Source organism: Hyperolius riggenbachi, chromosome 4 (genome assembly GCF_040937935.1).
Source record: "Hyperolius riggenbachi isolate aHypRig1 chromosome 4, aHypRig1.pri, whole genome shotgun sequence".
Lineage (NCBI taxonomy): Eukaryota > Metazoa > Chordata > Amphibia > Anura > Hyperoliidae > Hyperolius > Hyperolius riggenbachi.
In genome coordinates this window covers 45,832,018-45,904,106 of record NC_090649.1, presented here as the reverse complement: position 1 = coordinate 45,904,106, position 72,089 = coordinate 45,832,018, and the positions used below count along the sequence as shown (strand labels likewise).

Sequence of the window (72,089 nt, the reverse complement as noted above, 5' to 3'; positions counted from 1 at the left end):
ACACAGAGGGAGACACTGGAGGCACAGGCGGGTACAGAAGAGGTACAGGGGACAGAGATGGCACATTGTTCTGACTTAAGAACAGATTCACTCCTAAATATTGTCTGTAACGTAAACTAATGTCCAGCGCTGCGTAATATGTTGGCGCTTTATAAGTACAATAAATAAATAATAAGAACGAACATACAGTCCCTATCTTGTTCGTTAACCGGGGACTACCTGTACATATTTTTTACTAGGACGTGTACATAAAGAAATCGACAGAGTGATTGGATTGGCTCAGCCACGGATTGACCATCGTAAAAACATGCCGTATACAAACGCCGTCATCCACGAGACGCAGCGAACTGCCAACATTGTTCCCATGAACCTTCCCAGAGAGACGACCAAAGATGTTTATTTCATGGGCTACCACCTGCCAAAGGTTTGTTACAGTCCAGCTCCATGCACACAGCTGAATATACCAGCTGGCAGCTCAGTAAGCAAAGCAGTGCTGGTAATTTTTTTTTTTGCATATCCCGTTTGTATTTCTTTGAAAAAAGTTGCTATATATATATAAAAAAAAGAGCTTCCCCTGGGGGTACTTACCTCAGGAGGGGAAATCCTCTGGATCCTAATGAGTTTTCCCTTTCTTTTTCACCGTTTGGGATCCAGTGCTGGCTGCCCATGAACACTGGCACGGTAAATACCTACCGGCGAAGGCTCAGTAGCGACCTTTCCAATCAGGCTCAGGTGGAAATAGTAGAGCCTGATAAGGTTAGGCTATTTCCGCCTGCACCTAAGCCTGCGCAGGATCGCGGTAGGTTAATATTGGAGGTGCTACTGCGCATGCACCACAGCTGTGTTGGCTGTAGTTTCAGGGGAGCTAATGCTGGCTTCCTGAGGCTTAGGAGGATAAGTACCCTCCAGGGGGTGTTTTGTTGTTACAGAGTTGTTACAGAGTTTCTTTAAATAACACTGTCTACATTTGGGCAGGGCACTGACTGCACTTTCCTAAAATGCTCGCTACTCCATGAGGAGGACTTTCTTTCTAAATCCATTCTGGTTTACCAGATTGCCAATTGCCATATCCGTAATGTCATGTAAGATGGGAAATCTACAAACGGATTACAAGAAATCAATTACAGAATTGTAATTATGTATCATCGTAATTGTGAAATTTGATACAAAATTTACATATCTTTGCGTAATCACATACACAGTGGCATAGCTAAGGAGCAGGGGCATAGCAATAGGGGGTGCAGAGGTTTCGATTGCATCTGGGCCCTTGGGCCAGAGGGACCCCGATGGGCGTTCCCTCAAATGCAGTATTAGCTCTCTATTGGTCCTCCTGTGCTGGTAATAATCACTTCTATAGATGCTTTGAATAGTAATAATCATTAACAAGCTGTTCCCCATCCCCTTCTTACACCTCTGACACTGTGTTGTCCTTGGCAGGTTTTGGTGCACCGTATCAATTGTTATATATAGAGTGCTTGGGGGGCTCCCATGTAAAACTTGCACCAGGGCCCTTAGCTATGCCACTGCTAAGGAGCTATGGGCCCCAGTGCAAGTCTTACATTGATCCCCCCCTCCCCCAAGCGCTCTATATATAACAATTGATACGGCGCACCAAAACCTGCCAATGGCAACTACAGTGTCAGAGGTGCAAGAAGCGGATGGGGAGCAGTTTGTTAGTGATCACTACTATTCAAAGCAGGGGCGCCTCTAGCCACATTGTCACTCCAGGCAAGAAAACCTGTGGTGCCGCCTGCCCCCTCCCCCATGAAAATAATCATAATGCAGCAGTGTTTCACCCAAAAATAATTGTAATACGGCAGCGTTTCACCAGAAAATAGATGGATGCATTGCGGAAGCATTTCATCAGAAAATAATCGTATTGCAGCAGAGTTTCACCAGAAAATAATCGCAATGCGGCAGCGTTTCACCAGAAAATACACAATGCTGGCAGCGTTTCACCAGAAAATACACAAAGGGAGGCACATGAGGACAGAAGGCGGCAGAGTGGGACTGAAGGAGGAACAGGGGGGCAGAGGTAGAGGGACAAGGAATGGCACAAGGGGACATAAGGAGGCACAGGGGGACAGAAGGAGGCAAAGATGGCACAAGGAGACAGAAGTAGGCACAAAAGAGACAGAAAGAGGCAGAAGGGGGGGAGGATGTACAAGGCCCAGAGGGACACAGTGGCAGCTGCCTGCAACTTACGCTAAGCAGATGCATTAGAAGCAAGTAATAGAACACCCATGGGGCGGGGATTCATCCCGGGGGTGGGGCTTCATACAGTGGGTGTGGCTTAATCCAGCAACATGGCGCCCCTAGGACCAATGGCACTCCAGGCAATGGCCTGTACTGCCTATGCCTAGCAGCTCCCCTGATTCAAAGCATCTATAGAAGTGATTATTATGAGAACAGGACCAATAAAGAGCCAATGCTGCGGTTGAGGGAGGGCTAGGACATTTGAAGCGGACCTGAAATCCGAACTTTCACTCTGCTCTAAAAGATAAGCAACAGCATAATAACCTTTAAAGAAAAAAACATTTCTTTGTAACAGCTGATACAAATCCTGCAATAACTCTGCACTGTTTATACTTCCTGTTTGATAGAAGCAGACATATTGCTAACATCCTCTGATTATTACCAATTAGCTGCTCTGTGATAGCCAGCTGAGATCAAATTACAACTTGCGATTAGTTGATGCTGCAATGAGCATTTCTGCAAGTCCCCAGCACTCATGATGCTATCGGGCACCGAAAATGTAGTGTCACTCCCCCTAATGAGGCGCATCCCGGCACCAAAATGTACCTTCCTTCAGTTGCCCCATATCAAGGCAATTATAAAAGCTGCAATTTGCAGCAAAGAAGGTACAATTTGGCTTCCTTTGCCACAACTCACATCTTTTACAATAAGCGCCCCGGGCACAGTTTTTTCCGTAAGGGCTCCTGCGCCCTTTTTCTCTGTTTTGTATGGAGATTTTCCACAACCAAAGCAGGGGAGTGTTTCTCTGAGACACATAACTGCAGTCAGCTATACATTTTAATTCTGGAGAGACACAAGTAATGTAAAAATCTATAAGTAGCAGGAGCAGCTAGTAGTGAAAAAGCATCAGTATTCCATATCAGTAGCAGGAGCAGCTAGTAGTGAAAAAGCATCAGTATTCCATATCAGTAGCAGGAGCAGCTAGTAGTGAAAAAGCATCAGTATTCCATATCAGTAGCAGGAGCAGCTAGTAGTGAAAAAGCATCAGTATTCCATATCAGTAGCAGGAGCAGCTAGTAGTGAAAAAGCATCAGTATTCCATATCAGTAGCAGGAGCAGCAAGTAGTGAAAAAGCATCAGTATTCCATATCAGTAGCAGGAGCAGCTAGTAGTGAAAAAGCATCAGTATTCCATATCAGTAGCAGGAGCAGCTAGTAGTGAAAAAGCATCAGTATTCCATATCAGTAGCAGGAGCAGCTAGTAGTGAAAAAGCATCAGTATTCCTTATCAGTAGCAGGAGCAGCTAGTAGTGAAAAAGCATCAGTATTCCATATCAGTAGCAGGAGCAGCTAGTAGTGAAAAAGCATCAGTATTCCATATCAGTAGCAGGAGCAGCTAGTAGTGAAAAAGCATCAGTATTCCATATCAGTAGCAGGAGCAGCTAGTAGTGAAAAAGCATCAGTATTCCATATCAGTAGCAGGAGCAGCTAGTAGTGAAAAAGCATCAGTATTCCATATCAGTAGCAGGAGCAGCTAGTAGTGAAAAAGCATCAGTATTCCATATCAGTAGCAGGAGCAGCTAGTAGTGAAAAAGCATCAGTATTCCATATCAGTAGCAGGAGCAGCAAGTAGTGAAAAAGCATCAGTATTCCATATCAGTAGCAGGAGCAGCTAGTAGTGAAAAAGCATCAGTATTCCATATCAGTAGCAGGAGCAGCTAGTAGTGAAAAAGCATCAGTATTCCATATCAGTAGCAGGAGCAGCTAGTAGTGAAAAAGCATCAGTATTCCTTATCAGTAGCAGGAGCAGCTAGTAGTGAAAAAGCATCAGTATTCCATATCAGTAGCAGGAGCAGCTAGTAGTGAAAAAGCATCAGTATTCCATATCAGTAGCAGGAGCAGCTAGTAGTGAAAAAGCATCAGTATTCCATATCAGTAGCAGGAGCAGCTAGTAGTGAAAAAGCATCAGTATTCCATATCAGTAGCAGGAGCAGCTAGTAGTGAAAAATAATCAGTATTCCATATCAGTAGCAGGAGCAGCTAGTAGTGAAAAAGCATCAGTATTCCATATCAGTAGCAGGAGCAGCTAGTAGTGAAAAAGCATCAGTATTCCATATCAGTAGCAGGAGCAGCTAGTAGTGAAAAAGCATCAGTATTCCATATCAGTAGCAGGAGCAGCTAGTAGTGAAAAAGCATCAGTATTCCATATCAGTAGCAGGAGCAGCTAGTAGTGAAAAAGCATCAGTATTCCATATCAGTAGCAGGAGCAGCTAGTAGTGAAAAAGCATCAGTATTCCATATCAGTAGCAGGAGCAGCAAGTAGTGAAAAAGCATCAGTATTCCATATCAGTAGCAGGAGCAGCTAGTAGTGAAAAAGCATCAGTATTCCATATCAGTAGCAGGAGCAGCTAGTAGTGAAAAAGCATCAGTATTCCATATCAGTAGCAGGAGCAGCTAGTAGTGAAAAAGCATCAGTATTCCTTATCAGTAGCAGGAGCAGCTAGTAGTGAAAAAGCATCAGTATTCCATATCAGTAGCAGGAGCAGCTAGTAGTGAAAAAGCATCAGTATTCCATATCAGTAGCAGGAGCAGCTAGTAGTGAAAAAGCATCAGTATTCCATATCAGTAGCAGGAGCAGCTAGTAGTGAAAAAGCATCAGTATTCCATATCAGTAGCAGGAGCAGCTAGTAGTGAAAAAGCATCAGTATTCCATATCAGTAGCAGGAGCAGCTAGTAGTGAAAAAGCATCAGTATTCCATATCAGTAGCAGGAGCAGCTAGTAGTGAAAAAGCATCAGTATTCCATATCAGTAGCAGGAGCAGCTAGTAGTGAAAAAGCATCAGTATTCCATATCAGTAGCAGGAGCAGCTAGTAGTGAAAAAGCATCAGTATTCCATATCAGTAGCAGGAGCAGCTAGTAGTGAAAAAGCATCAGTATTCCATATCAGTAGCAGGAGCAGCTAGTAGTGAAAAAGCATCAGTATTCCATATCAGTAGCAGGAGCAGCTAGTAGTGAAAAAGCATCAGTATTCCATATCAGTAGCAGGAGCAGCTAGTAGTGAAAAAGCATCAGTATTCCATATCAGTAGCAGGAGCAGCTAGTAGTGAAAAAGCATCAGTATTCCTTATCAGTAGCAGGAGCAGCTAGTAGTGAAAAAGCATCAGTATTCCATATCAGTAGCAGGAGCAGCTAGTAGTGAAAAAGCATCAGTATTCCATATCAGTAGCAGGAGCAGCTAGTAGTGAAAAAGCATCAGTATTCCATATCAGTAGCAGGAGCAGCTAGTAGTGAAAAAGCATCAGTATTCCATATCAGTAGCAGGAGCAGCTAGTAGTGAAAAAGCATCAGTATTCCATATCAGTAGCAGGAGCAGCTAGTAGTGAAAAAGCATCAGTATTCCATATCAGTAGCAGGAGCAGCTAGTAGTGAAAAAGCATCAGTATTCCATATCAGTAGCAGGAGCAGCTAGTAGTGAAAAAGCATCAGTATTCCATATCAGTAGCAGGAGCAGCTAGTAGTGAAAAAGCATCAGTATTCCATCAGGATAACATGACGATTTCTCTGTTGTATAGGGCACATACGTCATCCCACTGCTGGAATCGGTTCTGTATGATGACACCCAGTTTCAGCATCCGGAGTCCTTCCGTCCGGAGCACTTCCTGGACAGCAACGGGGCGTTTATGAGAAAGGCGGCTTTCATGCCCTTTTCTGCTGGTAACGTATTCCACATAAGAGAATAAACACATACTGTATATAACAGCACACAGATAGCTCTAAAGGGAAGCAGGAAATGTGGGCGCCTGCAGCTAATGGACAATTTGGGTGACCCAGAGGCGCAAATATTGGCTATTGGCCACCAAAAGCAGAAATGTGGGCACCTGATAAAATGGGAGGCTGGGCCCGTCCAAACAAAATGTAAAGTTTTTGAGAATTATCATTTTGAAATGTATCATTGAAATGTATAATTTTTGTAATGTATGGTTTTTGAAATGTATTGCTTTAGAAATTCATTCTTTCTTTCTTTTTTTAAATTTATTTATGTTATTTGCAGTGAAGGAAAGAGGTTTGTAGGGAGAGGCATCTGGAAGGAGGGTGGGTGGGTGGGGGGGGGGGGGTCGGGTGTCTAATGGCCCATACTCACAGGCTACAATTGTCACCGCAAAACATGCGAGGCGCGCGTGTTGCGGCGACAGATCGCCCGCGAGTATGGGCCGTTGCACGGGCGCGCACCCCGAACCGTCGCTCGTCGCTGCTGTCGCCGGGCGATTGGCGCGGTCAATCGCCTGGCGACAGTTGCCGCCGCAACTCCGCCGCAGCTGTCGCTAGTCCGCGTGAGTATGCGGACTAGCGATAGCAACCTCTTACTACAATACGGCTCTTCCGGCGGCGGGGGAGGAACGTCGGCGACAGCTTCCGTCGCAGAGCTGGTTCCTCTTCCGCGTGTGTACGTGAAGGGACCTGGCGACGAGCTGTCGCCAGCCTGTCGCGCACACGCTCACGTGTGCTGACGACAGGCCACTTTTGCAGCCCGTGAGTACGGGCCATTAGGGTTAGGTGTCAGGAGGAGGGAGGGTTCTGTATGAGAGGAGGGTTAGGTTTAGTTGTAGTAAAATATGGGTAACATTTACCAATGTTTTACTATAATCATTACCACTGTAAAAAAAGAAAGAGAAAAAAAAATTCGCACCCAATTCACAATGGTATTTTTTGTTTAGCGTGATATCTGCTTTACCCTGCGTCCATTTTTCCTTGCACCTCTATTTCATGCATGCCTCTAACGTTGGTCAAAAATGATTAAACCAAATCAATCATGTTTGTGGAACATTTCTTTTTTTTCTTTGTTTTAACTTTTCTTTTTTACTCACAGGAGTTCTTTTCACTACTTCTAAAAAAAATCCCTTTCAGCCTACTCTTTGTGTTTTTTTCTTTTTTTTGTTTGTTAATTACTTTTTTCAAATGTTTCCATTGTTAGATGTTAAAACTTTACTTGAATTGATAAGGTTTAAAAATATTATTCTAGGAAAGGTAAAAGTTAATTGAATAAGGGCCTAGGTAAGGTAAACTTTAGCATTGCTTTAAATTTGAAGTGAGAGGGATATGGGGGCTGACTTAGGCCCAGTGCACACCAAAACCGCTAGCAGATCCGCAATACGCTAGCGGTTTTGGGAGCTGATTTCAGAGCGATTCTAGGCATCCTTAGAGAGGTTTTCTAAACATACCTAGCAGTTTTGCGTGCGTTTTTGTGAAGCAGATTACACATATTGTTACAGTAAAGCTGTTACAGAACAGCTACTGTAACAAAAATGCCTTGCAAACCGCTCTGAACTAGCGTTTTTCAGAGCGGTTTGCGTTTTTCCTATACTTTTCAATTGAGGACGAAACGCTTCCGAAAACCGCAAACGCGCAGCAGGAGGCGCGTTTGCGGCTTGGCAAAAACCGCAAACCGCCGGTGTGCACCATCCCATTGCAATACATTAGACAAGCGTTTTTAGAGGCGGATGTGGCCGGCGGATCGCTCCAAAAACCGCTCGGTGTGCACTGGGCCTTATTTATTTCCTTTTAAGCAATACCAGTTGCCTGGCTGTCCTGCTGATCCTCTGCCTCTAATACTTTTAGCCATCGACCCTAAACAACCATGTAGAATAGATCAGGTGCTCTGATTAAAGTCTGACTGGATTAGCTGTAAGGCCCAGTGCACACCGAGCGGTTTTTGGAGCGATCCGCCGGCCGCATCCGCCTCTAAAAACGCTTGTCTAATGTATTGCAATGGGATGGTGCACACCGGCGGTTTGCGGTTTTTGCCAAGCCGCAAACGCGCCTCCTGCTGCGCGTTTGCGGTTTTCGGAAGCGTTTCGTCCTCAATGTAAAGTATAGGAAAAACGCAAACCGCTCTGAAAAATGCTAGTTCAGAGCGGTTTGCAAGGCATTTTTGTTACAGTAGCTGTTCAGTAACAGCTTTTACTGTAACAATATGTGTAATCTGCTACACAAAAACGCACGCAAAACCGCTAGGTATGTTTAGAAAACCTCTCTAAACATGCCTAGAATCGCTCTGAAATCAGCTCCCAAAACCGGTAGCGTATTGCGGATCTGCTAGCGGTTTTGGTGTGCACTGGGCCTATGCTTGTTTCTGGTGTGGTATGCAGACACTACTGCAGCCAAATAGATTGGCATTAATGCCTGGCAACTGGTATTGTTTATAAGGAAATAAATATGGTGGCCACCATAGGCTTCTCACTTCAGGTTCCCTTGAAGAACAGTATTCTTTTTCTTATAAATGGCCATTAAAGTCAGATTTTTTTAGAGGGTTAGGATCATGAGTCGACATGCTTAACCACCCTGGCGTTCTGATTAAATCGCCAGGGTGGCTGCGGGAGGGTTTTTTTTAAATAAAAAAAAAACTATTTCATGCAGCCAACTGAAAGTTGGCTGCATGAAAGCCCACTAGAGGGCGCTCCGGAGGCGATCTTCCGATCGCCTCCGGCGCCCAGAATAAACAAGGAAGGCCGCCATGAGCGGCCTTCCTTGTTTTGCTTATATCGTCGCCATAGCGACGAGCGGAGTGACGTCATCGACGTCAGCCGACGTCCTGACGTCAGCCGCCTCCGATCCAGCCCTTAGCGCTGGCCGGAACTTTTTGTTCCGGCTACGCTGGGCTCAGGCGGCTGGGGGGACCCTCTTTCGCCGCTGCTCGCGGCGGATCGCCGCAGAGCGGCGGCGATCGGGCAGCACACGCGGCTGGCAAAGTGCCGGCTGCGTGTGCTGCTTTTTATTTGACACAAATCGGCCCAGCAGGGCCTGAGCGGCAGCCTCTGGCGGTGTTGGACGAGCTGAGCTCGTCCAGACCGCTCAGCAGGTTAATTCTCATTTAAATAACATAATACTGTATTTGTAAATGACTAAGCATTATATTTGTATTTAAATACCATTTGGTTGCAGCCACTCAAATGGATTCATTAGAATTAGCATAGAACTTAAAATACAGGATAATAGGACAAGCTGCATTTGGGGAAGGGGGGGGGGGGGGGGCAATCATACGAGCAGTGTTGGACTGGGAGGTGGAGAAACTGAGGGAATCAACTTGCTGGCCAAGTAGCAGTAATCCTGTGTTGTTGCTCACAGTAAAGACTAGCGATGGGCAGAAATTACACCCATGCGTAATTACGCATCGTAATGTGAAATTTTAGGGCAATAGCGTAATGAATTTCGTAGTTAATTGTTCCTATTCGTAATTACGCATGAATTTATGCGTAATTTTGTGTCGACTTTGGCGGTAAATAGCAAAGCCCCAATACATTCCATTGCTACCAAAATAGCTACATATGTCAAGAAGAACAGTAGGTACAAGTTACAAAAAGAATTGTTCAAAGAGATTTCGTAGTTTCTGAGAAAATCAATTTTAAAAATACAAAAGAAATGGTGTTTAAAGAGACACTGGAGCGAAAAAAATATATGATATAATGAATTGGTTGTGTACTATGAATAATTACTAGAAGATTAGCAGCAAAGAAAATATTCTCATATTTTTATTTTCAGGTATATAGTGTGTTTTCTAACATTGCATCATTCTCTAATATGTGCAGATTACACAACACTCAGCATTCAAAATGATTCTTTCACAGCAGTCGGTGAACTAATGACTTCTCCTCTGGCAGATAAAAAGAAAACTGTTCACTTATAGTTGAGATAATAAAAGTCAGAAGACAGCCTTCTCCACACTTTGAAAGTCGTAGAGATGAATGGCTTTTTTGCATAGAGACAACTTGAGTTTCTTAACTCTTCCTATACTGGAAACAATTACACTGATGTATCTGATCTTAATGTTTTATTTCTTAGCTGTACTACACATACAAATCATAATATCATAATTTTTTTTTCGCTTCAGTGTCTCTTTAAACTCACTTTTTTGGGTTTAAAAACCCAGAAAAAGACTAGGTCTTTTTGAAAAATTATTTTTTTTTTACTTGTACCCAATATACTCCTTAACATATGTTGCAATTTTGGTAGCAATAGCATGTATGGAGGCTTTGTTATTTACCGCCAAAGTCAACACGAAATTATACTTTAATTACACGTAAATTCATGCGTAATTACAAATTATTATACAAAGTCAATTGAATTACAAATTTGTAATTACATGTCGGGCAATTGTGCAAAATTATGCATAATTTTGCTTAATCGTAATTTGCATATTATGATCATCACTAGTGAAGACTTGCTGCAGGTTTCTATTAGGAGTGATAACACAGGGTTACTGCTGCTTGGCCAGCAGGTGGGTTTCCTCAGTTGTTCCACCTCCCAGTCTGACACTGCATATAAGAGTATACAAAAAACTCAACGAAAATACAAGCTTGCCCTTTAATCAGGGGTCTAGTCCTGGGAAAAGAAGTGAGTGGACTCACTAGGAGAACTCCTGCGCCAAAAATGGGCATGGTCAAGCACAACGTGGGCGTGGTCATGGGTGGGGCCAAATATACATGACCTTAGCAGTGATGTAAAAGGTCTGCCGAGGAAGTTTGAGCTCTGCCGTAGTGTATCCCCCAAAAATAGATGTAATCTGACAGCATTTCACCAAAAAGACACATAATCTGGTAGAAGTTCCTCCAAGATACAGATAATATGGAAGTGGTTCCCCCAAAATAGACAATGTGGCAGCAGCAGTTCCACCAACATACACATAATTTGGAAGCAGTTCCCCAAAATACGCGAAACCTGGCAGCGGATCACCCAAAATACCTGTAACACCCAAAGGACATATAATCTGGCAGTAGTGGTCCCCCAAACATACACAATCTGGCAGCAGTTCCCTAAAATACACGTAATCTGGCAGCAGCCGTTCCCCTAACATACACATAATCTGGCAGCTGTTCCCCAAAATACATAACAGTGGTTCCACAAAAATGCAGATAATCTGACAGCAGTTCCCCCAAAATAGGTACCCCCAGGTAGCCAGGTCTATAGGTGTCCCAAGTATAAGTAGCCATGAGTATAGTAGTCCCCAGTATATATAGGCAGGGGTATATGTGCCCAGTATATATAGCCAGTGGGATATGTGCCCAGTATATATAGCCAGTGGGATATGTGCCCAGTATATATAGTCAGAGGTATATGTGCCCAGTATTTGTAGGCAGGGGTATATGTAGCCAGGAGTATATATGCCCAGTATATGTAGCCCAGTATATGTAGGCCCAGTATATGTAGCCAGGAGTATATATGCCCAGTATATGTAGCCAGGGGTATATGTGCCCAGTATATTTAGCCAGGGGTATATGTGCCCAGTATATGTAGCCAGGGGTATATGTGCCCAGTATATTTAGCCAGGGGTATATATCCCCAGTATATGTAGGCAGGGGTATATGTCTCCAGTATATGTAGGCAGGGGTATATGTGCCCAGTATATGTAGTCAGGGGTATATGTGCCCAGTGTATGTAGGCAGTGGTATATGTGCCCAGTATATGTAGGCAGGGCTATATGTGCCCAGGTAGCCAGGTGTGCCCCCAGCAGGAGGGGAGCAGCGCAGAGAAGGCGAGCTATGGGGACAGCGGGGATGGGCGGACATCCCCCCCCCATCCCTCACCTTCGTGCTCCCCTTCCTGCCTCTCCCCTCCAGTGTTGTGAAGTGTCGGGCCCGGCAGCGAAACTGGGCGGAGACTTACCGCGTTCCAGTCGCAAGGGACGCTCCGCTCTGTGTGCGGCTAGTCTGGTCTTCTAGTCGCACACAGAGCCGAGCGTCCCTTGCAGCCGGAAGAAGGCGGAAAGTCTCCGCCCACTTTCGCCGCCGGGTCCGACACTTCACAACACTGGAGGGGAGAGGCAGGAAGGGGAGCACGAAGGTGAGGGATGGGGGGGGAGATGTCCGCCCATCCCCGCTGTCCCCATAGCTCGCCTTCTCTGCTCTGCTCCCCTCCACACAAGCCAGGGTGAACAGCGTCCACGCTGAAGAAAAAGTGGGTGGACGCCATTCACCCGCGTCCACGCAGGACTCGACCCCTGCCTTTAATATTAAACTTTGTATACAAACTGAGAGTTATTCTTCTCCGGTTTCCCAGGGCGGCGAGTCTGCGCTGGAGAAACACTGGCGAAAATGGAGCTGTTCCTCTTCATCACCAGCCTCCTGCAGAAGTTCACCTTCCATCCTGCCCCCGGAGTTACCGACTTCAAGGTCAAACCAGTAACGGGTCTCACAATTTCTCCAGCGGCTCCAAAGATCTGCTGCGTCCGTCGATTCTAATTAAAAGTTATTCCAGCTGAGAGCTTTGCTTAATAGTTCTATACCGTACTTATACTCTGCACAGTCCACAAAAAAAACAAAGCAGTGCCTACTGTGCAGTCTATACTCCAAACAAAGCACTATCACCAAGGAAGCTAAGAGGCTTTAAAGCCTTTTAGGGGGTGGTATTTGTTTTCTGTAATTACCTTACTTTCTATACATTTTAAAAGGGAAAAGGGAAAAAAAAAATATACAATTTTTCCAATTCCCCCTCCTATAGTTTTACAATAAACAATGCTACTGTAATTAAAATCCACACATTTTACTTGCCCATTTGTTCCAGTTATTACAAGGTTTAAATGATGTCCTTAGTACAATGTATGGCGACACTATATTATTTTGAAATAAAGGTGTATTTTTTCTGCTTTGTGTTTTTTGTACCTGATTAATAATTATAAGCCCTTATTTGCAAAAATAACAGTAACAAACACTATCCTCGTGATGTACCGTGTTTTTTAGAATATGAGTCACACTTTTTGTTCCCCAAAAGTGAGAAGAAAAAGTCAGTGCATCTTATATTCAGAATATCCAGCATAGCGCAGTGTTCTGAGATCGGCCCCACCACTGAGGTCCCGCCAGATTCCTTTGTAGCACCCACACCACGCCGAATTGCATGGCTGCACAAAAAGATCAGAGTGTGTAGAGTGCAGCGTGTAGCACGTAGCCCCTGGGGCAAAACTGCTGGGTCTATCCCAGCTGAAAAACATGGAGACTCACAGCTAGAAGCTTCAATTGAAACACTCTTAGAGAAACTGATAACAATTACCCTAAAAGGGAAGTCCAAGTTCAACCCGACCAAATACAAAGGGTCACAGGTTGAGTCATAAATGGAATACTGTAGGGGGGGGAGGGGGGGCTGGGGAAAATGAGTTGAACTTACCCGGGGCTTCTAATGGTCCCCCGCAGACGTCCTGTGCCCGAGCAGCCACTCACCGATGCTTCGGCCCCGCCTCCGGTTCACTTCTGGAATTTCAGACTTTAAAGTCTGAAAACCACTGCACCTGCATTGCCATGTCCTCACTCCCGCTGATGTCACCAGGAGCGTACTGCACAGGCCCACTATGGTCTGTGCCTGCGCAGTACGCTCCTGGTCACATCAGCGGGAGCTAGGATATGGCAACGCAGCCGCAGTGGTTTTCAGAGTTTAAAGTCTGAAATTCCAGAAGTGAACCAGAGGCGGAGCCGGAGCATCGGTGAGTGGCTGTGCGGGCACAGGATAACTGCGGGGGACCATTAGAAGCCCCGGGTAAGTTCAACTCATTTTCCCCCGACCCCACTACAGTATTCCTTTAAGTAGCTTAGTAACTGAGGAGGAGATAATAAAACTAAAAACTCGACCTATCACCAAAAAGAATTTAAGTAAAACCGAAATGAAGGCAATCAAAAAACTAGAATCCAATGACAAGATTGTTATTATAGAGGCTGACAAGGGAGAAGGAGTCGTCCTCCAAGATAGAGATGTTTGCACTGTGGACGCCATATGGCTTCTCAATGATGCTGATTATTACAAGAAATTGCAACCCAAAAGCTGCTTTTGTAGAAAGTACCAAGAGCACATAGGAAAAGCCCTGGACAACGGTATTCTCAACAAAGATGAATATGAATTTTTAAACATCCAAGACCCAAAAACTTTTTTTTTATTTCATCCGATGGAAATCCATTTCTTTGACCGTGCTTTAAAGGGATACTGTAGGGGGGTCAGGGGAAAATGAGTTGAACTTACCCGGGGCTTCTAACGGTCCCCCGCAGACATCCTGTGTTGGCGCAGCCACTCACCGATGCTCCGGCCCCGCGTCCGGTTCACTTCTGGAATTTCAGACTTTAAAGTCAGAAAACCACTGCTCCTGCACGCCCATGTCCTCGATCCCGCTGATGTCCTCAAGAGCGCACAGCGCAGGCCCAGTATGGTCTGTGTCTGCGCAGTACACTACTGGTGACATCAGCGGGAGCGAGGACACGAGCGTGCAGGCGCAGTGGTTTTCTGACTTTAAAGTCAGAAATTCCAGAAGTGAACTAGAGGCGGGGCCGGAGCATCATTGAGTGGCTGCGCCAACACAGGATGTCCGCGGGGGACCGTTAGAAGCCCCGGGTAAGTTCAGCTCATTTTCCCCTGACCCCCTACAGTATCCCTTTAATGATTGACCCAGTCTCATCCACCATAATGACTAAAAGCTATTTTAAACTCTTTTATGAGGAAACTGCAACAATTAGAGGAAAAGTTCAGGAAACCAAAAAATTAATTTCTCTTTATCTTTATTTATAGTCAAAAAAGTGCAAAACTCATACGAGTGCAAATAGTTATATCCATCCACAAATAACAATGCGGCCAACCAGGCCCACCTAGGACTTGCAATAATGTATAACTTTATATTCTAACTTTCGGCGACAACACCAGCTTGTTTCGTGTTAATCAAACCCTTCTCCAGGCCTTATGATTATAATGTGTATGTGTATAATGTGTATAACAAGTGTAGCCACAAAAACCTGGAGTGTCAGAGAACGGGAAGGTTAGTAGTTGGGGCCCCACATCTCCGGGCCCCCTGCAGTCGCAGGGACTGCTCCCCCCTAATTACGAACCTGTTATTATGCATGCAAGTCCTATAAATGTCTATGTTGCCTTACCATCATCAATGGGGCTGCCTCTTTCATTACCCCCCAATCTGGTGAGCACCAAATTATGTCATATGTTACATGTCGGAACTCCTAGGTCGTGTATTTACTGTTATGTACCTGTAACTGGTTGTATGTAGGATGAACATTACAAACATTCCATAATCACTTGAATAGACATAGGTCTAATATTTCAAATGGTGAACTCAAACATGTTGTCTTCAATCACTTCTTTCATGCCCACAATAGAGGCTTCAACCCCCTTACAGTGAACCTGAACTGAGTAAAATTATTAAAATAAACACAATGGCCTCAATTCACTAAGCTTAACTCCTGTCTTTAATAACTCTTCTGAGCTGTTTTACAGTTATCACCATGGTGATATAAATTTGATAACTGTAAAACAGCTCTGAAGAGTTATTAAAGACGGGAGTTAAGCTTAGCGAATTGAGGCCATTGTGTTTATTTTAATAATTTTACTCAGTTCAGGTTCACTGTAAGGGGGTTGAAGCCTCTATTGTGGGCATGAAAGATTCCCTGCCTTCATATCAGTTCCTATATATTTATTTATTTATATAGCGGCGACATATTATGCAGCACTGTACATATTGTCTTATCACTAACTGTCTCCCAGACGGGTTCACAATCTAGTCCCTACCATAGTCATATGTCTATGTATGTATCATGTGGTGTATGTATCGTAGTCTAGGGCCAATTCAGGGGGAAGCCAATTAACTTATCTGTAAGGTCAGGTTCAGCCAAGAGGTCAGTCCAGGCAGCAATCCAGGGAATAGTCAGGTTCAGCTAAGAGGTTAGTCCGGGCAGCAATCCAGGGAATAGTCAGGTACAGCCAAGAGGTCGGTTCAAGCAGGCAGCAATCCAGGAAATAATCACTGGCCTCTGAGGAAGCTTATTGTTAAGCGAAACAGCTGTCAGGCCTTGCCACCCCCACCGCAATCCCGCTGTCTGAATACCGTTGAGTAAAGGTAACCTTTTTTGCAAGTTACAGTGCCTAAGCTTTTTCTTCTGTTTTACATACAAGTTATCCTCATTGAAGTGCACGTAGCTTTGGGTTGCACTCCGGTAGTAGAGCCAATCCACCTCTGATTTTCACCTAGTGCCAGTTTCTATTCTCCTTCATTTATATGGGCAGCTTCTCATGTTACGCAAACATACCGCCAGCCTACCGCCTGCCTAGTTCAGGGAAAATACCGAACTTGTATCGCAACTGTAAACATTTTTATGAATGAGCACACAGAAGTGTAAACTACCGAATGCGGTATTTTCCTGCACAGATATTTTTTACCGCTCTGCTTTTATGAATGATAGCCTTAATGTACCTGCAAATGAATATTACATATTTACCTCGCCATCAGTTCCTCTCAGGACCTCACTATTTTCTTCTTACAACAATGATTCCTTCGAGTTCTGACAAGATTTTGTCTGAACTGAAATATATTGGTTGCTGTCAGTTGCATATCAGTTGTTGTCAATTATAACTGAAAACTAATAAGAGCTTTTTTGCCTTGCATGTATTTATAGTATACTCTCATTGGACTCTGCTGCTTTATTATATACTAGCAGGAGACCCGGCGTTGCCCGGGTATGTATTTGGCTGTTGTTATGATAGCAGAGCTCTGTGAGCCATCAGGAGCCAATTTCATTGGCTCCTGACCCTGTGATCAATGTGAGCCAATGAGATAGGCTCACAGTGATCACAAGGTCTGAGGGTCAGGACCCTCACAGAGCCCTGCTGCCATATGCACAGCAGGGCAAGTAAGCTGTAGTGGCGAGACATCGACGTGATAGGAAGTAGCAGCGGGCCCATGTTGGGACTCGGGAGCATAATGCGGAAGTTAAAATCTACGCCATGGCAGGCTTAGGCAGACACAAACAGGGTGTAGATTTCAACTTCCATTGTCCGAAAGTGGTTGCGCTATTTTAGCTAACATTTTATTTTTAAATATACGTCCATTATTACAGTTTTTAATGTGCTGATTATAATACTGCACTCATTGTATTTGCTTAACTCCACCCTTCTGATCAGGAATTGTCTGTAACAAATGATACCGGTCTTTCCTGTATTAAAATGCCAAACTTCCTGGTCAGTGATCCCATTTACATGTTCCCATCCCTCTAACCAGGGATTGGCTAGACTGATTGATCCACATTCTTCCTGTTCTGTAGTGCCAAAAATCCTGCTTATCTGACCAGCAATTGTCCATTCTTTATACTGCAACTACAACACACCCTTGAATAATTACCTTATTTGCATAAATAATCCCTACAAGACACGTGATTGGCTATTTTACACAATACACTGCCCCTTTCAGAATGTATTTAACCATGTTTGAATCATTGTATTTCCTGACTGACAAATTGAGGGAGGACCCAATGCATTGTCTATACAATAAACATAGTTTAAAACCTCTTGAGGACTGCAGTGCTAAACCCCCCTAGTGACCAGGCAATTTTAAGTAAAATGTGCCACTGCAGCTTTAAGGCTAAGCTGCAGGGCCGCACAACACAGCACACAAGTGATCCCCCCCCCCATTTTCCCCCCACCAACAGAGCTCTCTGTTGGTGGGGTCTGATCACCCCCAGATTGTTTATTTTGTTTTTACAAATATTTGTGTTCCTGGTTTTAAAAAAAATAAAGTATGTTCCTTTAATAGATTCCCTTCCCTTCCTCCCTCCTTCCCGACAGCCAGCCAATTGTGGTGATCGGCTGTCATAGGCTTCTGCCTATGAGAGCCGATCGCTTTCCAGTGTCCCAGGGGGACAGCCGTGTCACACGGCTGTCCCCAGTACAGCGCTGCTGCCGATCGCAGCGCTGTACACCTAAATAGACGTCGATCACGCAGTCTAACAGTCTCCCGAGCGGAGACTGAAGGCGGGGCGGAACTCCGCCCCCCCCCAAACAGGAGATGCTCGCGCATCCTGCGTGCGATCTCCTGTATTAGCTGGCCCCAGGACTTTACGCCAATCGGCGTTAGGCGGTCCTGGGGCTGCCGCCGCGACCACGCCCATCGGCGTGACACGGTCGGCAAGAGGTTAAACAATAACACTGTTCCTTTCCTATGCATCGATATGCCAACATGCTGCTTCTATAGTATACGAGTGTGGCGTTCCCAAGGTACTAGCACTTGAGCATAAGCCGATGCGCACAGTGTCACAGCCTCCCCACCATGAGGGCTTGGTCTGCCATGTGTCTTCATGCTGCCCTCTGATCCAAATGATCCGACAGCATCCACCTCCAATCTGGAGCATCCACACCTCTCCCCCAGTGTTCGTCTGGCTCTGGACCCACAGAGTGCCTACATCTGGTCCCTGGCTTGAAGTGGGACAAACACTCTACACGGCTGCTCTTAAAGAGGACCTCCATCCAGAACCGAACAATCCGTCTGCACTGCTGTAATGAAAAGTTGTATTTACCTCTGGAGTCTTGTCACATGAAGTGCAGGGCTGGATTTGTACTCTTTACCGCCCAAGGCCATTGTCAGCAGCCACCCCCCCCTCCAGTATAGGTAGCCATTTGACCCTTCCCTCCAGTATAGGTAGCCAGATGATCCTTCCCCTCCATTGTTCAGTGTAGATAATGACCCCCCCCCCCCCTTCCCTCCAGTGTAGGCATCCTGATGACCTCCCTCTCCCTTCCCTCTAGTATAAGAAGACAGATGACCTCCCCTTCCATATAGATAACCTGATGACCCCCATCCCTCCAGTATAGATAGCCAGGTAACTCTTTCCCCTAATATAGCATGCTATCTGCCCGCCCTTGATCTTGTGGTGCCCTAGGCCTTGGCTTAAATCCGGCCGTGAGGAAGCGGCCCCGAAGTCCCTGCATCACTCCACTTCTGCTGCTTGGCATTACAGCAGCACAGACTGATTTTTCGTTTTGGATGGAGGTCCTCTTTAACAAACAGGTGAGACCTGTCGAACTAGAGCAGTTCATGTTACTTCACTTACACTGGGAGTGCTCTCTTTTGTTTTTCTTCTATTTCCGTTGGATCACCTGAGCTGCCCAGCGCATAGAACATCCCCAGATCGCAGTACCGTCTAGTGTACATCCTGTCCTATCCTTGACCAGTCGGTGTTCCAGGAATAATTCTCATGTGATCTATAGAAGCTAATTATTACAAAGGCAAGAGGCCAATAACCCATCTGCCAACAAAATGCATTACACAGAGCTCTCGGAACGGAACTACTGGTGTCATCTTTATCTTTCATCTCCAAAGGACAGTAGCCATGGATTATACATCACTCTTTATTTATACGCTCTTACTCTTGGTTCTTCTGAACATCATAAGAAGTTTGAAATGGTGGACTTCAGAATCCTCCCCTGGAACTTTCCCCCTGGGGCCCAGGGGGCTGCCAGTGATTGGAAATCTGCACATGATTAACCTCAGAAGGCCTACTGCAACTCTTATGAAGGTAAAGCTGAGTACACATAAGCGAGCATTGTTGGGATCAGGGGTAGGGATTAGGGAAATGATCCCAACACATTGCATGCAGCGCGTTACTGCCTAATGTATGCGTTAACAGAGGCAGTGTAGAATACTTTTCATTGACTGTATGTTTCACTGTGTGCAAACTAAAGGTCACAGGTGTGACTTTTTCGTTCCATTGCTTTGCGTATCGATTTTTACAGGTACAGCTTCCACTGTGAACATAACCTTAGGGCTTGTTCACACTAGGGGCATTTTCGGCCTTTGTTCAAGTGCAGACGATTTTTAAAATCGCCATCAAAACGCTTGTGCAATGAACCTCTATGAGAAGGTTCATATCAGCGGTGCCGCGTCCATTTGAAAAGGGCACCTGGAAAAAAGGGCGCCTGGTGTAGCCCATATATGCCAAATTTGGCTACAAAAAGGGCACCTGGTGTAGCCTATATATGCCAACTTCAGCTACAAAGGGCACCTGGTGTAGCCTATATATGCCAACTTTGGCTACAAAGGGCGCCTGGTGTAGCCCATATATGCTAAATTCGGCTACAAAGGGTGCCTGTTGTAGCCCATATATGTCAAATTCGGCTACAGGGGGCGCCCTACTGTACACAAAAACCTTGCAGCGGAATAAAAAATATGGGCCACAAGGTGGCGCCCACTTGTAGCTTATATCAAAACTTTACCACCTTGTAGCCGATATTTGCAGAAATAACATTGATGTCTATGGAGGCGCCCTTTCCATACAGGCAGCTCAAGCACCCTTTTCAACTGATCCTGCGGTGCCTGTTACCATTTTTGAGGTGATTAGGTCTTAATGGAAGGTATAGGAAAAATGCAGAACACTCACAAAATCGCAGCGATTGTGTTCATTTTTCCTTTGTATTTTTGTAAAAAAAATGTTTGCTATTCACTGCTAAAGTCGGCACAAAATGACACGAAAATTACCTGAAATTTGCATGAATTACAAATCCTTAAAGCAGAATATAACCCTGCATTTCAACTTTGCTCTAAAACATTATTAACAGCATATTATATGCAAAAAGCATTTTTTTTTTACTAGACCAGCATTGGAAGGGTTAAACACAGAGGTTTAAAGTTCCGTGGAGAGATATGCAGAAATTCAGATTGTTACATTCTATTTAGTCAAATGTATCTATTGAGAAATGTTACACACTCTTTGTCTGTCCTCCAGCTCCTTCTCAGTGAGAGAGAGTGAGTCACATTCAACACTTAGATACATTTATGTAAACAAAATGTATCTATGTCAGCTTCGGATGCGTCTGCAGAAATCTCCAGGAATTTTAAAGCTCTGTGTAACCCTTCCAATGCTGGTCTAGTAAAAAAAAAATGCTGGTTGCATATAATATACTGTAAATAATGTTTTAGAGCAAAGTTGAAATGCAGGGTTATATTCCGCTTTAAGCATGCTACTTTTTCTCTTGGATTGATCATAATGGTACATGCTAGGCTGGCTTCAGCATGTAGTGTTGTTGGTGGTATAGTGGTTAAGTCAGATACCTACCACACACTGAGACCTGGGTTCAATTCCCAGCCATGCTATGTAAGCTGGCTTTTGAAATACTACAAATCCTTAAGCACGCTACTTTTTCTCTTGGATTGATCATAATGGTACATACTAGGCTGGCTTCAGCATGTAGTGTTGTTGGGGGTATAGTGGTTAAGTCAGATACTTACCACACACTGAGACCTGGGATCAATTCCCAGCCTGGGTTAAATTACCAGCCACAGTATGAAAGCTGGCATTTGAAATACTACAATTCCCTGGAAGATGAGACCCTCCTCCCTCCGGGAGGAAGGGAAAAAAGGACTAAGTGAACAGTTAATAGGGACTATGGGCTACCATATAGGATAAACAAGGTTACTTTAGCAATTTTTCCGATGGAATCCGGAATTCCACGGAATTTTTTTACAAATCCGGGGGAAATTTTCATAGCGACGGAATATAACACTGTCGGAATCCGTGATTTCCGGCGGAACGGCATTTGCTGGTTCCGATCATTCCTATCAGTAATTCTTTCTAAATAAAAATAGAATTATTGAACTTAATGCATGTGTGGCAAAACTGCTGGCTTTGCAGCTCAAGCCATCGAAGATTGAGGACACATCTCCCTTCCACGCAAAGCCGGGAAAAGGTCCTCCAGCACCCAAGGTTGAGACAGCAAAGTGCGCCCCTCCATCCCTCCCACCCCAGCCGTCACACACTGATTGCTAGAGATGGTCGTGATGCCAATTTCCGATTCTGCAGTAAATCTGCATTCCGCCATTGCCAATTCCGCTTTCCGCTACCAATTTCCGCATTCCAATGCGGAATTTTCGCCAGAAATCGTGGAAATTCCGCCTGATTTTAACATCGATTTTATCAAAAACTTTAAGGTCTTTTTGAAAACTTGTTTTTGCATCTTGTTCAGAAGATTCTGAAAATTTGATGTTTCTAGGACTTACGGGAGCTTTGCTATTAACTGCCAAAGTCGGCGGATTTTTACTGTAATGTAAAATGCAGAAAATAGGCAGATGCAGACTTTCTGCATTTTACATTACAGTAAAAATCTGCCGACTTTAGCGGTTAATAGCAAAGCCCCCTTAAGTCCTAGAAACACCAAACTGTTAGGGTTTACTAAACTGAATCTTGTAAACAAGATGCAAAAAAAAGTTTTCAAAAAGACCTTTTAGTTTTTGAGAAAAGCGATGTTAAAGTTGGGTGGAATTTCCATGATTATTTCCGGCGGAAATCCTTCTACCGCACTTGCATTACCGATTTCCGCATTCCGATGATCAGAATTTCGGAAATTGCATTTCCGCGGAATCCGAATGAGCATCCCTACTGATTGCTACTGAATCCGAATGAGCATCCCCCCCCCCCCCCCCCCCCAACACCTTACTCTCTAGTTATCTGGCTTTCAGTCACTGCCATGTTTCCCCTTTTCTTATTTCTCTCTGCTTCAAACACAATAAGGGAATGATAGCTGAGTTAGTTGTGTGCCCCCTCCTACACTGCTGCCTGAGGCTGGAGCCTCTCTCGCCTCTGCCTCGGCCCTGCTTCCACAAGCTGATGGGCTGTACTTTCTCCCACTGGAGAATTCCCAGAAGACATTACTTTGCTAGCAAATCTGTTCCCACACTGCACCTAGCATGTGGTGGACAATATTTTCCTGGTATTAAGCGATTTAGCTGCTAGCAGTGTCCACTACACATGTAACCATGGACAGCTGGACAGCCAGGCTCAGAGTAGGCCACTACTAGGGATGTCACTGGCAGTTTTGCAAGAATTTTGTTTATCTTCCGTTATGACTGCTAGACTCCCACAATTAAGTTCATGAAAGATGTGGTTCATCAAGTAGAGGACATATCTCCATATCTCAAGTCCATCCTAAACACTGGCATGGACCCACATCCTTGGTTTGAAATTCCAGATATAGACCATCAACTCCAACCTCGTTTTGAAGTATTGCTAATCTACCTACATGACACAAGCCAGTTGGTTTTTATTTTTAAAAGACCCTTTGGTCAACCTGATTTTAAAGGCTATGAATGTGTAGTACCCACTATATTCTGAGTCCTACCCGAGCCTCTCTGTTGCCCCTCATTCCAAGATAGGGCTAGAGGTATATGGACACTGTGGCCTTCATTTGAAAACACTAGTATGTTCATTGCTCAAGAGAAGCTGGACATTTAAAGGGTATCTATTGATGTTTGCATGGGGAGGAAGGCAGACCTGGGGCAAAGACCAGAAATAAAGAATTTCTGCCCATGAACTTGAAGATTACATTTTTCGAAGATATCTAAACTTTTTTTGGGGACAAAAACACAATTTCCTCCACAACAGTTGTTTGCAGTACATTGCAATGATTTCAGCACACATGACAAAGGCTGCTTTATTTAGTCTTGTAGAAAGTGTATATGCCAAACAATGCTGTGTGAGGCAGCTAGACTGATTGAGCAACTGATTAAAATGTGGTGACTGGGTTTGTTCACAGGTGGACCCGCTCAGGAGGGAATTTTGGATTTGTCGCCAAAGAGTATACTAATGGCATGCATGGATGTAAGTGGGCATATTTTGAAGGCAGCAGTTGAAAGAGTAATTTGGTGAAATGGGCACCTCGGTACAACCAATGCAAATTTGGTGTTTGGCGGTGCTATGGGTTAGAGCGCTGTCTATCTAAACCATTTTTGCACTAAAACTCGTGCAACGCACTTTTCACAGCGTGATAACAGTTATCACAGCTTTGTGAATCAAGCCCTATGTCTCATATCTATGACACCATCTAGTGGCATCTTGAGACACAGCTGTATGATCCTACGGAACATCTGGCTATGGGAAGGGGACTGACTTTTACTGAGGGCAAATCTGGCTACTGTGGAGAGTGCTATACTGGGGAGGGGGCTTATACATGAGTCAATCACTTTTTCCTGGTTTCTGAGGGAAAAGTGGGTACCTCGGCTTATACTCAGGTCAGCTTATATGCGAGTATATACGGTATGACCTTGCAGCAGAGTGCGCTGACAGGTTCATATAGTGCAGACCCCAGCTCAGTGATGTACTTCCTGCAGGAGTAATGCAGGACGCATGCCACTGGGGTTCCTGCCACTCCATGCATACATGCCATAATGCACGCTGCTCTGTCATTTACACCACATGCATCGCCCATAGACTTTTATTCCCCGTTAAGACACAGAACATTTATATCATACTTTTCTCCTGGAGGCCTTAATGTGCCAGAGCTGCAGCCACTAGGGCGCGCAGAAGTCAGGGTTCCGGCAGCCTGGGGGGGCCCGCAGGGCAACCCTGAGACCACAGTAATGTTAAGGGGGAGGTTGGAATGACCAGATTAACCTCTTTGCGACCATCTATCTCCAATTGGCGGTCCCAAGATGGCCGATTGACGTCAAGTCCTGGGGTGGAGATCGTAGGGGATCGTGCGCGCATCCCCGCTTAGGTGACAGAGCTACGCTCCATCAACAGTCCCCCAGCGGCAGCAAAACTGCCGTCTATTTCCATTGCACAGTGCTGCAATCTACTGCAACGCTGTACTGGGGACAGTCATGTCACTCGGCTGTCCCCTAGAGAGGCTCCGATCGTGATCACCTTTCATAGGCTGATCCCTATGAGAAGGGATCACCCTGATTGGCTGGCGGGGGGAGGGAACTAATACAAATAATTAAAAAAAATAGGGAAATTTATTAAAAAAAATACAAATAGAAAATAATAAATAAATAAACATCACAGCAGCAATCAGAGCGCACCAACAGAAATCTCTGTTGGTGGAAAGAAAAGGAAGGGGGGGGGGATCATATTTGTGTATGTTGTATGGCTCTGCAGTGAGCCATTAAAGCTACAGAGCACAGAGCTACAGAGGGGTGTAAGCCTGCAGTCCTTAAAAAGAGTCTGAAGCGAGATTTATTCTCGCTTCAGACTCTTTTTAAGGACTGCAGGCTTACACTCATAGATGCATGCGTGCCCCTGCTAAACCGCCGCTATCCCGCGGCTTAACGGGGGTCCCTTGACCCCCAAATCCCCTCCGTGCAGCGGGGGAGCGCTTCCTGCTTGGGGCAGGGCTAACCGCCGCAGCCCTGCCCCACGCGCGTCTGTCAGCGCGTATCTCCGCTGACAGTCTTCCTTCACTGAGAGGGGCGGGGGAGAGGCGGTGATGCGCGGCTGATAGACGCGAATGGAGGCAGGGCTGCAGCCGTTAGCCCTGCCTCCAGGAGCGACCAAGCCTGCGACCAAGTGTCGCAGTGGGGGGTTTGGGGGTGAAGGGACCCCCGTTTAGCGGTGCGTATGCGGCGGTTTAGCAGGGGCACACATGCCCCTGCTAACTATGAGCTCTGAAGCGAGATTTATTCTCCCCAGGTTACCTTTGCCCCCAGAATCCCTTCGGGGGTTAAACCAGCCCTGAACCCATCTTCAGTAAAAGCTCCTCTCTAAATCCTGATATTATCTCCAGCCAGACACCTGGGACTTCCTAAAACAATTACAGACCAGACTCACGCCCTGCAATTTGCGCCAGTTGGTTAGTTATTTCTGGATTATTTCCCATTTGATACATAATAGCTAATGATTACAAAGGGAAGAGGCCAATAAAAACTCTGAACACACAAAAGCTCTTGGAGCTCCAGTTTATGTCTCACATTTCCAAAGGACAGTAGCCATGGATTATACATCAGGCTTTATTTATACGCTGTTACTCTTGATTCTTCTGTACTTCATAAGAAGTTTGAATTGGTGGACTTCAGGACCCTCATCCAGGGCTTTTCCTCCGGGGCCCAGAGGGCTGCCAGTGATTGGAAATCTGCACATGTTTAATATCCAGATGCCTACTGAAACTCTCATGCAGGTAACAGATTGTCATCTAAAAGTATCCGTTAATGGCCAACTTTTTAATAAATGATCGTGTTTTCGATCAGATTTTCAGATTGTAAGCAATTGGCTGCTCTAAATTATACCCCATTAGCTGTTAAAACAATAAAAAGATCTACAACAGTGGAATCGACTCAAAAGTCTGTCCCGGGGCGTAACTATAGGAGAGCAGTGCCTGTAGCTGCGGGGGGCCAGAGGTGTGGGGAGGCCTTACCCTACTAACCTTTCCTCCTTCTAATACTTCAGATCAGGTGTTTTTGTGGCTACACATGCCATAGGTGTGAAAAACCCGATGGCCACACTTGCTTTATGATCTTTATAAGCTGGGCCCCCAGGCTGTGAGGGTCTCCAAGGGGTGGCAAGGGAAGTTTTGTGAACATAAATGGGGCCCCATTAAAGTTTTCTTGGGGGGGGGGGGGGGGGCAGGGGGGCATGATTTGTAGTCAGACCCCTGGTCTGTCCTGATTGAGAAAACTGGCAATCATCAAAATGAATGTGCTCCCAAGATTGTTGTACTTATTTCAAACCCTTCCCATTGAACTGTCATCTCAATACATTGCTAACATTCGGTCTCAAATTATTAAATTCACTTTGAACCAAAAATCCCCTAGAATAAGGATTAAAACCCTAACGCTACACAAACAAACCAAGACCTCCATAAATATTGGTTTGCATTACACTTACCTAGAATTCTAGACTGGACTAATGAATCAGATCAAAAAGACTGGGTAAAGTTGAACAGGCTTCCTGTAGATAACCCATAGAAACTGTAGCGTGGCGGAAACCCAACAAGAATTTAAAGAAACGGGTGATCATCCCTTGATTTTTACAATATTAAAAGTGTTTGTAACGATTGTGGAACTTTCCCCGTGATCAGCGCACAACGCGTGCGCTGACACGGCGGAAATCCTCCACAAGCGTATAATTTGCAGGAACCCAGCAAAAGGTGCTACGCACCTGTAGAGGGAAATTCCTGTCGGCAGATGGCGCTGGGGAGTGCAGAGGAAACAATCCTCTGTACCTCCACAAGTGCCAGACAGGAATTGTACGAAGCGCAGAACGCAATCGCAAGAGAGGCGATTGCGAATGAGATTGAGCAAAGGGATAGGTTGTATGTGTGTGCGCCAATCCAGTCGCCACCCCGCGACCGCGCACACACACACAACAGCAGATACGAAATAGGAACGCGATCGCGAGAGGTGCGATCGCCAGACGTGACACAAGGCAGATCAGAATAGAATACGAGGGTAGCAAAGGCACAGCAAATACAATAAGGAGATACGGAAAATAACAAACGCTAGCTAACCGCGAACACCGCACTCATTCGCAACAGTTCACGCGGTTATGCGCGATCTCCACGTGATAAGCACAATAGAGACAAGCACACCTAACTAACCATTAACAGACAAACATGAAACAGAGGACGCGAGCGCTTGCTTAACGGTTACCTCACCGAGCCTGCAGCAAGCGCAGCGGACAAGACAGACACACGAAAACAGGGACAAACGAGAGATAGGATCCACAGCACTAGCGAAAAGTGGCTAGCGCGATCCAGGTACAGAGTAGCAGAACAGAAGGATCCCCAGCGCTAGCGAAAAGTAGCCAGCGCGATTCCAGGAGACAGAACAGAAGAGATAGCTGGTAGCAACCGCTGCACCAGCTATACTCCAAGAACAGAGATCAGAACCATTTCCTGTCGACCACCTTTGGGGCAGGACAATGGCAACAGGCAAGACAAGACAGAACAGGCAATACAGATAATACAACCTGACTGGGCTAGAAGGGGAGCCTAAAGCAACCCCCAGGAATTAACTATACTAGATAGCAATGGCTGACACTCCAGCAGTGTCCATCAGGAACAGACCATGGAAAGGAAATGTCCAGCAAAGCCTTCTGGGAAACATAAAGCTCTTATAGTGCCAGTCATCAAAGAAGGCAGGTAGGGGATTTGCATAACGAATGTATGCAAATTCCCCAGCAAGAGAACAGACCAGAAACTTGCAATGGAAAGACAGGTCTCTGTTCCAGAGACCTGCAGCCCACAGACTAGAGGAATGGACAAACAGCTGTCTGCCTGTGCAGCCAGCTGAGCGGATCATCACAGTGTTTCATTATTGTTGTAAAGAATATAGAATCTCCATTCAATCTGGGCTAATGACTCCTTTCTTAGTATACCCTGACTTTCAACTTGGTTGGGAGAAGGGCTTCCTATGTGGATGGAAAGCAGTCATGTCCCCATAAAGCTCAATTTTTGGCAAACGAGTCAGCATACACAGCCCTAAATGTGTTTCCAGTTTGACAGTACTTTCAAATTAAACATTGTTTCCCCCCTTCCTCCGCCCAAAAATAGAAAAAAAACTGGGAACTCTTACAGCCCCATTAAAACTAGAGAATAAACCCAACAGACATGTTAGCCTGGACCTATTCCCTGTTGAGCAGTACCAGAGCTGGCCGATGAGCCCCCCAACTCTACCTTTAAGTGCATATTGGTTAAGTGAATGTTGGTCCTGGCAGCCCATGCAGGGTGTTTGCTGAAGAACAGACTCATTTGTCTGGTTGGTTGGTTGGTCTGTGTGCTTCTTCCTCTAGGGGGACGATCTTCTCTGGTGGCATTTTACGTGAGTACGTACATGCTGCCTGGTCATGGTCATGGAGATGAGGCACCCATGAGGTGGAAGACCATGCACCATATCTGTACAGTGATGGATCCTTAAAGAGAAACTCTGACCAAGAATTGAACTTTATCCCAATCAGTAGCTGATACCCACTTTTACATGAAAAATATAATGATTTTCACAAACAGACCATCAGGGGGCGCTGTATGACTGATTTTGTGCTGAAACCCCTCCCACAAGAGGCTCTGGTACCGTACGGTACTCTGGGCAAACTGCCACAATGTAACAATGACACACACAGGAAATGGCTGTTTATAGCTGTCTGTTAAAGCCAGAACAGCTACATAATCTGCCCACAGTAACAATGTCACCATGTAATACATGTCAGAATGTGAATCTGGGAGAGGAAAGATTTTACAATGAGCAAACTCTGACTAAATCATGTATACATAATTATTGTAAAAATTAAGCACCTTTTTATATTAAATTATTTTCACTGGAGTTCCTCTTTAAAATGTGATTTGAAGAAATCACTAATGACCATTTTGGACAATTATGCAGCCTCTGTAACAGAACTTTTGTCTGAAATTAACTCCAGTGGTTCAAAAACACTTCTGTAACATCCGCAGAAGCTGCGGCTGCGGGCACGCAGGGTGTCTCCACAGCTGCCTCGCTTTTCTGTTCAGGGACCTCGCCCGTTCCTCCGGCGTCTAGTACGCCGAGGACGGGATTGTCATTTGCCCATAGGGGCGCTGTATTGCGCGGGCGCGCACGGAGACAGGACCTTTATGCGGGGAGGAGGCGCGTCAGCTGACCAGCCGGTCGGCTGACGTCAGAGGAGACTCACGGCGCTCCGGATTGGCTGATTGTTTTGGGCGCGGCCGTGGGGTCTCCTCTGCTTCAAAAGCCTTCAGTGTTCACTCGCAACCTGTCTGCTGTTGCGAATGCTTATGTGTTAGTGCTCAGACCTTAGACAGTATCCGGTGTGCTTTGATCTGGGAGGAAACCAGGGATTTCACACAAGACTAGGATTATTGTATTATTGTATATTTTGATATTCTGTGTATGACTCTGGCTTATCTCTGACTCTGCTCTTGCTAATCGATTCTTTACCTCTGCCCATCTGACTCTGTTGCTGAACTCTGCCTGATATCTCACTACTCTCTTGCCTGCCGATTTTGTACTTTACTTGCCCGCCTGTTGCCGATCTTAGCCTGTCTGACCACTCTACTCACCAGTGAGCCCTTGTCACTGGTGAGGTGCTCTCCAATAGTACCCACCAGCTCCTCTGGTGAGGTCTAGTCAAACTATTCAGTTACTGTGTACCAATAGTACCCACCAGCTCCTCTGGTGAGGTCTAGTCAAACTATCCAGTTGCTGTGTACCAATAGTACCCATCAGCTCCTCTGGTGAGGTCTAGTCAAACTATTCGGTTACTGTTGCACCAAGCACTACACACCTTGTTATTCTGCTAGCTATACTTGCATTATTGGTGATTCTGCAGATCACCACATAATCAGGTATAGCGTCTGTATTATCGGTGATACTGCAGATCACTCATAATCAGACGTCTGTGTTGCTACACCAATCGTTACAACTTCCTATTTCTTCTCCTCAGCTTGCAAAACAATTTGGCCCCATATTCAGCGTCCGAATGGGCAGTGTGAAAATGGTGGTCTTGTCTGGGTACGACACCGTCAAGAGTGCTCTTGTGGATCATGGTGATGATTTCGCTGAAAGACCCCATATACCGATGTTTGAGGACATTAACCAAGGATACGGTATGTCAAAGATCTCTTGATGTTTTGGAAACATGAACCTACTCAGTAGTGTGACTCAGCTGTTTCTGACTGGGCAGATAACGTGAAGGTCATACATACGTCTTGAATGATATTGGCAAAAACATACTTGTGATTCAAAACATCTGAAATGGGGCAGCATAACTAGGTGCTGCATATTTTTATTATTATTATTATTATTTTTTTTTACATGATGTAGGTTTATTTATAAAAACTAAAACAAAATCAAACACGTTGGACATTCTATTTTTCTCTGCAAGACCAGCTTGGTCAGTTGATTAGAGGATCTTTCAAATGCCAGTGAACGAAAGCGCCTTCTATTTAGGGGATAACCCTTAGTGGTGGCCACTAGTTGTGACCATTTATTTACTTTTTTTTAATTGGGGGCAGGATATATCTCGTGTCTTGTGACCCAGCCCAGCCAAAGGGGAGATGGCAGACAGGAGAGGAATATAATTCCAGAAATATCACAGTTATATCCTTTCATTGCAAGCTTATACACAAATCTTTTTGAAAGAAACCCAGTGTGAAAAAAAACCATAATGATGAGATACACTTTTTATCCTCCTACTCCTAAATCCCACATTTTGTTTTCTGTGTATCAATAAAGTATGTTAATTGTTGTACTGTCTCATATGATGACATAGTCTTTCAGTGTCCCAGAAGCAAAAATATATGAGCTATTGGACTTTTTTTTTTATCTCTGCCCTGCATTCAGAAGCTGTTCTCTACCAGGAGAGAGTTTTATGGCTGTAATTCCTTGTCAGCAAGGCTTACTTTAGTCGAGTTGAGAGAGGCTGTCACTTGCAAACCTGATGTTTAACGCTTTCAGGCAAAAACAAAAAAAAAAGTAAAAAAAAAGAAAAAGAAAAGGAGCACTGAATACTTATTTGTGTACTTAGCACTGTACATACACATGTCTATCTCATCATCTCACCTTGGGTACCCTTTAAGGCAGGCTGGTGTTTCTTTGGCAGTCCATTATATTTTGCAGAAATGTTGGTTATGGTGTTAAGTGGTGATTGATCTACACCTGCTTTGAGTATACTGTAGCTCCATTAATCATGAGCAAAGCTGCAGTTCATGGGTCCCTCTAGCCAGGGGTGCAGCTAGGCTCAGGCAAACCAAGCAGCCATTTGGGGCCTCATCTACAGCAGGGGCCTTCCATACTCCAGTCTGCCCTGTATGTAGGGATGAGCGTAATGACCTAATTACGAATTTCCGAAATTTCGCGAAATTACTACAATTACGATTTCAGCAGTAATCGAAATTTCGTAATTTTCGCAAATTACGCAAATTTTCGTAATTACGATTACGAAATTTAGTATTTTAAAGTTTGCAAAGGTTTCTATCCCTGTAGATGCCTAAAATGAATGAATAACCAACCTCCTTCTCTCTCTCTCTCTCTCTCTCTCTCTCTCTCTCTCTCTCTCTCTCTCTCTCTCTCTCTCTCTCTCTCTCTCTCCAGAGATTTGTAGTATTTCAAAACCATACTCACATTCATGACATGTCCAGGGATCAAACCCAGGCCAACCACATGGAAGACAGCTATGCTCACCACCATACCACCAAACACACACTAAATAGACTGCTAACCTAAATCTTACTTGTAGACAGTCATATGAGACACATGCTGGGTGCAGGGCTTTGTGATTGGACCATGCGATAGAGTGAGGTGCAAAAATGAAATCATGCCTAGCAGAGGATGGTTTCACAGTGCTAAATGCTAGGCTGGCTGTGGTGCAATTGGTTAGTGTGTCTGGCTGGTAACAGCAAGGTTACAGGTTCGATTCCATCCAGGCATGTCTTTTCCTTTTGCGTTCAACAGTTGTCCAAACAGAGCCAACAGAGCCCCAGATAGCCATGTAGAGTTAGGTCACAGCTAGCCTGGCTGTGGTGCAATTGGTTAGTGTGTCTGGCTGGTAACAGCAAGGTTACAGGTTCGATTCCATCCAGGCATGTCTTTTCCTTTTGCGTTCAACAGTTGTCCAAACAGAGCCAACAGAGCCCCAGATAGCCATGTAGAGTTAGGTCACAGCTAGCCTGGCTGTGGTGCAATTGGTAAGTGTGTCTGGCTGGTAACAGCAAGGTTACAGGTTTGATTCCATCCAGGCATGTCTTTTCCTTTTGCGTGCGCGCGCTGCGCCATTGAACCCCATGGGGTATTTTGCGTGCGTAAAACTTTACGCATGCAAAACTTTGTGCTCGGTGTTTGGACAACTGTTGAACTCAAAAGGAAAAGACATGCCTGGATGGAATCGAACCTGTAACCTTGCTGTTACCAGCCAGACACACTAACCAATTGCACCACAGCCAGGCTAGCTGTGACCTAACTCTACATGGCTATCTGGGGCTCTGTTGGCTCTGTTTGGACAACTGTTGAACGCAAAAGGAAAAGACATGCCTGGATGGAATCGAACCTGTAACCTTGCTGTTACCAGCCAGACACACTAACCAATTGCACCACAGCCAGCCTAGCATTTAGCACTGTGAAACCATCCTCTGCTAGGCATGATTTCATTTTTGCACCTCACTCTATCGCATGGTCCAATCACAAAGCCCTGCACCCAGCATGTGTCTCATATGACTGTCTACAAGTAAGATTTAGGTTAGCAGTCTATTTAGTGTGTGTTTGGTGGTATGGTGGTGAGCATAGCTGTCTTCCATGTGGTTGGCCTGGGTTTGATCCCTGGACATGTCATGAATGTGAGTATGGTTTTGAAATACTACAGATCTCTGGAGAGAGAGAGAGAGAGGAGGAGGACTGGCTGTGCTATTCATTTTAGGCATCTAGAGGGATAGAAACCCTTACAAACCTGAAAAAGTAAAATTTCGGTTGGAGACACGAAATTCGTCATTACGGGAGTGAAATTTCGATTACGAAATTGTAAATTACGATTTGAAAATTAATTACGAAATTACGAATTTGGGTCGTAATGTTAAATTTCGCATTCGTAATAAAAGCAGTTCGAAATTTCGAAAATTTCGGCTCATCTCTACCTGTATGTGACTTGTACAGCTGTCCCTGCCTCCCTGTCACTCACACACAGACCTCAGATCAGCAACAATGTGAACAGAGGAGAGAGTGAAGCAGTGGCGGTGGAGTATACAATGGAGTACACTTCAGATGCTTGAAGAGGAACTCCAGCCTAAACAAACATACTGTCATTAAGTTACATTAGTTATGTTAATTAAAATAGATAGGTAATATAATCTCTTACCCACCCTGTTTTAAAAGAACAGGCACATGTTGGATTTCATGATGGCAGCCATCTTTTTGGTTGGAAGGAGGTGACAGGGAGCATGAGACACAGTTCCAACTGTCCTGTGTGCTGATCACCCCTCCCAGTTGCTAGGCAACGTGAACAACAACATAGGAAATCCCATCATGCTCTGCACAGCATCAGGGAAAACAAGCCCGGGCTTTTTTTCTTTGATGGGTGGAGCTTAGCTAAAAATGCAGCTAAAAATGATGCTTTGGTAAGAAAACAAAGTTCTGATGCTGTGAAACTATTAAAGAAACACCAAGCCTTTTCAGTTCTGCTGAGTAGATTTTAAGTCCGGAGGTTCACTTTAAGTGAGATAATTGCTCCTTTCCTGCATTTAAAGTGTGCCGGACTGTTACTATGCATTGCTTTCCTCTTTTGGGGTCGCTGCTGATCTGCAGGTGTGTGAGTGTCGGGGAGCAAGAAGGGTGCTACATACCCGCACTGACACCAATGCCCTGTAGGGGAGACACCTTGGCTACTTATATGGGGGTTGGTACCCATACTTGGAGGACACCTGGGCTACCTATACTTAGGGGGGGTGGGCAACTTTGGTTTCCGATTATAACAAGAGACGGAACCTCTGATGAGTGGGGCCAGGGCCACAAATTATTTGCCGCTTGGGGCCACAAAAACCTTAGCAGCACACCTGCCTCTAGCAAAACATTGATATGGCCTCCCTTATGCCTGGTACACACTATGCAATTTCCCATCAGACAGATGGGTTGAATCAATTCTTTCCAACAGGTCCGATCTGAATTTCTATCACTTTTCTGATCAAGTTTGTATAGAAGTGATGGGAAATCAGAAAAATGATCTGAAATCAGATCGGATCTGTTAGAAACAATTGATTTGACACATCTATCTGACGAGAAATTGCATGGTGTGTACCAGGTATAACATTGACATCCCTTCCCCCATGGTGGCCCTCAAAACCAGGAGGCCAAGCAATCATATAACAAATACAGCCACCATAATTTTCTCAGCCCATACCGGTATATAAGAGGTATCTATAAATCCTAGAAATTACAATTTATTCCACTGAGAAAAATAAACTAAAGTGATTATTTTTTACCAATTCAGTAAATCAGAAGCCTATAAGGAGAACACTGCATAGCCGTGTGAATTCAGGTAGAAAATACATCATTTACTGTAATTCACTGAGGTCATTGCTTCTCCAAGCCTCATGCATTTGGCTTCTTGTGGCAGTATAACATATGTATGCACAGAAGAAAGAGAATCCTATCAGTGGGGGTAATAAAGATATATAGAAGGAATGTAAAACTCAACTTTTAATAAATATTTAAATAAAACTATTATAATTATAAACAGGCAGACAAAACACTAAAGGGCGGCAGAGGTCATATATATATATATATATATATATATATATATATATATATATATATATATATATATATATATATATATAATCAATCGTATGGCTCAGGCCTAAAATTAGCTCAAGACCTCTCTGCTGTCAAATTATACACAAAGTGATTGTTTATGTTTCGCCCCATAATTAGGGCTTTGTCAGGAGTGAAATAAGGTTTTCAGTGCAAATGGTGTTCAAACATACTGTATACATACCTTACCTTAGCAGCCTGGCTATATGATCAAGTCAACCAGACAGTATGGCTCTACACCCTTTTAAAGGATGATCTGCATTACAGATACCAACTATTGTGGGTATAACTCATTAGTATAGCTCCACCCAGTATTATCAGCAACTGATTGTCTGCATGGACTTCATACCTTCACCCCTGTACACACCCACTGTGTCAGCAAGTGGGCCTAAATAGACAGGGCAGGGGAATGGCTTTCCAGTTTGTATATCTACACCAGCTGGGGGTTGTGTGTGTGCAGGAGTGTTTCTCCTCACTTGTCCCCTGGGTCGGGCCGAGGCAGAGGTGAGAGAGGCTCCAGCCTCAGGGTGCAGTGTAGGAGGGGGCTCACAGCTCACTCAGCTATCATTCCCCTTTTGTGTTTGAAGACAGCAAAGAGAAAAAAGAAAAGGGGTACATACCAGTGACTGCCAGCTAGATGACTAGAGACTAAGGTGTTAGGGAGGTTGGGGGCTCTGGGGCGCCTCTCAAGGTGGCCACTAACGGTCCAATTTCTAGCGAAAAATTGTTTGAGCGATCAGGAATTCGGATCAGATTAGTTGTAAATAATCTACATTGATGGGCACAATCGATTACAAACGATTGTAAAAACAATCGTCCGATTGGATTTTCGTCGAACCAAAGTATGGATTTTCCTGTTGATTGTGATAGATAGGAAGCAAAGATTGGTTTGTTGATGGTGTAGTGAGCGATTTCACTTCTGATCAGAATTTCTGATCGCTCGAACTATTTTTTACTAGAAATTGGACCATCAGTGGCCACCTTTAGTTTAACAGCAATCAGCATGTGACAGCTGGGTGGGAGCAATGGAGGGGCACACTTTAGTGTCTCAGCCTTGGCTGCTGGAGGACCTTGTCCTGGCACTGCTTGTCCCAATGTCCCTCCCCTAATCACATTACCACCAAATAGTCTTATGGCCAATAGCACGTGTGGTCGCCTGTATTTATACTTGCACTATATGGGCTGAGGAAGGCAGGAGCAAATTGGTAAATGGGGAAATAAATCAGTGTTTAAAGATGTGATGACTGCATTGAAGCAATATCCAAAGGTTCAAAGGCTACATCCAGGGTGGGGGGGAAAGTCTCACTCACCTGGGGCATCTTTCAGCCCCTAGTAGTCTGTTAGATCCCTTGCCGTAATCCTGCACTGATCCAGGCCTCTGCTCTCCCCTCTGGAACCTTCTGTGCATGTGTGGACTAGCCGCACACCTCTCGTAATCATGCTCCCATTACCGGCGCGCTCTGTGCTTGCGCAGTTCAGAAAGAATTCAACCTGGCCGTGGGTTGCTGTATTTGGGAGGGGAGAGTGGAGGCCTGAATCAGTGTAGGACTAGCCCCAGGAGAGGGAAACATGTTTTTGCCCGGATGTCTCCTTAAAGAGGAACTCCAGTGAAAATAATGTAATAAAAAAAGTGCTTCATTTTTACAATAATTATGTATAAATGATTTAGTCAGTGTTTGCCCATTGTAAAATCTTTCCTCTCCCCGATTTACATTCTGACATTTATCACATGGTGACATTTTTACTGTGGGCAGGTTATGTAGCTGCTCCTAGCTGTTTTGGCTGTTGGAGACAGCTGTAAACAGCTATTTTCCGTCTGTGAACCTTGTTACGTTGTGGCAAACTGTCAAAAGTACCGCGGTCCTGAGAGCTTCTTGTGGGAGGGGTTTCAACACAATGTCAGTCATACAGCGATGATAATTTTATTATTAGACTGTATGCTTAACATATGAAGGCGAGGTCAGATTTAAATCACTTCTCTCTTACCTGCACCATGAGTACTTTCTCCATTATCTTATAGGTGTTCCCTTCAGCCATGGAGACAACTGGAGAGCTATGAGAAGGTTCACTCTCACCAAACTGCGAGACTTAGGCATGGGAAAGAGGACCATAGAGGATCGTATTGTTGAGGAGTGTGGATTCCTAACGAGGTTAATCGAATCATTAGAAGGTATGTTGGAAGATGTCAGTGCAATATAAATGCATAATATAAATGAATAATAATAATACATTATGGTAGGACATTACACTTTGACTATGGTAGGGATTGGATTGTGAGCTTCTCTGAGGACAGTCAGTGACATGACTATGTACTCTGTAATGTGCTGGAGAAGATGTCAGTGCTATAGTAATACATAATCACAATAAGGTAGAACATAAGACTATGACAATGGTAGGATTGGATTGTGAGCTCCTCTGAGGACAGTCAGTGACATGACTATGTACTCTGTGAAGTGCTGGAGAAGATGTCAGCGCTATATGAATACACAATAATAATAATAATATAGTAGGACATTAGACTATTACTATGGTAGGATTAGATTGTAAGCTCATCTGAGGACAGTCAGTGACATGACTATGTACTCTGTAAAGTGCTGCAGAAGATGTCAGTGCTATAGAAATACGTAATAATAATATGGTAGGACATTAGACTAGGACTACGGTAGCATTAGATTGTGACCTCCTCTGAGGACAATCAGTGACATGACTATGTACTCTGTAAAGTGCTGCAGAAGATGTAAACACTGTATAAACACATAACAAGTAATGGAAGGCTTGAATACGTGTGGATGGTTTTATTTCATTATTTTTTGATTAGTTCTCTTTAGTGAGTTTACAACTCTGTTTGCAGTGGCACATTCACAGTAATTGTATCTTATCTTTCATTATAACAGGTAAACCAACAGACTTGACTGAAAAAACTAACTTTGCCATTGGAAACATAGTTATATCCATTATCTTTGGCCAGCGGTTTGATTACCAGTATCCAGCCTTACACCGGCTCATGGGCCTCATGCACGAGAATATGAGGCTTCTCGGAAGTCCTTCAGTTGCGGTAATTATTGGCATTTTTGCACTTAGCCTTATACAGCCACCTAAAGCAATCTCCAGAAATAGAGCTAAATACTTCACATCTGATAGTTTAGTGTGATAACATTTTTTGCAGCTTCTGAAATACATTCTTAAAATGTTGATTTCATGACCAGAAGTATTAAAGAGAGGAAGGGCTCGATTCACAAAGCGGTGCTAACCCAGTTAGAGACTTTAGACGTGATAACCATTGCACCACGCTGGTGAAAAGCCAGTTTAGGCATGATAAGTTTAGGTGTGATAAGTTTAGGCGTGATAAGTTTAGGCGTGATAAGTTTAGGCATGATAAGTTTAGATAAATTTAGATCGTGCGCAAAGTCCCGCACGCAAAGCAGCACCCAGTGGCGTAGTTAAGGAGCTGTGGGCCCCGATGCAAGTTTTACAATGGGGCCCCCAAGCACTCTATACATAACAATTGATACGGTGCATCAAAACCTGCCAATGGCAACTACAGTGTCAGAGGTGCAAGAAGGGGATGGGGAACCATTTGTTAATGATTACCACTATTCAAAGTATCTATAGAAGTGATAATTATGAGCAAAGGACCAATAGAGAGCTAAAACTGTAGTTGAGGGAGGACCCTTCAGGGCCCCTCTGGCCCAAGGACCCCGATGCGGTCGCAACCTCTGCAACCTCTATTGCTACGCCCCTGGCAGCACCATTAAACTCTATGTGAAGTGCACCAGACTTTGCTAGCGTAAAACTTTTGATCAGCTGTGCACTGCGGTGCTAACCCAGTTGGTGCTTAAACTTATCACACCTAAACTTATCATGCCTAAACTGAGTTTAGGCATGATAAAGGGCTTTTCACCAGCGTGCTAACTGTTAGCACTGCTTTGTGAATCAGGCCCTAAGTGTCAGGATCAATGGGCGGGGCTTCTACTGGCTGGATTGTCTCATCCTGCTGTTCAGACTTGAAGGCACAGACAGAATTTCTGTGTGAGAGATGCAGACTATTTAATTTATTTATTTATTTATTAGATTTATATAGCGCCAACATATTACGCAGCGCTGTACAATAAATAGGATTACAATCATAACAGGGTTGACAGAACAATACAGGTAACAGACCATAGATACAACAATACAGGTAATAGCAATAAGATACACAACACAATGCAGATAGGAGTACAATGCCAGATCATAAACTGGAATGGTAGTAGTAAAAAATTACCAGTTCCAAATTCTGGGTAAAGTGCACATAGTCAAGTATGATACACAAGGGAAGAGGGCCCTGCTAAAGGCTTACAATCTAGAGGGAGGGGCTGGTGACACAAAAGGAGGGGGTGCATCAAGAAGTTATTGGCAGTAGGGATTAGGGTAGTGTTGAGTTGATGTAGGCCTCCTTGAAGAAGTGAGTTTTGAGTGCTTTTTTGAAGGTGTTGAAGGTGGGAGCGAGCCTGATGGGCAGCGGGAGAGAGTTCCACAGGATAGGGGCAGCTCTAGTGAAGTCCTGCAGTCTGGCATGGGAGTGCGAGATGCGTGGCGTGGTTAAGAGGAGGTCGTTGGAGGAGCGAAGTGGGCGGCCAGGTGTATATCTGCTGACCAGGTCAGAGATGTAGGTTGGGCAGGACTTGTGTAAGGATTTGTAGGCCAAACATAGGATCTTGAAGCTGATTCTGAAGTAAATTGGAAGCCAATGAAGGGATTTACGTAGGGGAGTTGTGGAGACAGAGCGGTGGGAGGAGTAGATGAGTCTGGCTGCTGCGTTCATGATGGATTTTAGGGGGGCGATGCGGTTTTGAGGAAGGCCTGACAAGAGGGAGTTGCAGTAGTCCAGGCGGGAGATGATGAGGGCATGGACAAGGAATTGTATTTATATAGATTGACATCTTCTATTGCTCTATATAGACATGTCACTGACTGTCCTCAGAGGAGCTCACAATCTAATCCGTACCATAGTCATAGTCTAATATCAGGGCCACTGAATATGTTGGCACTTTATAAATCAATAATAATAGATCAATAATAATAATGTCCTACCGTATTATCAGGGCTGCCATCAGACATTTTTGGGCCCCTCTCACATCATCTGGCCTGCCCCCCCTCCCTGGGCCCACCCACTGGTTGCTGGGCCCACCCACTAGCCACCCCACCCCCGTGTCTGTGCGCAAAGTGCGCTGCGGCAAAAAATGTGCATGGCTCCGACACTGAAGAAAGCGGCATGCACAGCGTGATGTGGCAAAAAGTGGGCGTGGTCATGTCATATTGTGGGTGGAGCCAAATACTAGCAAAATACAGATAGTCCCCGGTTAACAAATGAGATAGGGGCTTGTAGGTCCGTTCTTATCCTTCATCTGTTTTCTTTTGTCCCCCTCTTTACTACCTATGCCTCTTTTGTCCCCGAATCAAAAGCCCTGGGCCCCTGACTGCAGTGTCAATTGTCCCCCCCTGATGTCTGTCCTGCGTATTATTATAATGCATTTATATAGTAATGGCATCTTCTGCTGCACTTTAGAAAGTACATAGTCATGCCATTGACTGTCCTCAGATGAGTTCACATTTGAATCCCTATACTAGCCATAGTCTAATGTCCTACCATATCATTATTATGTATTTATATAGCACTGAAAGCTCCTCCAGCACTTTATAGAGTACATAGCCTTGTCACTGGCTGTCCTCAGAGGCACAGATGAGCTCACAATCTAATCCCTACCGCATTCATGCTCAAATGTCTCACCATATTATTAATATTTTGATGTATTTATATAGCACTAACATCTTCTGCAGAACTTTACTGAGTACATAGTCAGGTCACTGACTGTCCTCAGAGGAGCTCACAGTCTAATCCCTACCATAGTCATAGTCTAATGCTCTATATCATTATTATGTATTTATATAGCACTGACATCTTCTGTAGAACTTTAGAGAGTACATAGTCATGTTAGTGACTGACTGTCCTTTAGAGGGACCACAGTCTAATCCTACCATAGTCATAGCCTAATGCCCTTCTATTTTATTATGTATTAATGTTGCACTGACATCTTCCACAGCACTTTACATAGTACATAGTCATGTCATTAACCTCCTTGCCGGTCTAATTCCCGCCGGCAAGGAGGCAACGCAGAACTTTTTTTTTATTTTTTTGTTTTTTTTAAATCATGTAGCGAGCCCAGGGCTCGCTACATGATAGCCGCTGAGCGGCGGCATCCCCCCACCCACTCAGATCGCCTTCGGTGATCAGAGTAAGCGATCAGAGTAAGCAGGAAATCCCGTTCAGAACGGTATTTCCTGCAGGGCTTCCCGGGTCGCCATGGCGACGGGGAGGGATGACGTCTCCGACGTCATAGACGTTGGAACGTCACAGGGAATCCCGAACCACCCCTCAGTGCTGTCTGGCACTGATTGGCCAGGCTGGGCAGGGGTCTGGGGCAGGGGCGGGCGGCTCGGCGCGGCGGGTAGCGGCAAATCGGCGGGTAGCGGCGGTGATCGAATGTTACAAGCAGCTAGCAAAGTGCTAGCTGCATGTAACAAAAAAGAATTATGCAGATTGGCCCAGCGGGGCCTGAGAAATCCTCCTGCGCAGGTTACCCCGAGCTGAGCTCGGGATAACCAGCAAGGAGGTTAAAAGTGACATAACTGTACAGTTGCAATGCTTCCTGCTTTGTGCATCTCTGAATCATGCCTTAGGTATTATGAAAAGATTTCTGTAGCATAGAACATGTTATACATTTTATGTGTGCCTATTGTTTGCTGGTTGCTTTGGGCAAATATTAAAAGCTTGAATTTTACTTGAAGTTTTTGGGGTGGCCCCATGCTCATTTGTATAAAGGTACCGTAAATGTTATTTTCATTCACTACCCAGTCCAATAACCCTTCTGGGTCTTCACATTGTTATACATCATCTGCAGGCACACAACGCTAATCTTTTTCTCCAATGTATCTGGATTTATTGTATTATTTACTTTGCAGGGGACTTGGGGGTATCAACCCTTCTCCCTTGCAGCTGCCCCTGTTCTAGAGGTTCCTACATCTCCACCTCTCCTTGGTAAGAAGTGGTATGGTCCAAAGAGGAAGATGGGTGGAGATTCTGTTCTCTAATACCTCTCTCTGTTTCCTTTTCCTCATTGTATTCTCCACAATTTCTGGTTATAGAGGTCTACTCTATAGTAATACTGCAGTGATTTTACAAGTCGGCTTGGCTTTCTCTGTAGAAAACATTGTTCATTGTTTGTTTTTGTGGGGTTTTTTTTATGATCAATTAAAAATTTTGTCTTGCTCTTAGAGATATAACTTTTTCCCGGTCCTGCGCTACCTGTCTAGCGGACGCCGCAAAGTGATGAAGAATATAGAAGACCTGCAGAATTTTTTCAAAACGGAATTTGTTGACCACCTTAAGCAGCTGGACAGAGATGACCAGAGAGGGTTTATCGATGCCTTCCTCGTCAAGCAGCAGGAGGTAGTGTACAGTTTGTAACTTGTACCTGCTCTGATTGCTTTGTGCAATGTAACAATTAGGCCATTTAACCCCTTCCCGACCGGCCGCCTAACAGCGATAAGCTTCGGAAAGGTGGCAGCCCCAGGACCGCCTAATGTCGAAAGGCGTCAAGAGTGGTGGGCGGAGATTAGCGGAGATGGAGCGTGCATCCCCGCTTGAGTGACGGAGTGGAGCTCCATCAACAGTCTGCCAGCGGCGATCCCTGCTAACAGACTGAAAAAAAAAAAGAAACAGCTGTTTCTTTTGTTTATACAGTGCTGTGATCTAATGCAGCGCTGTACTGGGGACAGCCCTGTCACTCGACTGTACCCTGGAGAGGCTCCGATCGGGATCCCCTCTCATAGGCTGAAGCCTATGAGAAAGGATCGCCCTGATTTGCTGTTGGGGGGAGGGAGGAAAAAAAAACAACAATTTTATTCAAAATTAAATATAAAAAAAAATGAATAAAAAAAAAAAAAAACCTATAACTGTCAGCAGAGATCAGAGCCCACCAACAGAAAGCTCTGTTGATGGGCAGAAAAGGGAGGGAGATTGGTTTGTGTGCAAAGTTGTTCGGCTCTGCAGCGAGCTGAATTGTAAAAAATAGCCTGGTCACTGGTGGGAGGGGGAAGCCTGTGGTCCTTAAAGGACTACCGGAGGGGGGTCGGGGGAAAATGAGTTGAACTTACCCGGGGCTGCTAATGGTCCCCCGCAGACATCCTGTGCCCATGCAGCCACTCACCGATGCTCCGGCCCGCCTCCGGTTCACTTCTGGAATTTCAGACTTTAAAGTCGGAAAACCACTGCGCCTGCACAGCCACACCCTCCCTCCCGCTGATGTCACCAGTAGCGTACTGCGCAGGCCCAGTATGGTCTGTGCATCTTAACTATTGCACAGGACAGAAGGAAACCATAGAGAAATTCACCCTGTAAGTATTTAGAGAGTTTAGCCTGATTAATTCCCCCTCATCTGTGACAAAATCAAAAGTGTAGTTTGATATATCAGCTGTGTCAGCTGGCTGCAGCTAATTTGTAAACACAGGATGTTAACAATATGTCTGCTTCCATGAAAGCAGGAAGTGGCCAAAATGCAGATTTATAGCAGGATTTGTATCAGCTGTAACTTAAAAAAATGTTTATCGGGCTGTTGCTTATATTTTAAAGCAGATAGGAAGTTCCGAGTTCAGGTCCACGTTAACCACTTGAGGACCATAGGCTTATACCCCCCTAGTGACCAGACTTTTTTTTACTATTTTTTTACCAGTTAGGCCACTGCAGCTTTAAGGCTTTGCTGCAGGGCCATACAACTCAGCACACAAGTGATTCCCCCCTCCCCCCCTTTTCTGCCCACCAACAGAGATTTCTGTTGGTGGGCTCTGATCCCTGCTGGGATGTTTGTTTATTTTTTTTACAATTAAAAAAAAAAAAAAAATTTACCCCTTTTTTCAGATTTTTATTTACCTCCTCCCCCATCGCAGCGATCGGCTCTCATAGACATCAGCTGATCGCTCTCCTGCCTCCCAGAGGGGCAGCCATGTCACATGGATGCCTTAGATCGCTGTACACTGTAAATAGAGGGCGGTTTTGCTGTCTAACAGTCTCCTAGCGTCGATCGCTGCGGAGCTCCATCATACAAGTGGATTTGCGCTTGCATGGGTACGCGCGATCGCTTGCAAAACCCTGCCCAAGGACTTGACGCCAATTGGCGTCTGGCGGTCCTGGGGCTGCTGCCGCTTTTGTGCCGACAGGGCCGGTTCTAATGTTAAACCCTGAGGCCCCCCAATCAAAAATCAGCAGAATGGACCCTTTGTTGCAGCCAAATTTCCACCCAAGGACCCTGAGGCAGGGGCTGACACCATCTGGCTCAGCCGAAGACTCTGCAGGGGCACCGGGGAACAACAGTTAAGTTGGGGGGAGACACCTTGGGGCCCTAGGGGCAATTGCCCCCTTTGCCTCTATGGTAGCGCCGGCCCTGCATGCCGAACAGCGTAACGCAGTCGTTAAGAAGTTAATTGAAAAAAAAAGGTTGATTTATCCTTACCTGAGGCTTCTTCCAGCCCCCTGTAGTCTATCTGTTCACTCTCTGCCCACCCAGTCCACACTGCTGTGTCGCTGTTACCCCCAATGCACAGTCACAGCTTTATGAGTCTCTTCAATCGCATTCCCTTGGCCGGGAGCATTTTGCACTTGTAAAGTTTGTAAAATTATTCACAACTGCACAAGCACACAACGCTGCGGTGGTGCAGGTGGTGGGAACTCAATGAAATAAAACTTGCAACTATGCAGGAGCAAAAAGCTTCAGACTCGGGAGTGCGATCAAAAAATAATGATATGATAACTGTGTTTTTTTTTTATGTTGGGCTAAAAGTGCTTGAGAGCTGCAGACAAAAAAGGCCAAGCTCAATAAGTCACCCTGCAGTGTTAGGGAGTCTTGCCCAAGAACTCCTTTCTGAATATGGCCTGGGTTATCCTTTGCCTTGTGGCTTCAGGCATACCTCAACTGAAAAATTGAGATAATCTCAGACCAAATAATCAAGAGTTCTAGCACCAACTGCACAGAGGCGTAGCTATTGGTGGGCAAGGGGGGACATATACGTCCCCGGGCGCAGCGCTGTGAGGGCGCTGTACCCCCATTTGTGTGAGAGGCGGCTCGCTGGCTGCCCGAGGTGCCCCGGCTTCTTTGTCTCCCTCCACAGAGGAGTGCAAAAGCATTAACAGCAGCAGAAAAAGTGGGGCTATCTAAGGGGGCAGGGAGCATCTGATTATCTAAAGGGAGGCGCATCTAGCTATCTATAGGGGGTACATCTGGCTATCCAAATGTAAAGGGGCACATCTAGCTATCTATGGGGGGTGGGCACATATGACTATCTAAAGGGGGGGGGCACATCAGGCTATCTGAATGGGGAAAGGGGGAACATTTGGCTATCTAAACAGCATTTGTACATTTGACTCCACCCATGACCATGACCCCATTCTAATGTGTGGCCATGTACATTTTGCCCAAAGGGGAGGTCAAAAGGTGCTGAAAACCCTAGCTATGCCTCTGATGCTGCAAAGTCTGACTTAATGGCTCTCAACAACGCCGGCATAGGTCTTCTTAAGCTCATATCCAGAACCCCTGCATGTACCACTGATATGTCTGGTGGATGGGCTGTATGCAGCTTCCTTTTTACAGGGATGGTCGTAGTCAGCCAACTTCGCTACGCTGGAACTACGCGTGGTTTTACGCAATTACGCTTCGCCAAACTACGGCATCACAATCAAATATTTGCTTCGTATGCATTTCGTAAGCTACGCGTTAAAATACGCAATTACGCGTAGTGCGTAGCGTAGTACATGCGGGTAGTACATGCGGACGCTTATGCCATTATGCATAAAAATGTACGCATGAATTCCTCTGCAAAATGCTTGTACCAGTAACTCTTCTATGCGTACATTCCCCTTTCCAATGCGTATTTTGTATGCATACAATCGTACGCGGAAAAATAGACGCAAATAACGCATTTGTAGTTTACTTCGCAATACACATGAGAAGTACACGTAGGGGCGTAAATTACACGTAACGGTACTTCGCTACACGTAAAATCATACGCAAAGTTTTGAGACTTTGCCTACGAACTACGATGCGTAAATGCGAACTACGATGTGAAAATTCGCACTGGCGTAGTTTCTGCTCATCCCTGAAAAAGAACCATTAATTCAAGCCAATGTAACCCCTCCACCCCAAACCAAGACATTTGAACCTAATCTGGATCAAAACCCAATTGCAGACCATACCTCCTAAACTCATCCTACCACACCACCAAAAACATAAAGATATGGCAGGACAACCAAACTGTACACATCCAGTGACCCACTATAACGTCTCCAAGGTAGAGCCTAACATACACTGGAACCACTGTGATTGTCACTTGCCAATCTTCTGTATTGTCTCTTTGGATAACCCCAACCTGGATGCCTCAGTCTGTAGTTTCCCCAAAACAAAATGAATGAAACTTATATTTTTCAGCTCTCATCTGTGAAGAACGTTTGAATGGAGGAGGCATAAAAAATTTGAAGTGTAACAGTAGAAGTGATGAAGATCTAGCTGGAGGTGTGATAAAGGCGTAGCTGGAGGTGTGATGAGGGTGTAACTGGAGATGTAATAGAGATGTAACTAAAGATGTGATGTAAATGTGACTGGAGGTGTGATGAAGGTGTGGCTGGGGGTGTGTCTGGAGGTGTGGGCTAGGTGTGACTGGAGGTGTGATGAAGGTGTGTCTAGAGGTGTAGGGTTGGTGTGACTAGAGGTGTGAGGAAGCTGTGGAGGTGTGGGATAGGGTGTGGGATTGAAGGTGTGATGAAGGTGTGGCTAAAGGTGTGTCTGGAGGTGTAGGGTAGGTGTGACTGGAGGTGTGATGAAGCTGTGCCTGGAGGTGTGTCTGGAGGTGTGGTAGGTGTGGCTGGAGGTGTGATGAAGCTGTGACTGAAGGTGTGGTAGGTGCGTCTGGAGGTGTCGTTGTAACAATTGGTGTCAACACGCAGAGAGAATCTGATTATTGGTGATCTGCAGTATCACCAAAAATACAGATATATACCTGATTATTGATGATCTGCAGAATCACCGATAATACAGATATATTGCTAACCTCTGGACACCTGAAGCGTGTGAGTGTTTGGTGCAACAGTAGAAATTGGACCACCGGGGTAGCAGGTGGTCCAATAAGTAGAGACAGAATCTACTGCAGTCAAGGACTCCAGGGAAAGGAGACCTTGACTGATTGAGCAGCAGTGCCCCCTCTGAGAGGCAGAGGGCCCCTGTAAGGAGGCTGAGCACCCAAGGGGTGGGTGACAGCCAGAAAGGTTGGGCAGGCCGGGTCGACAACCAACTGACAGATAAAGTACGAACAGTAAGCTGATTCGGTATCCAAGGCAAGCAGGGTTTGGCAACGGAATATCAGAAATGCAAGGTACCGAATCAGAGATCAAAGGAGTGGTCAGGAAAGCAATATGTCATAACAGATATCAAACAATGCCTAGTCTGGGTTTGAGGTCCGTGGTCTCTACACCCTGGAACTAGTCTGATGTATAACAGAATGATAACACAAGTTCCCTAGTCTGGGTGTGAGGTCCTTGGTCTCTACACCCTGGAACTGGTCTAATGAATAACACAGATGATACACAGTATTCCTAGTCTGGGGGGTGAGGTCCGTGGTCTCTACACCCTGGAACTGGTCTAAGGAATAACACAGATGACACACAGTATTCCTAGTCTGGGGTGTGAGGTCCGTGGTCTCTACACCCTGGAACTGGTCTAATGAATAACACAGATAATACACAGTAAACTGGCTAAGTGTGGATTCCCAGGTCCTCCTGGTTACACCACACTGAAAGATCTGACTAGGTCTGAGTGCTAACGCATAGGTATTCGCAACGCCAGACAACCAGCAACTGAACAGCAAGAGATATATATAGTGGAGCGCTCTCCAGCGCCACCCAGCTCCCATCAATCAATCATCTGACCGCCTCGATCAGCTGACCCTTCTCCTATTGGTATAAAGAGCCTGTCTTGCGGCGCGCGCGCGCGTAGCTCTCCATCTGTGTGCACTACTGGGTCCAGCCTAACCAGACACATGTTGCGGCGGGGAAGCCGCCGCTCTATGCGCGGAAACCGCCGCCTGACTGTCAGAAGGTGCGGCGGTTTCTCCGCAATCCGTCACAGTCGTAGTTGTGACTGGAGGTGTGATTGATGTGACTGTAGGTGTGGTAGGTGTGACTGGAGGTGTGATGAAGGTAAGACTGAAGGTGATATAAGAGTGTGCCTTTTGGCAAAAATATTTGCCGTATAATGTGTTATAATTTATTGTTTTTGTCGATGTGTTTCTTAGGAAAGTAATGACCCAAACACGTATTTCCATGAACCAAATCTGATGAGCACAGTGACCACTCTGTTTATGGCGGGCACAGATACCACCTCCTCCACCATCCGCTGGGCCATCTCATACATGATACAGAACCCTGAAATTCAGAGTAAGGTCTCGTTGTATCGACTTTTATTATTTTTTATTATATGTATATTTATTTTTTTTTAACCCAGAAAGCAGAACCTAAGGATATGTTAAGAACATACAAAAAGAAAGTTACCATTGCAGAAATCTCCATGTTGAAATGATGAACAGAAATAGTCATTGGAAGAATAGCTCCAGCTTACACCATGTGATGGTGTTGGTGGAATTGTATGCAGGTATAGCAGTTATACAGCCCTGTAGGTTAACCTTCTGCTTCCTGGTCTTCTGCACTTGGGCTTGGTCCAGCTGTACTTCCTGTTTGCATTTTTTTTTAAATTTATGTCAAGTCGAGCAATAAGCTAAATACTCCATACTGCCATCTAATAATAATCTGGCCAAGGGAAATGCATGGGCCAGCAAGAAGAGCACATACCAGAATTGCATAACATCTAGAATGGGCCGAGGACCAGAATGTAGAGAGTCCAACTGCAAGGTGCTTGTGAAGGCCTTCACTACGGGGAGTATGACTACCATACCCACCATCAGAGCCGGGACAAGGTCCTTCAGCACCCAAGGCTGAGACAGCAAAGTGCGCCCCTCCATCCCTCCCACCCCAGCTGTCACACACTGATTGCTATTAGACTAAGAGGCTCCCCAGGGCCCCCAACACCTTTATCTCAAGTTATCTGGCTTGCAGTCACTGTCATGTATCTCCTTTTCAATTTCTTTCTGCTTCAAACACAATTGGGAATGACAACTGAATGAGTTGAGCGCCCCCTCCTACACTGCGCCCTGAGGCTGGAGCCTCTCCAGCCTCTGCCTCGGCCCGGCCCTGCCCACCATTTACCTCTACACCATTACATACAGGGGAATGTGATGGTGGCTTAAATGATTAGTACAGGCTTTCAGAAACTCAACATATCTTACTTTTATTTCACTTTAACCTTTGCAACTTTTTTTTCACTGAAATTACTTATCCTTTTTACAAGCAGTTTTCACATGAAAATCACATGCAATTATATAGGTCCTACGATTCCTCTTTTGGAGGAACAGCTTCTATTTTGAAAGCAACTCTCCCTTTCTCTCTATCCTACAAAATAATTGCACTGCTTATAATTGACATTTTTGGTATCGCCACCCAGTGGTCTGGCTGGTAAAGCTTTGTGAGTAGAAAAAGGTAATCATTTACTGTAATAAAAAAGTTTTTTTTAACAATATAGAAGCCAAGTGTCCAGACATGGGGACTAATTCCTCATGTTTTTTTCTTTCTCCTGAGCAGTTACTGTATCTTTATTACACAGCAGTAAAACAAGGCTTACAAAGTTTGCCTACCTCTCCAGCAGGTGGCACTGTCAACGAATATCAGATTCTGATTTGTAATATTTATTTTAATCAGGACGTGTACACGAGGAAATCGACACAGTGATTGGATTGGCTCAGCCCCAGATTGACCATCGTAAAAACATGCCGTATACAAATGCCGTCATTCACGAGACACAGAGGAATGCCAACGTCCTTCCTATGAGCCTTCCCAGAGAGACGACCAAAGACGTTTATTTCATGGGCTACCACCTGCCAAAGGTTTGTTACAGTACAGTTCCCACCACAGATCTAAACCATCTGACAGCTCGGTAAGCTGAGCAGCAAGATATGTTTTTTCTGCACATCCTGTTTCAAACAATTTGTTAGGAGACCTTTAAAAACTGGGGCAGCAAGAGGGTGGGGAACAGACTGCACTCTCTTAGAAGACTGTGATCCGCAGGCAGGCAAAGTCTTGTTTAGACACCAGGTGAAGGATCCATCTGAAAATGGCGCCTGCGAATAATGGCGCACGGTGTTGCCGCTAATCCGTTTGTCGCTTATCGCTATTTAATGTTAAAGCCTTATCGTTATTTAGCGTTAAAGCCTTATCGTTATATGTACCTATCCCTAACCCCTAAACCCCCCTGGTGGTGCCTAACCCTAACCACCCCTCTAGTGGTGCCTAACCCTAAGACCCCCCTGGTGGTGTCTAACCCTAAGACCCCCCTGGTGGTGCCTAACCCTAACCACCCCCCTGGTGGTGCCTAACCCTAACCACCCCCCTGGTGGTGCCTAACCCTAACCACCCCCTGGTGGTGCCTAACCCTATCCACCACCTGGAGGTGCTTAACCCTAAGCACCCCCCTGGTGGTGCCTAACCCTAAGACCCCCCTGGTGGTGCCTAATAGGGATGGTCGGAAATGCCAATTTCCGATTCTGAAAATCGCGGAAATTCCGCCCGACTTTAACATCGATTTTCTCAAAAACTATAAGGTCTTTTTGAAAACTTTTTTTTGCATCTTGTTCAGGAGATTCTGTTTAACAAACGGATTTTTACTGTAATGTAAATGCAGAAAATGGGCAGATGCAGATTTTCTGCGTTTTACATTATAGTAAAAATCTGCCGACTTTAGCGGTTAATAACAAAGCCCCCGTAAGTCCTAGAAACACCAAATTTTCAGGGTTTATTAAACAGAATCTCCTGAACAAGATGCAAAAAAAGTTTTCAAAAAGACCTTATAGTTTTTGAGAAAATCGATGTTAAATTTGGGCGGAATTTCCACGATTTCCGGCGGAAATTCCATGTTTTCCGGCGGAAATCCGCCTAATGCATTTAAATTACCAATTTCGGAAATTGCATTTCCGCAGAATCCGAATGAGCATCCCTAGTGCCTAACCCTAAGACCTCCCTGGTGGTGCCTAACCCTAAATCTCCCCTGGTGGTGCCTTACCCTAACCAGCCCACTTGGAGGTGCCTAACCCTAAGACCTCCCTGGTGGTGCCTAACCCTAAATCTCCCCTGGTGGTGCCTTACCCTAACCACCCCCCCTGGAGGTGCCTAACCCTAAGACCTCCCTGGTGGTGCCTAACTCTAAATCTCCCCTGGTGGTGCCTTACCCTAACCACTCCCCCTGGAGGTGCCTAAACCTAAGACCTCCCTGGTGGTGCCTAACCCTAAATCTCCCCTGGTGGTGCCTTACCCTAACCTTGACAGTGTTACATTAAATCCAGTCACCGTTTTGCAGTTAAATTACTTCTGCAGTTTGGCTTATGTAGGGCGCTATTGATAAATAAAGTTACTGTGCGCAATAATGTCTGCTGTTTGGTATATGAACAACGCTATTGATAAATAATGTTACTATGTGCCGTTTTTCTTCTTTTTTCCCTGTGCGCCATTATTATACAGTACTAACGATAAATAGCGATAAGCGTATCTTTTTAATGCAGCGCCATTTTTATGCATAGGCGCTGTGCGCCATTATTCACTGATCCGCCAGGAAAGATAACAAAATCCAGTCAGTTACACATGAACACAGTGGTGTAACAGTTGCCCCCACAACCCACGCCATTGGAGAATAGGGATGGCCCTGCTTACGAGAACTCATGGAGAAGCATGTGATCAGTTTGATCAGCTGATAGATTTGCAAGGTCCTGATTTGCTGTGATGACTTCCTGGTTTAAAGAGAACCCGAGGTGGGTTTCAAGAATGCTATTAGGACACAGAGGCTGGTTCTGCATACTATCACCAGCCTCTCTGTCTGTACTTTGTCCCCGCAACCCCCCTATCCCCCCACCCCCGCGCTTGGCTGTCCCCATAAACAAAAAATGCCATGCTAGCGACATGCATTGTGTCGCTAGCTGGCTGTTTACCTCTGTGCTGCCTGTCACTGGCACTCCCCCGCCTCCTCTATGGTGCCGCTCCCCGCCTGCGTCCCCCCCCCCCTGCCTTCGTGAGCTGATTAGAGGGAAGGGACGCAGGCCGGGAGCGGCGCTATAGTGGAGGCGGGGGAGCGGCGGTGACTGGCAGCATTAAGGTAAACAGCCATCTAGCGGCAAGGTGTATGTCGCTAGCATGGCGGTTATTTTTATGGGGGACAGCAGAGCGCAGGGTGGGCCAGGGGGACAAAGTACAGCCTGGGGGGACAAAGTACAGACACAGAGGCTGGTGATAGTATGCAGAACCAGCCTCTGTGTCCTAATAGCATACTTCAAACCCACCTCAGGTTGTCTTTAACACATGATCAGGACCAGCAAATCAGAATCTTACAAATCTATCAGCTGATCAAACTGATTACATGCTTCTCCATGAGTTCCCCTAAGCAGGGCCATCCCTATTGGAGAATCCGGAAGCTAAGGGTGTGTGACTTGCAGAGAAGAAGCAGAGTTCGGTACTTTACCTGCTCCTAGTGCAGTGGTGTAACTCCCTCATAGTGGCAAGCTGTTCTACTCCTTACCAGGGCTGGATTTCTGGAAAGGCCACAAAGGCCCAGGCCTTGGGCAGCTGCAGCCCAAGAGGGCACCTGAACATAAAAGAGGGGTTGCTACAGATGAAAGAGGAGGATGAAAATGGGGAGCAACACATGATAAAGAGAAACTGATGCTCAAGGGAGTTGTTCATGAAATAAGGGAGTGCTGTACATGGATGATACACATAGAAGAAGAGGCTGCACATGGAATGGGAGGGGCATTGTACATGGAATGGGAGGGGCATTGCAGCACAAGAATGGGGAGCCTAGGGGCACAAAAAGTATGGTGCATGCAAGGCGGTTTTCGACAGTCTGGAAGTTGTACGTCAAGCAAGTGCAAATTTCCTTACTCTCCTACAGTACCCATATCACAGGCCTGCAATAGGGAACAAAAGTAGTTCTGTATAAAATTTAGCATAAAACATTGAAAAAAGTGGGCGGGGGCAACTGTGCTGCGGTTGCCAGCTATTATATTGAAAAAACATCAGTTTTCCATCAGGATGATAACCTACTATCATGTTTCTGTTGTTTAGGGAACATACATCATCCCACTGCTGGAGTCTGTTCATTATGATGACACCCAGTTTCAGCATCCGGAGTCCTTCTCTCCAGAGAACTTCCTGGACAGCAACGGGGCGTTTGTGAAGAAGGCGGCTTTCATGCCCTTTTCTGCTGGTAACGTATTCCACACATAAGAGGCATAGGCAAACGCAGAGGGGGATTACAGCTGCCCAGAATCCCCCCTCAGACCAGGGCCAGTGCAGTGTCTGTGGACAGACCAGAATTATATATTGAGACACCAGAATATCTGCAGGCATCCTGCAGCTTACAGCACTGCCCCCTTTTTTCCCTGCTACAGTTCACTTTGGATGTAATAGCAGCATGTGTACAGAGCATGGAGAAGCTCTGGGGAACTTAAAGAGAACCAGAGACGTAGAAGAAATAGATTTATACATACCTGGGGCTTCCTCCAGATCGCTTCCACGCCGCCATCCTCCGCTGCCTCTGTCCGCCGGTAACGGGTCCCATAATTTCCGCCAGTGCACTCCCTCCGTAATGCGCAGACGCATGCGTACAAATCCGAAAGGGAGCCCCTGCACATGCGTACAACTGGTCGCGTCCGGCGGAAGTGACGGGACACGGTACAGGCGATAGAGGCAGCGGAGGATGGTGGCATGGGAGCGATCCAGGCTTATGGGGCTGGAGGAAGCCCCAGGTATGTATAACATCTTTTTACATTTTTTAGCTATGCTTCGTCTCTGGTTCCTTTTTAAGAGTCAGTAATGAGCACAGCCATGTGCCCCTGCTGTGTGAATGCTTCACTTTCCTCTTCATTACCAGTGTCGGCTGTTCTCATTATTATCTGTATCAATTATCTGTGTTCGCCACTGTTCGGGTTCTGCAGAACATCACCCTGTTCGGGTGATGTTCGAGTTCGGCCGAACATCTGATGGTGTTCGGCCAAACTGTTCGGCCATATGGTCGAACTAAGAGCGCATGGTCGAACGTTCCCCGAACGTTCGGCTAGCGCTGTGATTGGCCGAACGGGTCACGTGTAGTGTTGGGCGAACATCTAGATGTTCGGGTTCGGGCCGAACATGGTCGCGATGTTCAGGTGTTCGAGCCGAACTCCGAACATAATGGAAGTCTTTTAAATGCGGGAAATGTCTGTTTTCTTTGCACAGGTAACATGCTTTTTGTCGGCATGCAGTCATAAATGTAATACAGATAAGAGGTTCCAGGAAAAGGGACCGGTAACGCTAACCCAGCAGCAGCACACGTGATGGAACAGGAGGAGGGTGGCGCAGGAGGAGAAGGCCACGCTTTGAGACACAACAACCCAGGCCTTGCATGAGGACAAGAGCGTGCGGATAGCAATTTGCATTTTGTCGCCATGCAGTCATAAATGTAATACAGATGAGAGGTTCCAGGAAAATGGACCGGTAATGCTAACCCAGCAGCAGCACACGTGATGGAACAGGAGGAGGGCGGCGCAGGAGGAGAAGGCCACGCTTTGAGACACAACAACCCAGGCCTTGCATGAGGACAAGAAGCGTGCGGATAGCAATTTGCATTTTGTCGGCATGCAGTCATACATGTAATACAGATGAGAGGTTCTAGGAAAAGGGACCGGTAACGCTAAACCAGCAGCAGCACACGTGATGGAACAGGAGGAGGGCGGCGCAGGAGGAGAAGGCCACGCTTTGAGACACAACAACCCAGGCCTTGCATGAGGACAAGAAGCGTGCGGATAGCAATTTGCATTTTGTCGCCATGCAGTCATAAATGTAATACAGATGAGAGGTTCAATAAACAGGGACCGGAAACGCTAACCCATCACAGATGTTCATTGTACATGTTACTTGGTTGGGGTCCGGGAGTGTTGCGTAGTCGTTTCCAATCCAGGATTGATTCATTTTAATTTGAGTCAGACGGTCTGCATTTTCTGTGGAGAGGCGGATACGCCGATCTGTGACGATGCCTCCGGCAGCACTGAAACAGCGTTCCGACATAACGCTGGCTGCCGGGCAAGCCAGCACCTCTATTGCGTACATTGCCAGTTCGTGCCAGGTGTCTAGCTTCGATACCCAATAGTTGAAGGGTGCAGATGGATTGTTCAACACAGCTATGCCATCTGACATGTAGTCCTTGACCATCTTCTCCAGGCGATCGGTGTTGGAGGTGGATCTGCACGCTTGCTGTTCTGTGTGCTGCTGCATGGGTGTCAGAAAATTTTCCCACTCCAAGGACACTGCCGATACCATTCCCTTTTGGGCACTAGCTGCGGCTTGTGTTGTTTGCTGCTTTCCTGGTCGTCCTGGGTTTGCGGAAGTCAGTCTGTCGGCATACAACTGGCTAGAGGAGGGGGAGGATGTCAATCTCCTCTTTAAAGTCTCCACAAGGGCCTGCTGGTATTTTTCCATTCTGACCTGTCTGACTCTTTCTTCAAGCAGTTTTGGAACATTGTGTTTGTACCGTGGATCCAGAAGGGTATAAACCTGTAATTGGTGTTGTCCAGAATGCGCACAATGCGTGGGTCGCGTTCAATGCAGTCCTAGGCCGAAGAGGTCCTAGCCTAGGGTCACAAAAACCTGTTTATTTGGGCAATTTCAATGGTGGCGAGTCTGACGTATTTCATTGGGCCTCCTATTTACAGTTCCAAAATCTCACATCTTTTCAAAGGGCAATTGCTCAGCAGTGGCAAATTTTCTAGCATTGTAGGGACCCTTAGGGGGAACATGACTGGTGAGTTTCGGGCCCCTAGGCCGAAGAGGTCATAGCCTAGGGTCACAAAAACCTGTTTATTTGGGCTATTTCAATGGTAGTGATGCTGACGTACATAAATCTCAGCCATGGCCGTTAGCAACGTCTGAATTTCACGAAATGTCTCATGCAGGTAGAAGACATATTGTTAGACTTGGATTCCAAAGATGGGGTCCCTACATCTCTGCAAACCAGAGTTACAGGGGTGCAAAATTGGTAAAATCTCCATAGGCTTTCATTGCCTCCCTATTTCACTTTCTAAAATCTCACATCTTTTCAAAGGGCAATTGCTCAGCAGTGGCAAATTGTCTAGCATTGTAGGGACTCTTAGGGGGATCATGACTGGTGAGTTTTGCCACTGCTGAGCCATTGCCCTTTGAAATGATGTGAGATTTTGGAACGGTAAATAGTAGGCCCAATGAAAGCCTATGGGGGATTTTACCAATTTTGGAGCCCTGTAACTCTGGTTTGCAGAGATGTAGAGACCCCATCTTTGGAATCCAAGTCTAACAATATGTCTTCTACCTGCATGAGACATTTCGTGAGATTCAGACGTTGCTAACGGCCATGGCTGAGATTTATGTACGTCAGACTCGCCACCATTGAAATTGCCCAAATAAACAGGTTTTTGTGACCCTAGGCTATGACCTCTTTGGCCTAGGGGCCCGAAACTCACCAGTAATGTTCCCCCTAAAAATCCCTACAATGCTAGAAAATTTGCCACTGCTGAGCAATTGCCCTTTGAAAAGATGTGAGATTTTGGAAAGTGAAATAGGGAGGCAATGAAAGCCTATGGGGGATTTTACTAATTTTGGACCCCTGTAACTCTGGTTTGCAGAGATGTAGGGACCCCATCTTTGGAATCCAAGTCTAACAATATGTCTTCTACCTGCATGAGACATTTCGTGAAATTCAGACGTTGCTAACGGCCATGGCTGAGATTTATGTACGTCAGCATCACTACCATTGAAATTGCCCAAATAAACAGGTTTTTGTGACCCTAGGCTATGACCTCTTTGGCCTAGGGGCCCGAAACTCACCAGTCATGTTCCCCCTAAGGGTCCCTACAATGCTAGAAAATTTGCCACTGCTGAGCAATTGCCATTTGAAAAGATGTGAGATTTTGGAAAGTGAAATAGGGAGGCAATGAAAGCCTATGGGGGATTTTACCAATTTTGCACCCCTGTAACTCTGGTTTGCAGAGATGTATGGACCCCATCTTTGGAATCCAAGTCTAACAATATGTCTTCTACCTGCATGAGACATTTCGTGAAATTCAGACGTTGATAACGGCTATGGCTGAGATCTATGTACGTCAGCATCACTACCATTGAAATTGCCCAAATAAACAGGTTTTTGTGACCCTAGGCTATGACCTCTTTGGCCTAGGGGCCCGAAACTCACCAGTCATGTTCCCCCTAAGGGTCCCTACAATGCTAGAAAATTTGCCACTGCTGAGCAATTGCCCTTTGAAAAGATGTGAGATTTTGGAACTGTAAATAGGAGGCCCAATGAAAGCCTATGGGGGATTTTACCAAATTTGGAGCCCTGTAACTCTGGTTTGCAGAGATGTAGGGAACCCATCTTTGGAGCCCAAGTTTAACAATATGTCTTCTACCTGCATGAGACATTTCGTGAGATTCAGACGTTGGTAACGGCCATTGCTGCGATTTATGTACGTCAGACTCGCCACCATTGAAATTGCCCAAATAAACAGGTTTTTGTGACCCTAGGCTATGACCTCTTCGGCCTAGGACTGCATTGAATGCGACCCACGCATTGTGCGCATTCTGGACAACACCAATTACTGGGTTTATACCCTTCTGGATCCACGGTATAAACACAATGTTCCAAAACTGCTTGAAGAAAGAGTCAGACAGGTCAAAATGGAAGAATACCAGCAGGCCGTTGTGGAGACTTTAGAGAGGAGATTGACATCCTCCCCCTCCTCTAGCCAGTTGTACGCCGACAGACTGACTTCCGCAAACCCAGGACGACCAGGAGGGCAGCAAACAACACAAGCCGCAGCTAGTGCCCAAAAAGGAATGGTATCGGCAGTGTCCTTGGAGTGGGAAAATTTTCTGACACCCATGCAGCAGCCCACAGAACAGCAAGCGTGCAGATCCACCTCCAACACCGATCGCCTGGAGAAGATGGTCAAGGACTACATGTCAGATGGCATAGCTGTGTTGAACAATCCATCTGCACCCTTCAACTATTGGGTATCGAAGCTAGACACCTGGCACGAACTGGCAATGTACGCAATAGAGGTGCTGGCTTGCCATGCAGCCAGCGTTATGTCGGAACGCTGTTTCAGTGCTGCCGGAGGCATCGTCACAGATCGGCATATCCGCCTCTCCACAGAAAATGCAGACCGTCTGACTCAAATTAAAATGAATCAATCCTGGATTGGAAACGACTACGCAACACTCCCGAGACCCCAACCAAGTAACATGAACAATGAACATCTGTGATGGGTTAGCGTTTCCGGTCCCTGTTTATTGAACCTCTCATCTGTATTACATTTATCACTGCATGGCGACAAAATGCAAATTGCTATCCGCACGCTTCTTGTCCCTTTTCCTGGAACCTCTTATCTGTATTACATTTATGACTGCATGCCGACAAAAAGCATGTTACCTGTGCAAAGAAAACAGACATTTCCCGCATTTAAAAGACAGTTTTCCCTTTGAAACTTTAAAATCGATTTTTTCAAAAACTATAAGCTCTATTTGCTAATTTTTTCCCTCTTGTACCCACTCCCAAGGTGCACATACCCTGTAAATTTGGGGCATGTAGCATGTAAGGAGGCTTTACAAAGCACGGAAGTTCGGGTCCCCATTGACTTCCATTATGTTCGGAGTTCGGCTCGAACACCCGAACATCGCGGCCATGTTCGGCCTGTTCGGCCCAAACCCGAACATCTAGATGTTCGCCCAACACTAATCAAAACTGCTACTGATCGATCCCGTTGTCTATCGGGAGCAGATCGGACATTTAGGAAATAATTGTCAGTCGGATGGGAAATTGCAATATGTGTACCCAGCATGATGTCCTACCATATTATTATATTGTATTGTGCGTGGCTGAGAGAGACCTTTCAGGAACTCCACTCCCCCCCTTGAAAATCCTGGGTTTGACCCTGAGAGGATAACAGAGGCGTAGCTATGGAAGGGCAAGTGGGAACACATGTCCCCGGGCGCAGCACTGTAAGGGGGTGCAGAGATTGGCCACTGCACCCCCAAGTGAGTGAGAGGCAGCTTGTTGGCTGCCTAAATTCCCCCTGCTTTTCTCCCTCCCTCTGCAGAGGAGTGCAGACGTGTTAGCAGCAGCAGAACAAGGGGGGGGGAGGGGGTACATCTGGCTAACTGTAGGGAGTACATCTGGCTATCTAAACCCGGGGGAATGGGGGGCACATCTTGCTATCTAAACAGCTTTTGTACATTTGGCTCCACCCATGACCACTTCCACATTCTGATGCAAGGCCATGCCCAATTTGTCGGGGGGCGTTACTGTCTTTGTCCCCGGGCGCTGAAAAGCCTAGCTAGGCCTCTGAAGTATAAACAGATACTGTACATAACAGCACAGCCCATATAAGCACAGAGACATTTGTGAGGCCTCGTTTACTGCATACACGTTCATAGCTCCCAACTGTCCCTCTTTTGGAGGGACAGTTCCTCTTTGGGAACCCTGTCCCTCTTTCCCTCTTTCCTCCTCATTTGTCCCTCTTTCAGGACTTTGTCCCTCTTTCTATGTAAATACATATATTTCTCTACTAAAAAAAATGTGTTTGATTAACTCTAAACTTTATTCCCATCCTTTAAATTGATACATTACTAATTTTAAAATGTTACTATGAAGGAAAAAGAACCGGGATAGAAAGGACCAGTGTGGTTTGACTTATAAAACAACATAGTTTTCTTATAAAATCTTTATGGTATGCGTGGCTAGGGGTGTGACAGGGGCATGATTAGGGGTGTGGCAGGGGCGTGGCTTAAGTGTCCCTCTTTCTCACCTCAAAAAGTTGGGAGGTATGCACGTTTTTTCATGCATTGCCTTGCCATTTTGTCTGTCAATACTGATGGGACCCTTGGCAACTACCAGCTTGGATTAAAATGGACCAATAGTAATCCTCTCTTTACCCAGGGAGCATTGGAGTAGCTAAGGAGCTTGGGCAGTGCGAGTTTTACATGGAGTCCCAAAACATACCAAGGACAAATGCAGTGTCAGAGAGGTGTATTTAGGTTAAGGAAATAGCCAGGGGCGTACCTTGAAATCCCCGGGCCCCCCTGCAAAATAAAAAATCCGCCCCCCCCCCCCCCATTCAGGGGCAGGAGGGGTCGCAGCATAAGAGGAGAGTGTGGCAGAGATCGGTGGGGAGGAGGGAAATTCTCGCTGGAGTACTTCCGTTCTCTAAGAGAGCTTCTTGCAACTTCCTGTGTAAACAGGAAGTTGCTCTTAGAGTACGGAAGTCCTCCAACGAGAAGGAGGTAATGTATTCATCCTGCCGCCACCGCCGCTGCTGCTGCTGCCTGCCCGCTGCCACCAATGTTTTCAGGAGGGGGAGCACTGAGAGGAGAGCCCGAGGTGAGGGGGGGGGGGAATTTTCCCCTCCCCACCGATCTGCCACACTCTCCTCTTATGCTGCGACCCCTCCTGCCCCCAAAAGTCCCTGAGCGAGCCCTAGGGGGGCCCCGGGCCCCCCCACGACGGCAGGGGTCGCATTCCCTATTGGTACGCCAGTGGAAATAGCTCAGTAGAGATTACGGCTATTCAATGCACATATAGAGGTGTTCATTATCCGCATAACACCAGTAAAAAAACGAATGAGATAGATGATGCGGCCGCAACCTCTGAATCCCCTATAGCTACGCCATTGCCAGGGAGGATTCGCATTGGTCCCTCACTTGGTGCACCAATGAAAATCCATGCAATGGAAGGAGGATTCCTGTTGGGCGGTTTCAATCCAATGGGCAGCGGCTCCCATCAGTATTGCAATGATGCATTGGAGCAGGTGACATGCACAACAGAGGGTAACGTGAATGACATGAAAGAAATGTGACAGATTTGGTGACAGGCACAGTGTATCTGCACTGGTGTGAACTCAGCCTTATTAACACAACATGCAAGTGTGAATGTGGGACATTAGAAAACATTAAATTTGTAATAGCTTTTCAGATCACATATCATAGGTGTAGCAATGTGTATAGTGAGGATTTGGCATAAGGCTTAAAGAGACTCTGTAACAAAACTGTCAGCCTTGTTTCTTCTATTCTAAAGGTTCCTATACCTGTTCTAATGTGGGCTGGCTTACTGCAGCCTTTTCTAGCTGCGCAGTGGCTGTATTATCTCTGCTATATAATCTATTCTTCTTTCCTTTGTCGGCTCTGGCTGGAATGTGTGGAATGTGTTGCTCTGCTTGTGATAGGCAAGCTCTGTGTGAGTCACAGACTGAGCTTCTCTCAGCCTATCACATGCAGATTTGCAGCCATGTTTTTTGTTTGTAAACACTGCCTAAAACTGGCAATTACAAGCCAGGATTGCAGCAGAGAGTGGCAGAAACAGCACAGAGGGGCCCAGGAGAACATAAGGAATAGAATGGTATGCTTTATATTGTAAGAATTTTAGAGTACAGATTCTCTTTAAAATGAAGTGTCTTGATTCATGTGTTTTATTAGCTTCCTAATCCATGGTTGCCAGGGGCGTTGCTAGCCCCAAAGATCAGTGGCACGTGCCCCGGATCTATTCTGGGGTGCCTCGGATGTCCCCCAGGCAGAGTAGAGGCACTATAGCACCCAGCATGGCAACACACCGTACCCAGCATGCCCCACAGAAGCACCACAGCACCCAGCATGGCATTACAGCATGCAGCGTGCCCTATAAAGGCACCATAGCAACCAGCATGACACCACTGCACCCAGCATGGCACCACAGCACACAACAATGAGAAGTATGCTGGGTGTTATGGTGCCATTATGTGGACATATTGGGTACTGTGATGCCATGCTAGGTGCTGTGATGCCTTTATGGGGGTATGTAGGGAGCTGTAGTTCTTCTATGGGGGCATGCTGGGAGTTGTGGCGGGGTGGGAGCATGGGAGGGAGTCCACTATAAGGTCAGGGAATGCTATGGGGGGACTGCCAGACAACCTGGCATCAGGCCAGCTCCCCTAGAAGAAAGCCAGATCAGCCGGCACAGAAGCCAGGTAACTCTGCCTTGTTATGTTTAAAGAGAACCCGAGGTGGGTTCTAAGAATGTTATCAGCACACAGAGGTTGGGTCTGCATATAATGCCCAGCCTCTGTTGCTATACCGATCCCCCCTAAGCCTCCTCTTCACTCTGCTATGCCCTCATAAATCATCACCCGAGCTGTCGACACACAGCGTGTCGCAGCCGGCTGTTTACCTCTGTAAGTATCAGTCTCGGCTGCTCCTCCGCCTCCTCTATAGCTCCGGTCCCCGCCCGCATCCCTTCCCTCCCCGCTGATTGGAGGGAAGGGATGCGGGCGGGGACTGGAGATATAGAGGAGGTGGGGGAGCAGCCGAGACTGACACTTATAGAGGTAAACAGCCGGTTGCGACACGCTGCATGTCGACAGCTCGGCTGATGATTTATGGGGGCATAGCAGAGCGCAGAGGGGGCTTAGGGGGGATCGATATAGCAACAGAGGCTGGGCAGTATAGGCAGACCCAGCCTCTGTGTGCTGATAGCATTCTTAGAACCCACCTTGGGTTCTCTTTAACCCTCCTGGTGGTCTATTAAAAACCGCCAGGGGGCAGCGCTGCTGGTTTTTTTTTTTTTTTTTCTTACATCATGTAGTGAGCCTAGGGCTCGCTACATGATAGCCGCTGCTCAGCGGCATCCCCCCAGCCCCTCCGATCGCCTATGGCGAAAGGCAATCAGGAAATCACGTTCAAATAACGGGATTTCCTGGAGGACTTCCCCCGTCACCATGGCGATGGGGCGGGATGACGTCACCGATGTCATGGACATCGTGACGTCTAAGGGACAGGCCAGGCAGCGCAGGGGTCTAGGGGGGGGGCTCTGCGGCGATGCAGATAGCGGCAAATCGGCGCGGGGCGGCGGCGATCGGTGTGCTGACACAGCTAGCAAAGTGCTAGCTGCGTTCAGCAAAAAAAATGTACGCAAATCGGCCCAGCAGGGCCTGAGAAAACCTCCTGCGCGGCTTACCGCCAGGAAGGTTAAGTGACACTGCCTATTTATCTGATAATCTGCATTTTTTTTTTAATTAATGTAGAGGGAAGCTTCATCCAACATTTTTGCTGGGCAGGCCTACAAAGACAGCTTTTAAGCTCATGTAAATTTGGCTCCACCCATGACCACTCCCACATTCATGTGCATGGCCAGACCCATTTTTCATCTGCAGTTCCCAAAAGTGCCACAGATCTCTTAGCATCCTAGCAACACCCCTGATGGTTGCCATGATTAATATAAGTAACTGCACAATGTTAAAAGGAACCCGAGGGGTGAGACCTATGGAAGCTGCCACATTTACAGTATTTTCTTGTAACCTTTTGGGGACCAGCTGCCTAACCCCTCTTAAGGACCAGACCATTTTACATGCGGGGGGGGGGGGGGGGGGGATCAGTTGAAGAGGGTGCCTGAGCTGCCTGTATGAAAAGAGCACCTCCATAGACATCAATGTTATTTCTGAAAATATGGGCTACAAGGTGGTAGCCCATATTTTATTTGGCTACTTTCAGCTACAGTAGGGCACCCCTATGTAGCCCATATTATTTATTCAGCTACAAGGTTTTCATCTACAGTAAAGCGCCCCTTTGTAGCCCATATTTTTTTATTTGGCTACAAGGTTTTTGGCTACAAAAGGGCGCCCCTTTGTAGCCCATATATTTTATTCACTGCGCGCACCTAAAAACAAAATATAAAATCTACATAGCATAATTCCGTTTTAGTTTTCTGCACAAAGCCACAGCATGCAGGGTTCACCGAGAGGAATAGTATACCCACCAATAAACCACGTGCACCCTGGGGACCCCCCACCGACAGCGAAAGGGCTCACCAGATTGTCGTCACCTCAAACAACAGGTGTATCTAGCACGTTATCACTATTCCAGCAGTCTCCACTTAAAACATCAACTTGTTTCAGGTATTCCACATAAACAGTGTATTTATTCCAAGGCACATGTATAAAACAAATAATCAGCACAACCGTGTAATCCTGTCTAACAATTGCTTCTAGCGCTAGATAGCATTGCACTTATACTTCCGCTCAGAGTCTGCGCATATCAGGCTGATGTACAGCCATCCAACCGGGCACTGGTAGGGGTCAGGAGTGTGGCGTCCCGCTGGGCTTCTCCCCTTATTCCCTCTGTGTCTCCCGCAGTTAGTTTCTTTCATGCCAACCGGCCTTTCCCCAGGTGAATGACGTCAATAACTGATACCATTAATCTGGAAACTTCAGCTGCAGCTACTCCTTTTAAGGGATAAGTAAGATAATTGCAAAGACCAGGGGCGGACTGACAACTCATGGGGCCCCCGGGCAATAGGAGATTATAGGGCCCCGTACCAGTGTTGGCCCACATTCCATGTTATTTTTTACAGACTAAGATATAATAATTTACTGCCAACAGATATCTTACACTGACAAACAAGCCTGCACCGGGCTCAGCGCGGCGAACCGGAAAATGGGTGTGGTCACGCAACAGAATGTGGGCGTGGTCATGGGTGGGTCAAAATATACATGACCTTAGCAGTAGTGTAAAAGGTCTACCGGGGAAGTTTGAACTCTGCCATAGTGTTTCCCCCCAAAATACATGTAATCTGACAGCATTTCACCACAAATCCATGCAATATGGCAGCGGTTTCTCCAAAATACAGATAATATGGCAGTCATTCCCCCAAAATAGACGTAATCTGGCAGCAGCCGTTCCTCCAAATACACATAATTTGGCAGCGGTTCCCCAAAATATGCGTAATCTGGCAGCGGATAACCCAAAATACATGTAATCTGGCAGCAGTGGTTCCCCCAAAATACACATAATCTGGAAGCAGCGGTTCCCCCAACATACACAATCTGACAGCGGTTCCCCAAAAATACACTTAATCTGGCAGCTGTTCCCCAAAAATAGTTAATCTGGCAGCAGTTCCCTCAAAATAGGTGTCCCCAGTATAGGTAACCAGGTCAAAAGGTATCCCCAGTGGAAGTAACCAGGCCTATAGGTGTTGCCTGTGCAGGTATCCAGGTTTATAGGTGTCCCCAGAATAGGTAGCCAGGTCCATGGGTGTCCTCAGTACAGATAGCCAAGTCTATAGGTGTCTCCAGTATAGATAGCCAGATCTATTGGTCTCCCCAGTATATGTAACCAGGTGTATAGGTGTTTCCAGTATTTGTAGCCAGGTCTATAGGTGTCCCAGTATATGTATCTAGGTGTATAGGTGTTCCCAGTATTTGTAACCAGGTCTATTGGTCTCCCCAGTATATGTAGCCAGGTGTATAGGTGTTTCCACTATCTGTAGCCAGGTCTATAGGTGTCTCCAGTATATGAAGCCAGGTGTATAGGTGTTCCCAGTATTTGTAGCCAGGTCTATAGGTGTCTCCAGTATATGTAGCCAGGTGTATAGGTGTTCCCAGTATTTGTAGCCAGGTCTATTGGTCTCCCCAGTATATGTAGCCAGGTGTATAGGTGTTCCCAGTATCTGTAGCCAGGTCTATAGGTGTCTCCAGTATATGTAGCCAGGTGTATAGGTGTTCCCAGTATTTGTAGCCAGGTCTATAAGTGTCTCCAGTAAATGTAGCCAGGTGTATAGGTGTCCCCAGTATTTGTAGCCAGGTCTATAGGTGTCCTCAGCATATGTAGTCAGGTGTATAGGTGCCCCCAGTATAGCCAGGTCTATCAGTGCCCCCAGTATAGCCAGGTCTGTAGGTGTCCCCAGGAGGGGAAGCAGCAGCCAGTGAAAGGAGCTGTGGGCAGAGCGATGGGGAAGGGGGACGTCCCACCCCCCTCCCTCACCTTGGGGCCCCCCTTTCTGGCTCTCCCCTCCGGATTAATGTTTATTAGTCTTGGCGCAGCTTCTGGGGACTTATCACTGTTCTTCCTGCCAGCGGAGGGAGCTGTGATCTGTGCGCCGCAAGTCTGGTCTTGAATAGACCTGACAAGCGGCACACAGATCACAACTCCCTCCGGTGGCTGTAACAGCAGTAAGTCCCCGGCCGCTGTCAGCTGCTGCACCGAGACTAATAAACATGAATCTGGAGGGGAGAGCCAGGAAGGGGGGCCCCAAGGTGATGGAAGGGGAGGGAGACGTCCGCCCTTCTCCGCCGCTGTGCCCATCACTTCCTTTCACTGGCTGCCTCCCTTCCTGCTCAGGGTGCTCTGGCGCCCCTCCCCTGACCACGGGCCCTCGGTCCGCGCCCGAGTGCCCGAATTGTCAGTCCGCCCCTGGCAAAGACTGTGATCTTTGGTGCAGTTTTGCTTTGGAGACAAGGAAAAATCGAGAGCCCAATCTGGTGTAGTATGTTAGCGTAAAGTGAAGAAAGTATGTGTTTTAAAATTATACTCACAAACACGGGTCACCACACAGGCGACCAATGGAACAGCAGGTGGGGAGAATTATAACCTGACCCCACTCAGGTCTAAAAAGTCGCTCTCTATAGATAGGAAAAAGGATTTGGGGATACACCCCTCCACCAAGGGTGGACTAAGTATATGAGTAAACAAGAGTAATAGAGGCACCAAAGTAGGATAAAATAATTAAAATCAGTCTAAAAGGAGGGATATGGGTGGATTCACCTCCCTCAGGTGTAATAATGACCAGGCTGAGTTTAGCTGTTAATATCACAATTATATTTATTTCATAACAATCTCCAAAACATTTGGATTAGGGTTAGGCACCACTAGTGGGTTAGAGTTAGGCACCACCAGGGAAGTCTTAGGGTTAGGCACCACCTGGGGGGGTCTTAGGGTTAGGCACCACCAGGGGAGTCTTGGAGTTAGGCACCACCTGGGGGGGGGGGTCTTAGTGTTAGGCACCACCTGGGGGGTCTTAGTGTTAGGCACCACCTGGGGGTCTTAGGGTTAGGCACCACCTGGGGGGTCTGAGGGTTAAGCACCACCAGGGGAGTCTTAGGGTTAGGCACCACCTGTGGGGGCTTATGGTTAGGCACCACCTGGGGGGGTCTTAGGGTTAGGCACTACCGGGGGGGTCTTACGGTTAGGCACATGTGGGGGTAGGGTTAGTGGAGGGTTTTGTGTGAGAGACTGAGTAGGGAGAAGTTAGATCATAGTAATCACCAGGCGTTGTCTTAGGGTTAGGCACCACCAAGGAGGGGTTAGGGTTAGGCACCACCAGGCAGGTTAGGGTTAGGCACCATCAGGGGAGGGTTCTGTACAAGAGTAGGGAGAAGTTAGGTCATAGTAATCACTTTTCTCAGCTATATCTAGAGCCCTTTTATAGCCCAACACCAGATGCCCTTTGCAGCCAAATTTGGCATATATGGGCTACAACAGTCGCCTATTGTAGCCGAATTTGGAATACATGGGCTACACAGGGTGTCTTTTGTAGCTGAATTTGGCATACATAGGCTACAACAGTCGCCTTTTGTAGCCGACTTTGACATATATGGGCAACACCAGGTGCCCTTTGTAGCCAACTTTGGCTTATATGGGCTACACCAGGTGCCCTTTGTAGCTGAATTTGGCATATAAGGGCTACATCGGGTGTCGTTTGTAGCCAAATTTGGCATATATGGGCTACACCAGGCGCCCTTTTTTCCTGGCGCCCTTTTCAAATGGACACGGTCGTGTTTGGGGGGTCAGGCAGCCGGATCCCCAGTATAGCTAGCTAGGCATGGTGTCCCCCTTGTAGCCAGGTGTCCCCCCGTATTTCTAGCAGACCACCACTGCCAATAATGATCACTTCCAAACTGAAAGTAAAAAACACATATACAACACTATGTAACTACAACACTTCCTGTGTTGGAAGGGCAGAGCTACACTCTGCCTGTGAGTGCTCCTCCCTTCCCTATCTACTGCATGTAAGTACAACTACAGAGGTGATAACTTAAAGACTAGGGTGATAAAAATAACACTCTCTCCAAGAAAACTTTTCACTACATGTTAATAAGGCAAACTTCTCGAATGAATTATAACACAAAATACAGACTGATGTGTGGTAATTCGCTTTCACTTGCCTTTTTATCACTAACTTGATTTTAGTGACTTGTGGCCAATGTTTCTAAGTATGTAGAACCCCAGGGCTATCATTGGGGGAGTGGCGCACCAGGTGACTGACAGGGAGGGGGGTGTCACCAAGGCCACCCACAGAGACCATGAGCAGGAGGGGAAGCAGCGGAAGAAGGAGGGGCAGTGGGGACAGCGGCAGGGATGGGGGACAGAAACCCCTTCCCACCTGGGTCTCCTCCTTCTGCTCTCTCCCCCTCTATGCAGGCGGCAAGCAGGTGTGGCGGGCAGAAGATTACTCACCTGACTTCTGCGTTCCAAGCGCTGGAGCACAGCGTCACCATCGCCACAGGTCTCCGCCTTTAATGCTGCCCACTGTGCTTCCTGATTAGCGGAAGCATATTGAGCAGCATTAAAAGCGGAGACCTGTGGCGACGGTGACACTGCGTTTCAGCGCTGCTTCCCCCTCCTTGGGCAACTATACTAGCTACACTTGGGGGCAACTATACTAGCTACACTGGGGAAACTATACTACCTATACTGGGGCAACTATACTACGGACAACTATACTATACTGGGGGCAACTATAATCGCTACCTATGCTGTGGCAACTATACTACCTATACTGGGGGCAACTATACTCGCTACCTATACTGGGGGCAAAGTTATTACATATACTGAGGCAACTATGCTACCTATACAGGGGAAAGTATATTACCGATACTGGGGGCACCTACACCTGGTATTACCTGCCGTGGTGTGCTTAGTATGCCGCACTCACTCCTTTTTTTTTTGTTGGGGGGGGGTCTTATAATACCCAGCACCGGGTGTCAAATTCCCTAGGTACTCCACTGGTAGAACATGACAGCTATGAGGCTAGCAGAGGTAAACTTTAGTTTAGTTTTGCTCTATTAGAGGTAATCCTATTGTTCTACTATATTTTCACTGATTTCACAATTTCTTTAGAGGTTCTGAAGATTAGTTGGTGTGCTTATTTTAAATGTATTTTATTTATCAACTAATGTCCATTGTATTTGCATTTGAATAGCATTTGGGTACAGCCAACCAAATGAATTCAACAGAATTAGCATAGTATTTCAAGTGCAGAATAACAGGACATGCTGCAATTAGAAAAAAAGGATACTTCCTATTCTTTTCCCATTTCCCAGGGAGAAGAGTCTGTGCTGGAGAAACACTTGCGAAAATGGAGCTGTTCCTCTTTTTCACCAGCCTCATGCAGAAGTTCACCTTCCATGCTGCTCCTGGAGTTACCGACTTCAAGGCCACACCAGTACCAGGTCTAACAATTTCTCCAGCGACTCCGAAGATCTGTTGCATCCGTCGCTTCTAATGAAAAGTCATCCCAGCTGAGAACTGGCATCCTAGCTTCGTAGTTCTATGCTGTGCTTCTACTCCTCGCAGCCCACATTTATTACAAAATATTGCAAACTGAAATTAAAACCTCTGGTTGAATTAGCTGTAGGGATGGTAGCAGGGTTGCTCGAATATCCCCTTTTACTATTCGAGTTGTCGCAAATTCGGGTTCACGAAAATCCGGATTTGGTCAAAATCATGACCACGCAAACCAATTTGAATTTGCATTCACCTCGTGATCACAGCGGAATCTGGAATCACGAGTCGTAATCACGAATGGCCTTTAAATTGCTTCCAAAACTTCTTTTAGGGTAAATGATGCAAAAAGCATCAAGTTTTTTTTAAAGAAAAAACGCAATTAATTATGTGTGGTGGTATAATAAAAAAAAAAAAATGATGAAAAACATTTAAGTTCTTTATTTTTTCTTCTTTACCATCTTCTTCTTCTTCTTTTTTACATGTTTCTGTCACAGCATAGCTAAATTTGGACGTCATCCAACGGTTACATAGCTAAATTTGGACGTCATCCAATGGTTACCGCACATGCGCAATGTGAATTCGTGATTGCAGATTTACGCCGTGATCACGACCGAATTCACGTTAATCACAAATGGATGCGAATTTGAATTCCGTGATCTGTATTGATCACGGATTTGGAATTTTTCTGAATTCAAAGCCAAAAAATGCTCATGGTCATTGGCAATCCGTGATCACGAGGTCCTCGAGAGGAACCCTGGATGGTAGTGATTTCTGGACATTTGTGTTTGAGTGACAGGATTGCAGTGAATATTTATAGGAGATTGTGCAAAGGGTCAATTCATTTCGCTATTGGGGACAGTAGGAGCCTGGCGTATGCACCGTCAGCTCCATGTGCTCTTGCGAAAAGAGTTTCCACATGGCTATGCACAGCAGTCATGGCCAAGAGCATCCTGGGAAAGCACAGCTCAGAAACAATCGGCAGTATGCATGCCCAGGATGCTACCTTTGATGGCTGCTACAACAGAGAGGGTGCATGAATTTCCAGTGGATAGACCCTGGAGATCTCACAAAACTTTGGAACAGGGGCTACAGAGGCAATAAGGAGGGGAGGCAGAGCCTGGAGGTGTCTGTAGACCTTGTAGATCAGTGTTTCTCAACATTATCACAACATGTACCCGTTTATCAATGGCTGTGTTAGCCAGGTAATGTCTGTTTTGAGTAACATCATCCCAAGAATCCCGCATGCATATTGCTTAATAATTGTGTATAAATATTTTTCAAAGATTTCTTGATGCTTTTAATTAAAAATAAATACTTATTCATGTTATTTTATATGTTCTGTCTTCTTGTTTTCATCTCAAAACCACTTCCTACAAAACAGATGCTTTAAAACAATCCGTTTGGCTGGGCAGATGATCGGGATACACCTGCAGGTGCCACGGGGTGTACATTTGAAAAGGGCACCTGGAAAAAAGGGAGCCTGATATAGATGAAAAAAGCCAGATTAGGCTACAAAGGGTGCCTGGTGTCACCCATATGCCAAATTCGGCTACAAAGGGTGCCTGGTGTAGCCCATATTCCAAAATTTGGCAGGCAAAGGGCGTCTGGTGTAGCCCATAAGACAAAATCGGCTACAAAGCGTGCCTGGTGTAGCCCATGTGCCAAATTTGGCTACAAAGGGCGCCTGGTGTAGGTGAAATGTCAGTTTCGGCTACAAAGGGTGCCCGGTGTAGCCCATATTCCAATTTCAGGTACAAAGGGTGCCTGGTGTGTAGCCCATATGCCAAATTCGGCTTCAAATGGGTGCCCTTTTGTAACAGAATCAAAAACCTTGTAGCCGAAAACCTTGTAGCCGAATAAAAAATATGGGCTACAAAGGCGCGCCCTTTTGTAGTCGAATCAAAAACATTGTAACTGAAAACCTTGTAGCCAAATCAAACATATGGCCTACACATGGACAGATTTTTGTAGCCGAATCAAAAACCTTGTAGCCGAATTAAAAATATGGGCTACAAAAGAGGCGCCCTTTTGTAGTCGAATTGAAAACCTTGTAGCTGAAAAAAAAAATCAGGCACCCTTTTCACCACCTTGTAGCCCATATTTGCAGAAATAACATTGAAGTCTATGGAGGCGCCATTTTAATACAGATGGCTCAGGTGTCCTTTTCAACTGGTTCTGCAGCAGGGGATGCAAACATACACGTGCGGACACTTTCCACCACCTATGGGCAGTAGGCAAGTGGTTAATATAACAGATTGAACAAGTTCAAGTACCCCCTGCGCCCAATTAAAATACACCCTTGGGTGCACGCAGTAAGCTTTACCTAGGGTTATAGATTATCGAGGTAAGTATACTTTTGAACCTTTTTTTCCCCAGTCACAGTACACATTGGCATTGATGATTCCCTCAGTGACCTCTAGCTCCCCAGTGGCATGCAGCACCAAACCATCACACTCCCATGAACACACGACTGTAGCAAGACACACTTGTCTTAGTACACCTCACCTGCAGGGCTGACTTAAAGGGGTTCTTTCGTGAAGAAAGTAGGCAGTTAAAAAATGT

General features: G+C 45.9%; 2 protein-coding genes across 2 annotated transcripts in view; both read left to right on the top strand.

The window, feature by feature from the left end:
• The window catches only part of LOC137504637 (cytochrome P450 2K6-like), a 63,956-nt gene extending 51,528 nt beyond the window's left edge, over nucleotides 1–12,428 (top strand). Inside the window, exons 7-9 of the mRNA XM_068233218.1 lie at nucleotides 240–424; nucleotides 5,769–5,910; nucleotides 12,247–12,428. Coding sequence (XP_068089319.1) covers nucleotides 240–424; nucleotides 5,769–5,910; nucleotides 12,247–12,428 — 509 coding nt within the window. The remainder of the gene's footprint in view (nucleotides 1–239; nucleotides 425–5,768; nucleotides 5,911–12,246) is intronic.
• A 13,244-nt stretch (nucleotides 12,429–25,672) lies between these two features.
• LOC137570337 (cytochrome P450 2K6-like) lies at nucleotides 25,673–70,854 on the top strand. Its single transcript, XM_068278983.1, has 9 exons — nucleotides 25,673–25,878; nucleotides 30,135–30,297; nucleotides 37,008–37,157; nucleotides 37,882–38,042; nucleotides 42,303–42,476; nucleotides 48,362–48,503; nucleotides 49,878–50,062; nucleotides 53,283–53,424; nucleotides 69,344–70,854. Exons 1-9 carry the CDS (start codon nucleotides 25,693–25,695, stop codon nucleotides 69,523–69,525), a joined length of 1,485 nt encoding a protein of 494 aa, XP_068135084.1. The 5' UTR covers nucleotides 25,673–25,692; the 3' UTR covers nucleotides 69,526–70,854.
• The last annotated feature ends 1,235 nt before the right edge of the window (nucleotides 70,855–72,089 follow it).

Excerpts from the sequence above, each read along its gene's own strand:
- LOC137570337 (XM_068278983.1), top strand. The coding sequence starts at position 25,693 with ATGGATTATACATCAGGCTTTATTTATACGCTGTTACTCTTGATTCTT. Across the intron at positions 25,879-30,134 it reads CTACTGAAACTCTCATGCAG|CTTGCAAAACAATTTGGCCC; the intron begins GTAACAGATTGT and ends TCTTCTCCTCAG. Across the intron at positions 53,425-69,343 it reads TTTCATGCCCTTTTCTGCTG|GGAGAAGAGTCTGTGCTGGA; the intron begins GTAACGTATTCC and ends CCCATTTCCCAG.